Consider the following 72,089-nt stretch of genomic DNA (forward strand, 5'->3'; position numbering starts at 1 on the left):
CTTGATGAACATGAGGCACCATCAAATGTCAATGCAAATGAGGAGGAATGATCATTGGCCTTTCACCTTTGTAATCTTCTAGCAATGGTTCCAATTAGTCCACCCATAGCTAGGGTCATTATCAACATTGATAATGGCATCCCACCTTTGTAATCTTCAAGAAATCTTATTCAATATGAATGGTGTTTTTTTTCACTTTCATCACCCAAGTTTTTCTTGCAACTTACATTTTAATTTGTTTTATCAAATGAAGCATGTGTGGGAAGAAAATTTTGTTTTGGGTGCATGAGCATGTGTGTGTGTGTGTATCATGTGAAAAAACACTCTAGTGTATAGTATGGTTGTTGAAAACGGACCATATTGGATCTTGTAGACTCATAAGCATCCACTAAACATTTTATATCAGTTTTCATATGTGCAACAACCTAGTACAATACAACCTTACCTCAAGTCCATGAGACACAAAGAATCATCCCAAATGTGTGAATTTTTCCCTATTTTCCTAAATATGTGTTATAGGCAATATTAGGGTCTAACTCTTCCTCACAGCCTTCCAAACAAGCAATAGATGACTCACAACCCACTTGATTCCTAGAAGTGATTCTTGGGTGTGGGGGTTGCGGTCCTAACACAGGAGGTGATAAGGGTGTTGTTTGAACAACACTTTGGGCCCTAGGGACCATGTGTTGTGATGGTTGTTTAAGAGGTGGGGCCGGCATGAATGCTGGTACTCAAGGTGTGTCCGTCCATGCTAAGGTTGGTTTATTGGCCATCGTGCGTTTAATACTATGCAATCCTTATCTTGATGACCATACCTCCCCACAGGCATTGCAATTCCCGTTAAATTTTACTTTAAAAGTAGGACATTCACTTGTACTATGCGGACCATAGCAAACTGAGCACCATTGGTCCTCCCTTGATACATATGGTTGTTTTGTGGAGCACGATTGTCTCTAAGACTTTCTTGAATGGCCTTGGTGAGATCTGCTAAAGTCATCTCAAATATGGCTCTTTAGCAATAGGCTTTATGGTCATTGGCTCATGCATCGATGCTTGCGAGCTAGTAGATTTAGGCTCAATGGACAATCTTTCTCCTTTAATCATTAACTTGTCCTCCAATTGGATCACATTGGTGGTGACTGCTTCCCAAGTGGTGATTCCTCTAATGACTAGGCCATTGTAGATAATTTCATGTCGTAATCCCCTAATGAATCTGTCGAGCAATTGGTTATTATTGAAGCACTCGTTTGGATTACAATGAGAGTTCAAATGCTTCAAGCAACTAAGAAAGTCTCTCACGGACTCTCCTTCCTCTCGTTGGGGTTTTTGGAGCTGAGATGCTACACCCCAAAGCACTCCCTCTCGCATGTACTCTTTCAAGAACAGTCTCCTAAGAGTAGGGTAAATCGTTTTTTTCTTCCACCCTTAGGGTTCTATACCAATCCCCAGCCTTTCCACTCAAGGTCAGGCTTAAAGCATTGCTCTTATGTAGGTCACATATTTGTTCAAATATTTTGATATGATTTCTCACATCCCCGTCTCCACTAAATTTTTTTGTGAGCTTGGCTATTTGTACTACTTAACTTCTAGGCTCTCTATCACGCGTGTTACACATATTTTTGGCAATAGATTGTCCGATAGCTTGGGCAAATGTTGCCAAGTCACCTAAGTGAGCAAGTACAGTGGGGACATGTGCTCTCGGAATTGTATGTGGAATAGGGGGATTCATCAAGAGAAAGATGAGCTAAACTTGAAAAGGTAAAGCTATCACTTGTGGGCTCAGATTGTACTGAGACCCCTAGCGAAACAACATATGGAGGATCCATCGGGCTTACTGAGGAGTCTCCATTTGCGATAAAGTTGATTGCTTAGCCTTCTCTGTATCCAAGAATCTCATGAGACCCGTTGAAGGCATGTAGATCCCTTTGTTCTGCCTCTCCAACTCAATAACTCTATGGATGACATCACAAACTCTTTGTTGCTGCTCCTCTACGCTAGTAGCACCCGATGTGGATTGTAGGACATCTAACCAACCCACATGATAGGTGTGACTGGTGTATAGGTCGGTTAAAGTCTCCGTTTGTAGTTCATACTCTCAGTTTTCATTTAGAAACGCTCCAAACTAGGATTGAGGTGCTAGGGATGTACTTTGAACTAGATGCAATGTGGCTCTCTATGGGTTGACCCTTAGTGGTTGCTAATTCAGGAGCACTCAATTGCTCGCCTAGCATGGATGTTGACATAGGGGCCTTCGCTTTTAGCTCTCTCCGTTGCTCTGCCTTGCGTAGGCTCTCAATTTCCTTTTCCCTAGCTGCAATGATATATCTCTCAACCTCTTGCACTTCGGCAAGGCTTTTACCATCAGGTAATATAACCTTGGAGGGGAATAGCTCTGAAAGAGTCAGGGAGTGCAATGAATGGAGTACTCACATGCACACTCTCCAGGAGCATGGGGTCTACATTGGTCATGAATGGTGAATTTACTTTTCCACCCCCTTCATTTACATCGCTAGCTCCATGTTCAGAGCGAGTGGCTCTACTAAAAGTCTCCTTCGAGCGACTAAGCACGCTCGGCTCGGACCGTGGGTTCATGACATGCATGTCTTGGCTTGAACTATCAGGATTAGACATCGAGTAACCTTCCACGACGTCGTAATCTTCCATGACGTCGTAATCAGAGGAAGAGTCACTAGAGGCAATACGTCTGGTCCTGAGTGGTACTACCTTGGGTTCCCACTGAGGTTTAGAGCCTAATGTGGAGGAATAATGTGTGCCCGCGTAAACGTAGACACTCTCTATGTGATTGTCCTTTAGTACACAACCAGAGCGTAGGTGCATGTGACCTCAATAATCTAAAAGTGTTGGTGAGTGCCTGTGAAGGCCGCTCACCTAGTTTTTTAGATGTTTGCAACCAAATTTTTTGTTATTTTTGGTCCTTTTTTCTAACCAAGCCACGGAATATGGCATGTGATAGCTCAAAACAAGCATCTTGGTTAGAGGGACGTGCCGTGCCTTACAGCCCTCGATTTGGTTACATAAAACCCTCAAAATCCTAAAATCAGTCTTTTTCTAGTCGAAAAGAAGGCTAGAAAGTCCAAAGGGTGAGTGTGAAGAGGTGGAGGACTTGAAGAACTTGTCCTATATGCACTCCCTTTACTTGAGGTTCTAGTTTTTATATATACAGTAGTGTCTATACTATATCATAAGATTGAGGCCCCAGGCCTGGGCCTGGGCTTGGGCTTCGGGGTAGATCTCGATCCCTTCCTTTTAAAATGAGTTTTTTTTTGAATTTTCTTTTTGGTCTTAGATATTTTGAGCGTTTTTTTAATAACTTTATAAAAAATCTTTTTGTTGATAATGATGCGCGTGGACGCCGAGCTCACGTGCGCACACAACTGTCCCTAGCAGCTCTGTCTAACCTGCTTACAGCTAACATTGCTAATTAACATTGCACAAACACTGTCTAACACAACAAACTGTACACTATCTATACTAACTGCTGCACACTGTCTACACTTTCTAACACAATAAATTGCTCACTCACAGACTACTCAATCTACGCACTGTTTCATGCACATTACAGATTTACACTAACTAACAGATCTGCTAATACTTGCACATTACAGAACTTAGCAGATCTAACAAAACATGTACAGTGCAACACTTAACAGAGCTAACAAATCCTGTTAAACTTGCACATTACAGCCACTTAACAGATCTAACACAACTCATTAAAAACCAGAAATGACAGAAGTGAATTGCTTCATGAGGTAGCACTGAGTGGTCCTCAAGCTTAGTGCAATCCTCGACAATGACGCCAAAAATGTACGTCTTGTCGCACATGTCGGAGGCTGGGAACTTGTCAAAACACCGTGTGGGAGCCACGACTAGTTGCAAGCACACAACTAGACAATCCAAGCAAGTTCAAAAGGGCAATGGTGTGTCATTCACCTCTCATTGCTTCCGTCGTGAAAGATCCTGTGCCGCGAAGAAGAAGGAGCCGCCACCGCCATTGCGCTCAACCGCCTTGCCGTCGTCGATGCCGTCGCAATGCTCGATCACACACACACACACTCTCTCTCTCTCTCTCAAGCGCGCGCGCGCACACACACACACACACGTGAGCACATGAAGGAGGAGAAGATAGAGGTAGAGCAAGAGCACTTCTTAGCTTGCACCTCAAAGAATGAGGATTTTGGGTCAAAATAAACCTTTTATAAGAGTCTGACCCATTCACACATGGGTGCTCATAGTGACCGATCGTTGTAAAACTACTGTAAAAATAAGATAAGTGGTGCGCTTTCATCGACGATCACCTACACACATATGGGACCAACAAGCCCAATCCATGACTCAAATAAATAATAAGACGTCCGTCGAAGGTGATAAAGTTTTCGTAAGGGTTAACAAATTATGACAACCAATTTACCTCCATAGCTAGGATAACCAGTCTATACATATCCATATTTCCATATTATAACAAAAAGGGGAGAGATCCCCCGTCCCCCACACGTGGCGAAAGCAGCTTGAATTGGCCTGTGTGTCCTACGCCTCCCGATTGCACATCGCACAAGAGAGCGCGTGCACGAGAGAGAGAGAGAGAAAGAGAGAGAAGAAGAAGAAGAGAGTTTTAACGTCGTAAGAAACTATCCCAAAGATCTAGTTGACCAGGAGTTGAACTCAAGACAATATACTAGAGTCGAGAGTGACGAGGGTCGTTTATTGCGCTTTTTGACTTTTTCGTAGAGTCCCCTATGTGCCCAGGCCAAAAAGCAGCCGATGCTCCACAAATTGCTTACCTATGTAGCCCAAGATTAGTAGTAGCCAACCTAACGTTGAGTTGCGATGGACCGCGAGTGGGGCAGCAAGCCTGGTAGCGGAGGGGCTGCCTCTGCACAGAATGAAGCTATTGATCGTCGTGAGCGGTTGCGGCGCCTTGCGCTGGAGACCATCGACCTTGCCAAAGATCCCTATTTCATGCGCAACCATCTCGGCAGGTATATCTCTTCGAAGAAGATTGAAAATCACGGTTTTTTAGGGTTTTTGTAAGAACCAATATGCGTTGCGCACTGTGATGCTCTTCCACTAAGAACAACGCAACTGCTTCAAAACATCATTTTTAGTTTGAAAGGAATGGAAAAAACTTATATTTCATATTTGTGAAATCGTTTCCCTACCGTACCTTAAGAGCATAAGGGGTCGAGGATAATATGCAAGAAGAACTCAAAACATTAGGACTGTGTTTTCTGCAGTACAGGAATGTGACTTGGCTTTGGCTTTTTAGATTGCCAAGTAGATATGGGTTGAGATGCATCACTTCCCTTCGCTTCCTTGGTGTTGGGTTTTCATTGTTTCGCCACATCATGATGACAATGATTATGTTCGTCTCAAGCCAATAACTTGTGAGGGAGATGTCTTTGTCCTAGACATCACGTCATGTGCTTATATTTCCTGTTGATGAAATCTAAAAAGTGAAACGAATGTAGTAGGGATTGGGAAAGCTGGTAGCTTTATTTTCGGTACAAGGTGTTATGGTGCTGATGGTTATTTTGTCTCGTGGATTGATTACATGAGTTTGTGACATGATTCATCTAGGTATGTATTACCTCCCATGCTGGTTTTATGTGAATCTTTTCTCTAGCTTGTGACCCATTGTATCATGTACAGAGTCGTAACAAATGCATGTGTGTGCTTGGTCGTATTTTATTAGCTCCGGAGATACCATTGGGCATTGATACATTAGTGGGATGTCGTGCTAATTAGTCAATACCTTGTCCGAGATGCATCAACTACTCTCATAAAATATATTTGGACATCTACCTCAATATAGACATTTGAAGCCTACTGCCCTCGACATTATGCATGCATCACACTCACAATATCTTTTAAGTTTGAAGAAGAATGTGGTGGCAGATGCGTTGTCTCGCTGTTTAAATAAATGTCTACCTCAATGTAGACATTTGAAGCCTGCTGCCCTTGACATTGTACATGCATCACACGCACAATATCTTTTAAGTTTGAAAGAAGAATGTGGTGGCAGATGTGTTGTCGTGCTAGCCACATATCCTCTGCTACATCAATGCATCATTGGGACTTCGAGACGATGCAGGAGCAATATGCTATGAACCTGGATTTTGTTGAGATCTTCTTAGTGCGGAGACAATTTCTGGGAACCCTCTCAAGGCAGCATTTTTGATACTCGTCTTTCTTTAGTACCAATAAAACCGGAGAACAATAAGGTGAAGTACTAGGCTGGATGAGACACTTTTCAAGAAGGTCTTTCACTTGGTTCACAATTTCTTCATTTTGGGCTCGGCTCACAATAAGGTGGCCGGTTGATCCAGGGATGAAATCAATGGTGTGGTCCTTAGGACGAGATGGAGGTAACTCGCTTGGTAGGCCTTCTGAGAAACAGTCAGCGTGTGTGTGCAGAAATTCTTGTCGTTCTGTGTCCAATTCAGAAATGTCCGTTCGTTGTTCGTCATTCAATTCTTTCAAATAGATCGAGTAAACAAAAAGATTGGATTTCATTAATTTTGAAATAGCCGAAGCCAATACTATAGACACGGACTCGCCCTTCAATTTTACATCAATTACAATTTTCCTGTCTCTCCCATTGGTCAAGGTCGCTTTCTTGGCCCGATAGTTGACCACGGCGTTGTTCTTATGGTACCAAGGGATTCCTAGGAGGATATCACACCCTTCCAAAGGCATGATGTAAAAGTCCTCGTGCCCTAAATACCCCTGACAATGCAAACGAAGTTTGCCAATGACAGGTGTAATGGCTACATTTGTGCGGGTGCCGCTAGAACTGCCTTCGTCGGTGGTCTCATCCTGTCGGGCGTAATCTTGAGTTGAGCCGCCAATTCAGGTGAAATGAAGTTGGCCTTGGCTCCTCCATCAAAGAAGATGAGGGCTTCCGAATTTTAACTTTGCCCTATGCGTGGCAAAGTTCCGTACTTTCATCCATTTGGCTTGGGTTGGTTTCTATGCATTCCGATATCAGTCTTGCTTTCATCTTGCCTTTTCTGCCATGGTCTTCCACTGCTCTAGAACTCTCAGCTTGTCTTCAATCTGTCCTCGTTGTGCCTTTTTGGGGCACTTTGCGGAGATGTGCCCTTGATCCTCGCAACCAAAACACTTCCCTCGTCACAAGACGGGCACCATGTGCCAATAGAACAAAACAGACTGAATAGAATTTTAACACTTCAATAATAACTGAATTGAAAGAGAGACATGCGACATAGAGTGGCAAAATTCCAACCCAGAGAGTATTGGCCTCAAACCTTGGCGTCCCTTTCGGTGTTTCTTTATATTGTATCAACTCAGTACAAGCCGATACTCCAGACTTTGCACCTTCTCGAGGAAGCAAGAATGAGCCCTAGCCTCATATTTAAAGGCCCTAGGCCCCAAAAGCAGTAGTACTTGAAAAGCCTGCAAACTCAAAAGCTTCTGGTCCAAAAGCAATGACAAAAAGTTACTAGCGTAAATCACGGAATTTCGTACAACTACCACGTCAGCAGTCAGCGCAAAACGTGGAAATCCGTACGTCATCATGTCAGCGCAATTTTCAAAAATCCGTACAATTTGCCACGTCAGTAGGCCAACGTGAATTGCGGGTTCATCTTCTGCTGCTTCTGCCTCTTCACTTAGGGTTTAGGCCTCTCGGCCATGATTTGCAAGTTGGCTCCATTCTTTAGGGTTTGACACGTCAGCAGTTTGTGACATCCCCCCTTCCTGAAAGAAAGTAATCGTCCGCGATTACAACATATCTGCAAAACAACTCAAGTCAGCTCAACAATTTTCGAGGGACATTCCGAGGGACAATCGGTTCGCTCTCTTTGTTAGGGAGTTAGCTTCTCCTTTCGTCCATATCGGATCTCTTGATATTCTGGCGTAGTAAAATTAGCCATCACACCCAGACCGCACAGATCTTCCACAGGTGTCTTGATGCACTAAAATTACATACCCAGGCAATCTCATCCAATTAGGACATCACAATGCAACACAAATGCTCACATATGCTCACATATGCATGTTACAAGACATAGAAACATAAACCGCCGATGAACACTCCCCCCGCAAATAACCATCCAGGTCCGGGCCATGAGCTGTTCAACGACTCCCTCATCACTCCTCCCGCAAATAACCTAAAAAGGTCGGGGCCATGAGATATAGAGGCCTTTTACAACCAATCCCCCCCAGACTGTACCTGAAACTAGCCCGTAGGACGGTAGTCATAGGCTTTCATCCGAAACTTTACTTTAGACTTTAGGACATAAAGGAACTTGACGAATAAGTCTGTGACTCGAATTCAACACTTCAAGACAAACCACGGCTTGACAGCAAGAGCGCTATCAAGCAGACAACGACACCGAGTTGGCCCCAAAGACTGGTGTCCCTTTCGATATTTCTTTATTTTTATTATACTTGAGAAAAACCTGTAAACTTCTACAAGCTGTCCGACTTTTATCGGGCTGAAATTCCTCTACTCAAACCCGATTTTGGCAACATAACCACAGTAGAAGTTTCCACGAACAAAATCCCAAGCAAACATTGACTTTCCATGCACTTTAGAGCTCTTTGCAAAACCTGGCGAGAAATTGCAGCTCGCTGAATTCTCTGTTTTGTGCTCCGATCCGCGTGCCGATCACTTTTCTGGGTAGCCCTCGAGCTCTCGCACCTGTAGGGTCACTTGCCCCTTGAATTAGACGAGATTCCTAGTAGGAAATCTCTCTAAATTGTCATGTACAAGCACCAATGCTTTCCTGAGGCTCCCCTGACAAATAAACGATCCGAACGCTTCCTTCTAACCCTCACCACATTGTCCAAACCTGTCCATGGCTGTAATTGCAGGTTTTTGACCCAATTTCGCCAGCATAACGGCGCAAATATCCCTGTAGGTCAAAAGTATACGTCAAGGACACTTTCCCTCGCGGTATGGAAGCTTTCCAGTGAGTTGCATGTAATTTCAGCATGCTGTAATTTTCTGTTTTGCCACTGTTAGGTGCCTACTGACCTGTACACGCATCCCAAGGCCTTTTCGAGGCTCCCCTGGCAATTCCCTGCAGTTTAGGTGCGAAACCCTAAGCCTACAGAAAAACACAGCAGGCTGTAATTGTTAGGTGCAACGGAATGAATGTTTGCGCTTTGCTCAAGATGAGTGCTCCGAACTGTGCTCAAGGGTTCCTTTTGTTCTTATGGAAGGTAGAGCCTTCCGTTCTCAATGAGAGAATGCTATGATCACAAACAAAGTGAATGGACACTGTGCGTGCAAGTGTATGAGACTGAGAGATACAGAGAGAAGAGAGAAACGACACCAGAGACGTAAAACCCTCCTCCGAAGGCCCCACTCTCGTCGACGACGAGAGTGGTCTACTTATGATTGCACAATCTGGTACAAATGGAATGCATGGGACTAATGCAAGTCTAGGCTATGTTGGCGATGATGACGATGATGTTGAGACCGACACTAGGGCTGAAATTTGCAATCTTTCTACTGCTGTCCAAAAACGCTATGGGCTGAAATCTGCGGCTAGTCGTAAAACGCTGATTTTGGGGCTGTTTCCTGTGGTTCTTTGTCGCTGAAAATCTGCAGGTTTAGGGCTGAAAACTGAGGTCTCTTTAGGCTGAAAATTGATGGTCTTTCCGGGCTGAATATGCTATCTTCTTAGGGCTGAAACCGCAGGCTCTTCATGGCTGAAAACGCTGCTCATACCTGCTGAAAATCGCCATGCTTGAACTGTCAAAAACGCTAGAGATGTGGGGATCAAAAACGCTAGGTGATGGGCTATGCCGACGGTGAAGATCTGATGCAAAAACGCTATGCTTGAGACTTGCTGGCGATGGTGTGTTGATGCAAAAACGCTAGGCTGAGAGGTATGGCGATGACTGCTTGTTGGAAAACGCCAGTGATGGGGATGTTTGCTTGGAGGGAAACCACCAAGGCTTGGTCTTGCTGAGAAGTTGCCTGTTGAGCAAGGTGCTCCTGCTGCCTCTTCTACCAAATAGTTCTACCTCTAGTTTGCTTATATACAAACTTAGCAAAATTGCCCTACTTACTTTCCAACAAAAGTCACTTAAAAATAATAAGTGAAAAATGTCAAAAATAGGGATAATAGGTTGAATGCACTGGAAAATTTCCCTGAAGGATTCTGATGGGAATGCTTATGATCATGTTGTGTGCAACCAGAGGATATGCATCTACACTAAGTGAGTGGGCATGCACGGTCTACGAATAGACTCACAAAAGTGCCAGATCACTTCTAATCTAGACTGACTGTATTGGTTGAACCCTGATCATTCTGTAGCTTGTCCACGGACACATAGGGTTGGATGTGTCGCGTGACATCCCCTCCTTTTCAAAGTGAGGTACTGGTACCGAATTGTATGGCGTCGAGGGAGATTGCCAATAGCATTCGGAATCTTGGAAGGGACTCTTTGCCGGCGGCCCACTCTGATGTGTGGGTCGTGCGGTACTTGAACTTCATAAAGGTCTGCAACGCTTGCTTCTTTGGGCTGCGCCAAAAGCGACACAAAGTCTTTTGTGGCTCCTTCGATGCTTCAACTTCGTCGAGTGTCATGCTTCTTTCTTCTTCAAGAATCTCCATGGCTGAAAATTCCTGAAACCATTTCCAACACAAAACCACGAACATACCTATTCCATGTAAAGTGACTGGAAAAAACTTGTCTTCCTCAAAGACTGTGCGTGCAATGTAGATGAACAACTATACGGAGTGCCAAACCGTTCACCACACACACGCAAACAATGAGATCGAATCTTTCTCTTCTGATTTAAAGCAATCAACTGTGGCAATTCACAACGGAAATGCCCATGCTTGGTGCTCATACTTTCATGTGCTCTTTCTACGAATGTGTCATGCCAAGGAAGAGATAGGGAATGCGACTTCCTTGAATGCATACTTTTCAGCTTTTCATGAAAAACCCGCATACATTCGTGCTCATTCATGAGTGAAACGTGCTCAACATACAATATGTCATGCCTAGGAAAAGGGATCATATAAAGACGCTGACTAAAATACAAGAAACGATCACGAATGAAACACTCGAACAATGCGTGTGTATCAATCATGCGAACACATAATACTTTCTGTGAGGGTTCTTTGGACCTAGGCTCGAGAGCCAAGATCAATCCTTCGAGATCTATTGAATCTTCTTGTGGGGGATCTGTGGACCTCGACTTGAAAGCCAAGATCGATTCTTCGTGATTGATCGAATCTGCAACGAGGTTAGCTTTGCTAGAAAAAGCATCCACTAGCACATCATCCTTGTGAACAATCACATCATCTTCATGCAAATCATCATGCTTGTGAGAAATCACATCTTGATCATGCAAATCATCATGCTCATCATTAACATTCAAATCATCATGCTTATCGTTGTCAATCAAATCATCATCATCATGCAAATCATGTGTATCATGCTTGGGAGAAGAAGAGACTGAGAGAGTCTCCTTCTCCTGAATCCGTTCAATCTTGTCCTGCATATTAGCAATGAGAGATGGAGAATGAACAATGTCCTCTCCATGGATGACAATGGGAGAATCACTTTTGGCATGGAGAGTGAGAATGTTAGCCTCCCAATCAATGAGAGGGTTAACATCACGAAACCATCGAATGCCCAAAATCATATCACATCCTGAGATAGGAGAGACAACAAATCTTCTAGTGAAGGCAACTTGTTGAATTGCAAACAACACACCAAGACACTCCTGCGTGATGAGAGCGTCCATACTAGGAGCAAAGCCAGAGACCTCGAGAGGAGATTTCTGACTAACTTCTAGGCGGGCTCTCTCAACAAGAGAGGGACTGATCACATCATGCATACTACCTGGGTCAAACAATATGACAAAACGCTACCCCGACACCTGACCATAACATTTAATGAGAGAATCATCAATGGGAGGGTCAAGAGAAACTTGGGGCACACTCGTGTTATCATTAATTGCATTGACAAAGAAAGTGGGTTCTGTGGATTCTTTAGATTCATTCGATTCAAGCTTAGGACATGTTCTTTTTATGTGACCCTTAATGTGACAATGAAAACAACGACCTTCCTTAGAATAAGTGCTTGTGGGTGACTACCATAGGTCTATACCTTGCACTTTCCTTAAAGGGTGAATCTGGGCTTATCCTGGATTCATCTGAGTATATATAAGTGCTTTGCTCTTGCGACGTGATGTGTCCTCCTACAGTTCCTTGTGTTACCTTTTCATCTGGAGTAAGCTTAGGTTTAGCAATTGTGTTAGCCTTACCCTTAGATTCATTGAAAGAATTCTTTTCTGAGAGACTGTTGGAAGATTGGTTAGAAGAGTTACCATTCTTACCGTTCTTACGATTCTTACCGTTCTGAGGGTTTTGAGAAGTTTGTGAGGTACTTGTGGAAGTCTTGTTCTCCTTAGGCTTTTCCTTGTTGTGCTTCATCTCCTGCGCGAGAGCAATCGCTACCGCCTTGTTGAGATCGATTGGATCGAGCACCTCGACATCATACTTGATATACTCGTCCAATCCATAAAGGATGCCTCTTTGCATTCTTCATCCGACCTGCGTAATTGGGTACCTAGCTGCAAAACACGATTAGAAAAAGACATAACCGGCATACCATTTTGCTTGAGAGCGCGCCAATCATCCTTCAATCGTGCGAGGTACTGAGGTGGCATAAACCGCGCCTTGAGCTTGTCTTGGAAATCAGCCCACTTGAAGGAAAGGGACGTGAATTCGTCGGCTTCCTCTAGGTGCGCGGCTAACTGTGCCTCGTGCCATGCGTAGTACCAATTAATGGCATCACCGGCAAGGTACATGGCTGCCGTCAAAACTTTGCTATTTCCCGTCTTCTTAGTTGTCGCAAAATAAGCATTAAATTGATGCAACCAAGAATGAATAACCGTAGCATCCATCTTACCATCATACTTACTGAAAGTCAACTTCTCTGTGACTGGATGGTCGAAATCCGCATTGTGGCTTGCGCCACTTGAGGAACTTCCACGATCTTTGGCTGGTTCGGACTTCGAGGCAAGCACTTGTCGAACCAATTCTTGAGTGCGTAGTTCTCTTTGAGCCTCACGCTCGATCTCCAAGGCTACTCTTTGAGCTTCACGCTCGGCCTTTCTTTCTGCTTTTCTTTCGTTTCGTTCATCGCGCTCGCATTCTAAAGCAATGCGATTTGCTTCTTGTTGTGCCAACGCAATTCGATTCGCTTCTTGTTGTTGGGCCATCATGTTCATGCGAGTCTCTTCTTGTTTGGCCATCATGTCCATCATCTGCTTGATCATTGCCTCCATAGGGTTTGGTACACTTTGTGGCGTAGATGGCGAAGGGGGAGGGTCGGAAAAATCTCTTGGTAAGAAAAATTCTTTGTCGCCTCTCGCATGCTTATCACCTGTATGCGAAGTATCCATTCCGCTTCGGGTGACGACCATTGTCACAAAGTGATGACGTGGCGGACAACAGAAATCCTAATTTCTGCCAGAAATCCTAATTTCCGGAAATCGTGGAGGCTTAAAAAAAAAAATAAAAAAAAAATTGGGAAAATGATGAGCGACGCGAATTTTGCTTTTTTTTATAAAAAAAAGAGAAAAAGACTCTCTAAGAGAGAGAGAACTGATGCTTTTTATTTTAAAAGCTTTTGGGGCTCTGCTTTTGGGCATCCCTTGTAACCATTAAATTAGTGGTGAGGGCCTCACTTCTCAGAGCATCTGGACGCAGAGTCTGAGAGTGAAACCCTAACCGCTCTCTTGTACTTTGATGATTGATTAATATAAAAAGAAATACCGAAAGGGGCGCCAGTCTTTGGGGCCAATATCTCTAGGCACGGAACTCCGCCGGGCCAGTGCAAATCTATTGTGATCTGTGAATTGTTTTGAAGTGGTTATTTGGTGCTGTCGCGATTGATTCTTGACTTCGAGTGTCCAAGTCTGTTAAAGTGGTATCAGAGCACGGCCGATTTCTCTTCTACGGGAAATCCGATCCTCGATTTTTTTTTCCGCGGCACCTATGGCTTCAGGCAATGATCAGTCGACTCCCTCTGCATCTGGAGATGCGGGCTGGGATCACAACGAAGATTCTGGCAGAGAGTATGGCCGGCCTCGGCCTACTCAAGCGGAGCAAAGAGAGATGACGCGTCCTCAATTGATTGGCGATGCAACGAAGATGATGCTCAGTTTTGCCAAGGACCCGAAGATGGCAAAATATATGAACCAGACCTCTTTGGAAGAGGTACAGATGGAGTGGAGAACCACAACACCACTCCCGAAACCTGCTCTCAAGAAACCTTTTGCCTCCAAGAAAATATACGAAGAAGAAACTGGAGAACGTGATTGATGCACGGATTGCTCAGCTTTTTGACGCGCAAAAGAAAGCCAAAAAGCACGGCAAAAAGCAAAAGAAAAGCACTGACTTTCCAGGTTATTTGGGTCGTTGGTCGACTTTTGACAAGGCAAAGAAACAGAAGAAGCGTGTTCGATTTGAAGGAGTACCCAGTTCTTCTTCTGAAAGTTCTTCTAGCTCCTTGGATTTGAGTGAAGAAGACAGAAAAGGTAAAAAGCGAAGCACGAAACAAAGCTTCGGAAAGGGCAAGAAAAAGGCAAAGAAGGCTACATCTCGCCCAGAGACTGACAGTCCTACTGAGGACTCGTCTACAGACAGCTCAGATTTCGATGACAGAAAGTTTTATGCGAACAAGAAGAATTTTTACAAAGCCAACAAGTATGACTTTCTCGAAGATAAAAGCAAGAAAGTCCGAGAGTTTAAGGAAGGTGGCCACTCGATTAAGTTTGATACTTTTCAGGATACTCAGATGCTTCGAAGGCTTTGTCTTTTATACAGCAGTTTGACATCGCTTTCGCGGGAGGACGCTATTCAGAGCACTCCAAGATTCTGAGAGCTACCTCTTACCTTAAGGAGAATGCTCGTACTTGGTGGTCCACGCTTCTTTTAACAAGAGTGCGCCAGTTAAATGGCTGAAATTTAAGAAGCTTTTTATTTCTTCTTGGTTGACGCAAGAATATGAACAAGATGTACGATACAATCAATGCTTATTGTGAAAGATTCAGGAGCTCTTTTCTACCCGCCTCTTCATTCAAGAAGATCTCGTTCAGAGAACAGATTGAGTGGTTTACCTTGGGTCTACCTACAGAGATCCGAGATCACTGCTTGGAACAGAAGTCAGGTTCTATTCAGGAGTCGACGAGTCATGCGAAGCGGGGCTTTGCCATTCACTGTGGCAGTCTAACCTACCCCACAGATGAGGCCATGACACGACGAGCCGAATAGACTTTTGGGAATGAAAGTAGAAAGAAAAAGAGCAACCCAGAGAAAAATGATGCATGACCCAAGCTTACTCCTGAGGAGAGAGCTCGCTTCATTAGAGAGGGGAAGTGCTTTGGATGCGGGGAACAGGGACATATCTCCGCGAAGTGCCCTAATAAGGCACAGAAAAAACAGAATGATAAAGACGACGACAGGTCCGAGAGTTCGAGAGCAGCTGAGGAATGTGGCAGAAAAGGCAGATAGAAAAGCAGAACTGGTACCACATGGCGTGGGACCTGCACCGAATCTAATGAATGAAAGTACAAACTTTGCCGCTTTTGGGACAAAGTGAAGGATCAGGAAGCTCTTTTGAAGGAGCCGAGGCCAACTTCTTTTCACTTGGAATTGGCGGCTCGATTTAGAATTACGCCCGATAGACTGACGCCACAAGCAGAGGTAGTTCGACTGGCACCCGGATGGGATGTTGCCATTACACCGAGCATTGGCAAACTTTGTTTGCAATGACAGGGGTGTTTATGGCAGGCGAGTGACGTTCTACTCAGGATCCCTTGGTACCACAAGAACTACGCCATGATTGACTACCGGGCCGAGAAAGCGACTTTGATAAATGAAGGGCTTAGAGATTGTACTTGATGAACTTCAGTTTCTTACTCATTCTTTTGGAAGAGAACGGAACGATGGATAAAGGTTGAATATGTTCTGACCTGATCAAAAGAACGCCAAGATTTTTCTCCACACTCATGCCGATTGCTTTTCAGAGGGCCTGAAGATCAAACCATTGATCTGATACCTGGAAGCACGCCACCGAATCGGCCACCTTACCATGTGAGCCGAGTACAGAATGAAAAGATTATGAACCCAGTGAAAGACCTCTTGGGAAAAGGTCTTGTCCAACCTAGTACTTCACCGTATTGCTCTCCAGTGTTGTTGGTGTTGAAGAAAGACGGATCTTGGAGAATGTGCATCGATTATAGCACTCTCAACGAAATCACCATCAAGAACAGAGTTCCGATTCCTAGGATCGATGATATACTCGACAAGTTACAGGGATCCTCGTGCTTTAGCAGGATTGACTTGAAGAGTGGATATCATCAGATCAAGATAGCGCCAGGAGATGTCTACAAGACTGCTTTTCGGACGACTTTTGGGTTATTTGAGTTTTTGGTGATGCCTTTTGGCTTAACCAATGCTCCTGCGACATTTAACCGGATGATGGACAGGATTTTTCGAGAGTACAGGCTATTTGTTGGCACTTTCTTTGACGACATCATTGTTTTCTCCAAGAATGAGGCAGAACACAGAGATCATCTGCTTCAAGTCTTTCAGGCATTACGAGATCACACGTTAGTGATTAATGCAAAAAGAAAAGAAAATTTCTCCTACCAGAGATACACTTTTTTGGGACACATTGTGTCAGCAGCAGCAGGAGTGCAAATGGACCCGGCCAAGATAGAGACTATCCGTGATTGGCCCGATTTGAGGAATGTCCATGAAGTTAGAAGCTTCTTGGGATTGTGTTCGTACTACAAGCGGTTCATACGAAAGTTTGCAGAGGTTGCTTCCCCTTTGCATACCTTGACACAGAAAGGAGTACCTTTTTCGTGGGGACCCACAGAGGTGACTGCCTTTCAGACATTGAAAGAGAAATTGACTACGGGACCTATTTTGACTTTGCCGGACTTGCAAAATTCATTTGAAGTATATTGTGATGCTTGTGGTCGTAGTCTGGGTGCGGTCTTGATGCAAGAAGGCCATGTCATAGCTTACGAGAGCCGTTTGTTCTCTAGGCCGGAGATGACAGCACAAATCTATGAGAGAGAGCTTTTGGCGGTTATCCATGCTCTTACGCAGTGGCGGCATTACCTACTCGGAGTGGATTTTACTGTCTTTACAGACCATCAGAGTTTGCGCTACCAGTTGTCACAGAAGCAACTTTCGGAAAAGCAGATGCGGTGGGCGAACATCTTGTCACAGTTCCACTTCCAGATTGTCCATGTGCAGGGACAGAAGAATGTGGTGGCAGATGCTTTGTCTCGGAAACGTTGGTTCTAGCTGTTTCCGCGATACATCATAGGAGCTTCGAGGATATGGTCGATCAGTATGCCACAGATACAGATTTTGCAGATATTTTCACACGGATACGGGATGGGGAGACAGTAGCTGGATACTCCCTTCGGGAAGGCTACTTGATGAAAAAGACTATGTTGTGGGTTACACAGCCGTTGAGGGATAAGGTTATGACTGAATGCCACTGTCCACCTTTTACGAGTCACCGCGGCATTGCTACCACCATGAAGGGGGTAGAGAGATACTTCTTTGGGCCGAGACTCAAAAAGGATGTGGAAGAGTTTGTGCGCAGTTGCTTGGTATGCGAGAAGGTCAAGTTTGACAGGCATAAGGCACAGGGATTGTTGCAGCCTTTACCCATACCCACCCACCCCTGGGAAAGTATTGCAATGGATTTCATTCTTGATCTCCCAAGAACACAGAATGATGACGATGATTTTCCGATTACATGGCACGTCTGAGACGATTGTCTCCGACAGAGACCCCAGATTTATGAGTTTGTTTTGGAAGGCAATTTGGGAGAACATTGGCACGCAGTTGCAGTTCTCGTCATCGTTCCACTTGCAGACTGACGGGCAATTTGAGATTGCCAATTCAGTGATTTTAGATTTATTGAAGTCTTGTATCTCGGATCAGAAGACTCAATGGGAAAAGAACTTACCTTTGGTGGAATTTGCCTACAATAACACGATACACTCTTCGACGGGGAAGACGCCATGTGAGATTGTTGAAAGTGCTGCGAAGGTTCCATCCTTCCTGAGCACGAAAGATTAGATATTTGAAGCGGATGAATATTCGTGAGATTTGGATACGGCTTTTGCCAAGGTTCGCGAGACTTTGCAGAAGTCTCAAGAACGACAGAAAAAGGCAGCGGATCGCCATCGTCGCGACTTGAAACTGAAGGAGGATGATTGGGTGCTCTTACTTTTGAGAAGGCACGCCTAAGAAAGAAAAAGGGAAAGGAGAGGCTTTTTCGAAAGCTTAGTATGTGATACTACGGACCTTTCCAGATTACTGAAAAGATGAATGATGTCTCCTTCCGATTGAAACTGCCAGATACTTGGAGGATTCACAATGCATTGCATGTGAGTCTCTTGAACCCTGTTAAGGGTGATGTGCCTGATGATGGGGAGCCTGATGAGCAACCCAAAGTGGAAGAAAACGAGGAGATCCTTGTTCCTGAACAGATTTTGGCACATAACGATACGAAGAAAGGTAAAGTCCGAAGGCGGTTCTTGGTTTAGTTCAAGAACTTTCGTGCATTTGATGCGAAGTGGATGGAGGAGGAGGACCTAGCAGATACTCCTCGGATTGTGAAACTTTACCTCGATGTTTTGATTTAGCATAGTCTACTCCAAACGGAACCCAGAAACTCAACTTGGCCGAAGATCTGGTGAAGTGGGATGCACAAGAGGGGAGTTACTCCGCTCCTTTGTCAACAGATGCCTCGATTTTGATACTAAAGTCACTGATGTCTCTTTGAGCTTCAGGGATACTGAGAGCTGACAGTATTCTGCTAGATGACTTTATGAAATGGAATTCCTGATTATGATACTGATTTGTTCTTGACTTCTTGTGAGTACAGGAACTGATAGACGAAATGACTGCTGCATTTTGGTCTCATTGATCTCGAATAGACATGGTTGCAATAGGGGTTAGTCAATCGGACATCGATGAGGTCCCGATTGGACCTAGATGTGATTGCTAGCTACATTGCCGATAAATCATGGTCTAAGATCCGAATGAATGTTGAATGTCATGTGATGTCTGGTGATGTCCTGTGATGTCGTGTGATGTGACTGTCGATTGCGTACATGTGCTAGATGTGTGTTCCTAGTACGTCGGTACTAACAGTCAGTGTCTGCTATGACGGTTTATGGCTTTTGTCGGTTTTGTAGGCGAAATTGCGGTCGATTACAATGCTTTCAAGAGGGGGGTATGTCACAAAGTGATGACGTGGCGGACAACAGAAACCCTAATTTCTGCCAAAAACCCTAATTTCCGGAAATCGCGGATTTTTTTTTTTTTTTTTGGGAAAATGATGAGCGACGCGAATTTTGTTTTTTTAAAAAAAAAAAAGAGAAAAAGACTCTCTAAGAGAGAGAGAACTGATTCTTTTTTATTTTAAAAGCTTTTGGGGCTCTGCTTTTGGGCATCCCTTGTAACTTTTAAATTAGTGGTGAGGGCCTCACTTCTCAGAGCATCTGGACGCAGAGTCTGAGAGTGAAACCCTAACCGCTCTCTTGTACTTTGATGATTGATTAATATAAAAAGAAATACCGAAAGGGGCGCCAGTCTTTGGGGCTAATATCTCTAGGCATGGAACTCCGCCGGGCCAGTGCAAATCTATTGTGATCTGTGAATTGTTTTGAAGTGGTTATTTGGTGCTGTCGCGATTGATTCTTGACTTCGAGTGTCCAAGTCTGTTACAATCATGCACTATGATCTTTGGTTCTTAAGTTCACGAGGAACTTGGGTTCTTGAGGGTCTTGGGTTTCTTGAGGTTCTTGAGGTTTTCTTTCGCTTGCAAACCGCGTTTGAGAAGGATCTTCTCTTCCCCCGAGTTCTACTCCTTTCTGCGGGCGCACCCCTTGGCGGCCTTGCGCTCACACCAAGGTTTCTTTTTCCCACCTCACGTCAATTGGCCGGCTGCTAAGTGCACGGTCCGCTCTCAATGAGTGAAAAGAGGCACAAGGGGAGGCTGGACAAGCCCTTCTTTCTTGGGATTCCTGTCACTCTTCAAAAACACGATTAGGAATCGACACGCCCAAGCGAACTTGGGTTTGTGCGACCTCAACAAGCAAAAAAAAATTATGTGGTTCTTGTGGTTCTTTCCTTGAGTGATACAGAACACTGCCAAAGCTCTGATACCAATGTTAGGTGCAACGAAATGAATGTTTGCGCTTTGCTCAAGATGAGTGCTCCGAACTGTGCTCAAGGTTCCTTTTGTTCTTATGGAAGGTAGAGCCTTCCGTTCTCAATGAGAGAATGCTATGATCACAAACAAAGTGAATGGACACTGTGCGTGCAAGTGTATGAGACTGAGAGATAGAGAGAGAAGAGAGATACGACACGAGAGACGTTGTAAAACCCTCCTCCAAAGGCCCCACTCTCGTCTGCGAGAGTGGTCTACTTATGATTGCACAATCTGGTACAAATGGAATGCATGGGACTGATGCAAGTCTAGGCTATGTCGGCGATGACGACGATGATGACGAGACCAACACTAGGGCTGAAATCTGCAATCTTTCTATTGTTGTCCAAAATCGCTATGGGCTGAAATTTGCGGCTAGTCGTAAAATGCTGATTTTGTGGCAGTTTCCTGTGGTTATTTGTCGCTGAAAATCTGCAGGTTTAGGGCTGAAAACTGAGGTCTCTTTAGGCTGAAAATTGATGGTCTTTCCGGGCTGAAATCGTAGGCTCTTCATGGCTGAAAACGCTGCTCATACTTGCTGAAAATCGCCATGCTTGAATTGTCAAAAACGCTAGAGATGTGGGGATCAAAAACGCTAGGTGATGGGCTATGCCGGCGGTGAAGATCTGATGCAAAAACGCTATGCTTGAGACTTGCTGGCGATGGTGTGCTGATGCAAAAACGCCAGGCTGAGAGGTATGGCGATGACTGCTTGTTGAAAAATGCCAGTGATGGGGATGTTTGCTTGGTGGGAAACCACCAAGGCTTGGTCTTGTTGAGAAGTTGCCTGTTGAGCAAGGTGCTCCTGCTGCCTCTTCTACCAAATAGTTCTAGCTCTAGTTTGCTTATATACAAACTTAGCAAAATTGCCCTACCTACTTTCCAACAAAAGTCACTTAAAAATAATAAGGGAAAAATGTCAAAAATAGGGAAAATAAGCTAAATGCACTGGAAAATTTCCCTGAAGGATTCTGATGGGAATGCTTATGATCATGTTGTGTGCAACCAGAGGATATGCATCTACACTAAGTGATTGGGCATGCACGGTCTACGAATAGACTCACAAAAGTGCCAGATCACTTCTAATCTAGATTGACTGGATTGACTGAACCCTGATCATGTTGTAGCTTGTCCACGGACGCATAGGGTTGGATGTGTCAGGTATTCTCTGTTTTGGACCGTTTCGAGTGGAGCAAGCACGCCCACGCGTGTCTTAGGTGCTCCCGCAAGCAATGGGACAGTTCCCTTGTAAATCGGACGAGCTTTTGCGCGAAAAAACTCTCTGTTCTTGCATTGCTTCGCGATGGAACTTTGCGTACTTGAAGGGGATTGGCAATTAGCTAATCCGGTTCCTGTACAGAAGGCTCTTGCCTGGGCAAACGGGCATAAAACCCCCAGAACTGTACATGGTCATCTAAGAAGCCCAACTAGAGGGGCATTACCATATGTGCAAAGGGGGGAGAGAGAGATGCGGGAGAGCAAATCGTCGCGCTACATAGAGCAAGGGAGAAGTCAAGCTTTCTATTAAAGCTGTGAGCACTTGCACCATAGTAACAGAGAATGGCCATTTTCAGGTCTCCGTTCCCTGTTCCCATCCCAATTTCCCGTTTCGGATTCCCGTTCTATGTTTCAGACGTGAGTATTCAGAACAGGGAATGGCATTTCATGCAAGTTGCCATTCCCCGTTTCCCGTTCCGGGTAACTATGACTTGTACCCACTACTCACACAGTCAGCTCTCTCTCTCTCTCTCTCTCTCTCTCTCTCTCTCTCTCTCTCTCTCTCTCTCTCGGGCGCCCTGTCACAAACTGTTGACGTGTCAAAGCCTTGAAGAAGAGAGCCAACTTGTAGATGTTGGCCGAGGGGCCTAAACCGTAAGAAGAACAAGTAGAAGAAGAAGTCCTACCAACTTATGGGGACCTTGTCCGATGGGGCCTTAAGAGACATAAAGGATTAAAATAAAGCAGGACCCACACACACACTAAAGGAATTGCAAGAAACTGATGACGTGGCAAGTTTTCGAAGATTACGTTGATTGATGACGTGGCACGTTGTACGGAACTCCGCGTTTTGCGTTGGTTGCTGACGGGACAGCTGTACGGATTTTTGTAAATTACGCTGGCAGCTTTTTGGCATTACTTTTGGATCAGAAGCTTTTGAGTTTTGAAGGTTTTTCACTGTAATTGCTTTTTAGGCCAAGGGCTTTTAAATATGAGGCTAGGGCTCATTCTTTGACATGCTTCCTGGAGAAGGTGCAGAGTTTGGAGTATCGGCTTGTACTGTGTTGATGCAATATAAAGAAATACCCAAAGGGGCGCCAGGGTTTGGGGCCAATACTCTTTGGGGTGGAATTTCGCCACTCCGTGTCTCTTGTCGTCTCTCTCTCTCTCTCTCTCTCAATTCAATTGTTATTGAAGTACTAAAAGTTTGTTCAGTCTGTTCTTTTCTTTTGGCACGTGGTGCCCGTCTTGTGACAGTAGTATCAGAGCATCAGGCGTGTGCTTTTCTGAAATCATACCGGTCCCACCAAAGAGCAGACAGAGCAAGATCACACTTCCAAAGTTCATTGGAAATTTTAGCTTCGTGTTCCGACCCCTGACTTATTAGCCACTCCCACCCTTACTTCATCGCGCATCGGGCGCGCTCCCGTCTTCACCGCTCATGTCTTACAGGGCATAAGCCATAAAGATCACTTGCAAGAGAAGGATCCAAGATTTGTTTCTAGTCACTGTTTTTCTCAAAAGCAGTGCCATGCAGATGTTGATGTCTAGAGCTACCAAGCCGCGCACTTCCAAGGACTTGGCAAGCTTTCAAGAAAAATTTTGCCTGAAGGTGTATGGTTTTTGACATCTTCCTTTGGAGTGCAACTTTTGGCAGAGTGGGGTATCCTAAAATGCTTGCCATGGAAACCCTAGTAGATTCTAACTTGAAATTTCTCGACCTCTCTAAGTAGATGTCTCTTCACGAGCAGATGACCTTGGAGGTTTAGTACAATTGCTATCTTGGGACTACCATCGCCGCCAAAGAAACACTGTTTGTCCAAGAGCTGATGGATCATGCTGTGCTCGGCTACGACCCTATGGAATGAACCTAACCCTAATTTTTTTGGTGCAGGTTTCAGGGTGGAAAGTCAGTCGACTTTTTGAGCTCGACTGATGTCGAGATTGCTTTTTAAGTTTGAATTTTGTTTCAAAATCTTTTTGAGAACTTGTTTGGTGATCTTGTTTGGAATCTGTTTGAAATGGATGGTATCTGTTTTGGTGCCGATTTGAAATGTTTGACTCTGGTTTTAATACTGGTTTCAATGATTGGTGATTTTACTCCCGGGTGGAGTAGTGAGAAATGATGATTGAAAAGTGTTGTTGTTGTGACTCCCGGCCCGGACCTGGATGGTTATGCGTGAGGAGTATTAAGAAGTCTGAGCAGTGGTTACTCTCAGCACCTCCAAACGATGCAGGTTGCGGTCTGGGGGGCGTCTGGTTGTAAAAGGTCTCTATATCTCCCAGCCCAGACCTTTAGGTTATGCGGGGGGAGTGATGAGGGATCTCCCGGCCTCGACCTTGTTAGGTTATGCGGGAGGAGTGTTCATGCATATGTGAGCATTTGTGTTGCATTGTGATGTGCCAACCATTGAATATTCCTAATTGGATGAGATTGCCTGGGTATGTAATTTTAATGCATCAAGACACCCGTGAAAGATCAATACGGTCTGGGTGTGATGACTATTTTACTACGCCGGAATATCAAGAGTTCCGATTTGGACGAAAGGAGAAGCTAACTCCTTGATCAAAAGAGTAGAAAGGAGAAGCTAACTCCTTAACAAAAAGAGCAAACTGATTGTCCCTCGGAATGTCCCTCAGAATGACCCTTGGAAATTTTTGAACTAACTTGAGTTGTTTTACAGATATGCTGTAATCGTGGACGATTACTCTCTTTCAAGAAGGGGAGATGTCACAAACTGTTGACGTGTCAAAGCCCTGAAGAAGAGAGCCAACTTGCAGATGCCGGCCGAGGGGCCTAAACCCTAAGAAGAACAAGTAACAGAAGAAGAAGTCCTACCAACTTATGGGGACCTCGTCTGATGGGGCCCCAAGAGACATAAAGGATTAAAATAAAGCAAGACCCACATACACACTGAAGGAATTGCATGGTACTGATGACGTGGCAGGTTTTCAAAAATTACGTTGACTGATGACGTGGCAGGTTGTACGGAATTCCGCATTTTGCGCTGGCTGCTGATGTGGCAGTTGTATGGATTTCCTTTTGGACCAGAACTTTTGAGTTTTGAAGGCTTTTCACTGTAACTGCTTTTTAGGCCAAGGGCCTTCAAATATGAGGCTAGGACTCATTCTTTGGCATGCTTCCTGGAGAAGGTGCAGAGTTTGGAGTATCTGCTTGTACTGTGTTGATGCAATATAAAGAAATACCACAAGGGGCACCAGGGTTTGGGGCCAATACTCTTTGGGTTGGAATTCCGCCACTCCGTGTCAGGTGTTGTCTCTCTCAGTTCAATTGTTATTGAAGTACTAAAAGTCTGTTCAGTCTGTTCTTTTCTATTGGCACGTGGTGCTCGTCTCGTGACACGCCCCCTCCAGCTGAGGTGTCCTGTAGGTTGCTCTACAAGTGCCAAGTGTCTAGTTTGCCTCTTTTGAGTTAATTCCCTAGTACCCACCAACTTATAAGTGTAGCGAGGGTGCCTAAATGACTTTGAACTGAGCCTAGACACCCTTTTACATCTTGGATTCCAGTGCCGATTGGCCCGACCAACTCGTGGTGACCTGCCCTTCCCGATTGCGGGTGAAACTCTCGGTCGTCAGCCTTTTCACACTGGCCATATAATGTCCGGCCATTTGGAACTTCAAAACAAGGGTCCCAAAAATTAATTAAAAATCATCGGAAAGAAACCAACAACTCAAGCTAGAAATTGCCATGTCCTCGTGACATACCACCCTCTTAAAATCGCAAACATCCTTGATTGCGTGCTATATATACATGCCATAGATGATTTAGTGTGGTAAGCACTCTTTTATCATCGCATGTATCCACAAGAAAGACTGTCAAAACATGTGTACAAATGACTAAATGAGATCTTCATACTTTTGTCAAACAATGTACACTGCTATTGCATTGAATTCATGAGTGCATTTGATGTGCTAGTTCTATCATTACCCCTCATTTGCAGACGCTGGGTTGGGGCATAAGTAGGCTGTAACCTAAAGGCTTCAAGGTAAAGATGCAATACATTTGGTGACTCCGACAGTTCATGCTCTTCCATCCACTTTGCATCCATAAGTGGAGAGTTCTTGAACTTCACCACATAGCATCTTGCAACTTGTCCCTTAACATTTTACCGGTGCAAGAGGCTCTTGCCTCTGCAAACGAGCATTATTCCACAACTCTGTAGGCTCTAGCGTGCTACCCACAACCAAGTAAGCTCAAATTTCAAGATGATTCACCAGTGCGTCAAAGAATCCAAGCTATTGCCTCAGAGAATCGGCTGGCAGTGTGCCACGTGGCAAACCCACATCACTCCCGCAGAAGATCTAGTGGCCAGTCTATCACGGTGAGACCTCTCCCTATCTCATCTTGGTTCATACTTGCGAACCCTAAAAATGCAGCTAAAATTCAGCCCTAATTTGACCACTTTTTGGCAGGGCGAACGTTGAAAAGGTTATGTAGGAACATGCGGAATTTCTTGTCTGTCCTTTGAAGAGGAACCCTCTTCCCTGGTGTCGTCCGTCCTATCAGCCATAGGGTAATTTCAAGTTCATGTACTCTAGTGTCTTCACGAAACCAATCGAGGCTCACTTCTTGAGAAAAAGTGATTTTGTCCTGGCAACAGAACCATGAAACCGGCCCGTAGGACGGTAGTCGTAGGCTTTCACCCGAAACTTTACTTTTAGACTTTAGGACACAAAGGAACTTCACGAATACTCCTGTGATTGGAATTCAACACCTCAAGACAAACCACGGCCTGGCAGCTAGAGTGCTATCAAGCAAACAACGACACCAGGTTGGCCCCAAAGACTGGCGCTGAAACCGGCCTGTACTTTCATAAAGGGCGGTAGACTTAACTTCAAACCTTGATTTAGCTTTCACCCATTATTAGTCGTCTATTCTACCTGTACTTTCAAGACACAACAAAGGGGAGAGGGATACAGGTTGCTAGATTGCACCTGTATGAGTAGACCGACACCAGATTGGCCCCTAACTTAGGCGCCCCTTTCGGTATTTCTTTATTGTTTAAAAGAGGGAATAAACGCTGTGGTTCCCTACAAGCTGCCCCACACAAGCTCGGCTGAATTTCAACTGTTCCGGCCCAATTTCGGCAGCATAACTGTACTAGGATCCTTCACAATCAGTATTCCCACGCATGGAATGACTTTCCCGACGCATACGGGCACTTTGCAAAACCTGGCGAGAATCTGCAGCATGCTGAATTCTCTGTTTTCAGCCCCGAAAATGCGCCAGATCACCTGTACAGCGGTCCCTTTGCGTCCCCGAACCTCTTGGGGGTATTAGGGTCCGTTTAGGGCCAAAACCCTAAACCTGTAAAAATACACAGCAGGCTGTAATTTACTGTTTCGGGCTGCGTTTCGCGTGCCGGTCGCATCCGTAGCAAGTCCTTGAGCTCCTGCACCTGTAGGGCTACTTGCCCTTTGAATCGGACGAGATTTCTGGCGTGAAACCTCTCCGAATTCACCTGTACCTGCGGGGGATTAGCCGCTAGCTAATTCAATACCTGTGCAAGAGGCTCTTGCCTCGGCAATCGCGCATGAACCCACACAACTGTACATTGGTCAATTGAAAAGCCCACTAGAGGGGCATAACATACTGCCATAGGGGAGAGAGAGGGCAGTGCGAAGCGTGCAGGGCATCACTCCTGGCACTGCACTGTACATAGGAGGGAAAGGAAGCACTCCATAGCTCTTATCCTGTGACCAAAATCTGAAAATGAGCCTCTCCCAGCTTCAAATTCAGCGCCACTTCTTGTTGCATGAGGAAAGTGCACCAGAAGGTGCCACTTGACACATTTACAAGCATTTTCCCGTTTCGGGGTTGTCGCCTAAAAATCTCCCAACCGGTTGCTCAGTTGACTTCACGGCAGAGTAAGAAAATGTTCTCCTTGTCATTCCGGAGGTAATGACGTAAACACATTTTCAGGTCCCAAAATAGCAGTTCCCTAAATTTTAGGAGATGCTGCCATTGTATCTTTCTAGGTCATCTGACCCCCTTTGTACACTGCAGCCACACCCAAAACTGAAATGTAGCCTCTGTAGCAAAGGATTCCACTTTGGCTAGTCGATGACCCCACTGTGGCTAACCATAGTCTTTGTCCAACCTTAGTGCTCTCTCTTGCCCTCAGGCCTGGACTCCCTCTGGACAGTTCCACACTAGCTATGCAATGCAGGGCAATTAGATTTCCCGAGGGGTGTTTCCAAAAAGTGAAAGTAAATAGATAATAAGAAAGAAATCAACAAAAAGGATAGATAGTAGTCACACGCTGGTGACATACCCCCCTCTTAAAATCTCAAACGTCCTCGTTTGCATCTATGTCGTACATGCTCACAGTCAACACTGATGTATTCAACACTTGTCGACACATGTACGACACATACATGCTCATTGTCAACCCTGGTGTATTGAACACCTCGTCAACACATGTATTGCCTGCGTGTGAACCCTGTCCCAATGACATAGTGGTAGCTTCGCACTCTGCCATTGCTTTGAGTCACTAACTTTCCAATGACAAAATGGTAGCTACACATTTTGCCACTGTCTTATAGTACACGTTGGATCTCGTAACACTTTCGAGCATACCCAAACCTACAGTTTAAGAATGCAGTTACACATGTACTCTTTAATAGAAGCAATTACTGTATTCTTGACAAACTGACAAGAAATACTCACTTCTATAGCACTAAGCACACTTTTGGACATTCCATAAGAGCAATTGCCAAACTGACAATCTGTACAGCTCTAACATTCATGTAACAGGTATTTCATTTGAGCTCACTTTAAATACCATGTACATCATTTGTTTCAGAAGCCATTGTCACACTGACAATCCATGTAGCTTTGAAACTGAAGGGGTCAAGGTAGGTTGCAAATCGAAGGCTTCAAGGTAAAGTGATAACACAGTTGGTGACTCTGCAAGTTCACCTTCTTCCATCCACTTAGCATCCATTGGTGGATAGTTTCTGAACTTTACCAAGTAACGCCTAGCAACCTTGCCTTTCACTTTTCTTTCCTTATGTGCCAAAATCTGTTCGGGGACCAAGATCTCGTCAAGTTCCTCGACTTCCGGTTGATCTTCAACTGGCATATCTTCTGGCACATCACCCACATAGGGTCTGAGAAGACTCACATGAAACGCATTGTGAATCTTCCAACTGTCAGGCAATTTCAGCCTATATGCAACATCACTGATTATGTCGCACACTTGAAAAGGCCCATAGTAACGCATGCTGAGCTTTGGAAACAGTCTTTCCTTGCCCTTCATCTTCTTTAACCTTGCCTTTTCAAAGCGTAGAAGCACCCAATCACCAAGTGAAAATACCACTTCACGACGGTGACGATCAACTGCTTTCTTTTGCTTTGCCTGAGTCTTTTCTAAGGCCACCTTGACCTTCTTGTACATTTCATCCATGTCCTGAACATACTTATCTGCTTCAAATATCTTGTCCTTTGTATGCAGTATGGGAGGAACTTTCTTGCCACCTTCAACTATCTCAAAAGGTGCCTTGCCAGTTGATGAATGCACTGTATTATTGTATGCATACTCCACCAATGGCAAATACTGCTCCCACTTTCCTTTATGCTCTGACACATAGCACTTCAGCAGATCTAGGACAGTAGAATTTACCTCTTCTGACTGCCCATCTGTTTGAGGATGAAATGATGAAGAGAATTTGAGCATTGTGCCCATATTCTCAAACAAGCCTCTCCAGAACAAACTTGTCATGCGTGGATCACGGTCGCTAACAATCGACTGTGGCATGCCATGATACTTGAAAATATTGCTCATAAACAAGCGTGCCATCTGATCTGGCTTTATCTTCTTCCTGACAGGAATAAAATGAGCCTGCTTGCTGAATCTGCAAATAATGGTCCAAATACCATCGTTTCTTGTCTGCGTTCTCGGAAGATCAAAGATAAAATCCATAGCAATACTTTCCCATGGTTTATCTGGAATAGGTAGTGGTTGCAATAACCCTGGTGCCTTTTGCCTGTCAAACTTGACCTTCTGGCAAATTAGGCATTCTCGCACAAAGGCATCCACATCTCTTCTCAATGTAGGCCAATACCGCTTTAACTGTAGCATCGATACCACGATGCCCTGCATACGGTGGGACATGACTCTCTTCCATAACTTTGCGTCGCAATGGCTTTGTGACACACAATCTGCCATGCATCATCATGAAGCCATCTTTGAGAAGATAGTGTTCATGACGTTGTCCATCCATTAGCTGCTCGAAGACCCTTGCAAAATCTTCATCATTTGCATATTGTTCCCTCATATCATCAAGTGCATGATGATAAGGAATTGACACAGCTGATATTTGTGGCTTCCTTGACAAGGCATCAGCCACAACGTTCTTCTTGCCTTCCACATGCACAATCTGAAAATGGAACATGGACAAGATATTTGCCCATCGCATATGCTTCTCAGATAACTTTGTCTGTGTCAAGAAGTATCGCAAGGTCTGATGGTCCGTTTGGACAACGAAATCTGCACCTAGCAGGTAGTGTTTCCAACTTAAGAGCACATGAATCACAGCCAGTAACTCTTTCTCATAGACCTGCATGCTCATCTCTGGCCCTTGCAAAATTTTGCTCTCATAGGCAACTACCCTGCCATCTTGTATTAGCAGTGCACCAATGCTACTACCACAGGCGTCACACTGGACCACAAATGACTTCCTAAGATCTGGCAACACAATGATTGGATCTGAAGTCATCTTTTCCTTTAAGAGATTAAAAGCTGAAATCTCTTTCTGTGTCCATCTAAAGGTGACTGCCTTCTTTTGAAGAGCATGTAAAGGTGAAGCAATCTCAGCGAAATTTCGGATAAACCTTCTGTAATAGGAGCATAGTCCCAAGAAACTTCGGACATCATGCACCGTCTTCAAATCTGGCCATGACTTGATCGCTTCAACTTTTGCAGGATCCATTATGACACCATCCTTTGAGACAATGTGTCCCAGAAAGTGGATCTCTTCCAGAAAAAATTCACTTTTCTTCGCATTGATGAGCAACCTATGACTGCGTAGCTCTTTGAACACAATGGCCAAGTGATGCCTATGCTCCTCTTCATTCTTTGAGTAGACTATCATGTCATCAAAGAATGTACCAACAAATTGCCGGTGTGGACAGAAAATTCTGTCCATCATCCTATTGAACATAGCAGGAGCATTTGTGAGACCAAAGGGCATCACTAAAAATTCGTAAAGGCCAAACGTCGTTCTAAAAGCAGTCTTGTGCACATCCTCTGATCTAATGCGGATCTGATGGTACCCACTCTTTAGATCTATCCTGCTAAACATAGCTGCTGCTCCTAATTTGTCCAGAATATCATCAATTCTAGGTATAGGGAACCTATTCTTGATGGTATTCTTGTTCAGTGCACGGTAGTCGATGCACATACACCATGAGCCATCCTTTTTCTGCAATAACAACACTGGAGAACAGAATGGGGGTGAACTGGGCTGAATCAGCCCCTTTTCTAACAGCTCCTGTACTTGGCCCATTATCTCTTTCTGCTGAGCCGCACTAACCCTGTACGGAGGCTTATTTGGTGGGCTACTTCCTGGCACCAAATCTATCGCATGGTCCTCGAGTCTCTCTGGCGGTAATTGAGACGGTAATGAATCGGAAAAACAGTCACTATATTGTTGTAAAAACATTGACCTTTCTTTATCTAGCACAGATAAATTTGATTCATCACAATTTGACACTTCACGTGCAAAAACCAAGTACGCAGAAAGATGCTTTTTCATTACAGAAGTAATAGCAGAAGCTGATACAGTGGGAATAGACTCCCCTTTAAGCTTTACATCCAGGATGTGGGTCTTTCCCCTGCTCTGTACAGTGATCTTTTGTTGTAGGCATCCATGATTCCTTGTACACGAAATAACCAAGGAATACCTAACAACACATCACATCCGTCCAGTGGCATGATGTAAAATTCTTCAGCATCTACATAGGACTGGATATGTAGGCGCAACTTTCCAATGATGGGTGTCACAGCCTCTGTATGGCCAGGACATGCCAAACCTGCCTCTGCTGTATACCCCATCTCTTCAGGTCTGATTCCCAACATGGAAGCGAATTCTGGGGAAATGAAGTTGGCTTTGGCACCTGGATCAAAGAAGATAAGCAGTGTTTGATCCCTGACCTTCCCCATGCTCTGCAAAGCTCACTTGCATCTGAATTTGGCTTATCGCCCACCATATCTGGCACTAGACCAGCCATGGGCTTCTTTCCTTTCCTGTCCTCCTTGTCTTCAGAATCAGATGGCCTTTTCTTTGTAGGACAATTGTAAGCAATGTGGCCAGGCTGCTCACAGATGAAGCATTTGTTCTCTGACCTCAGGACCTTCTTTTGCTCTTTCGACTTGCGAGGAAAACGTCTTTTCCATTTCTTTGCTGGTCCCTTTTCTGATTCAGCCGTAGCTTTGCCTTTCCCTGCATTGGTTGGCTCCTGAGTCACTTTAGGAACCTCCTTGGGAACGTGCTTCTTCGCTGAATTTTTCTTGGCTGATCCTTCCTTGACGCCAGTATTGAATTCACAATCTTCTCCCTTGAGCAAACCATTGCCAGTGTTTGCTACCTCGATGAGCTGCGTCAAAGTAGTGACTTTGGTCTTCGTACAATACTTTCTCAATCCTTTGGGTAGGCCACAACAGTATTTTTCAATCTGTTCTGTCAATGGCACAAACCTATAGGAAGTTACTGGAAGTAGAGCTTTTCAAAACTTCCGATTGTAGTCATCCAGATTCTTGCAAGTGGCAGCATTAAGCTGGTGCCATTCTGTCATGACATCTGCTTCAAAATCATCATATAACCATGCTATTGCAAAAATCTGCTTGAAATAAATCCATGTGGACGGAGCTTGCCCTTGAAGCAATAAAGTTGTCCACCATTGTCCTGCATTCCCTGTCAAGAAAGTGGCTGCCTTGCGGACCTTTGAAGCCTCTGTAAAGTTCCCCCCTGCATAGGCCTTGTCAAACTGTTGGAGGAATGAGAGAGCCTTCTTCCTGTCATCAAACCGTGTAAAGGTCGTGAAAGTCACACCTTTGCCACCTTCTTTGTACGGAGTTGGCCTCTCCAGCGGCATTAAGTTGTCATATGGAAGTGACTGAAACATGGGAACACTGTTAGTATTCATTTGTGTTCCCTGACCGCAATTAAGTTGACCTGGAAATGCCATATTTGGCTGTTGTTTTGTAATTCCAGCCATACCAAAATTTGCCTGTGGCATCCCAAATTGGCCTTGAGTGCTTTGAAACCCTGGTAGCATGCCCGTGACACCATACATGGGGTTAGGCATCATCGTTTGAGCACCCCCGAACACTGTTCTTGGCGTGTAAAACCGATTTCCAGGTGCATGACCAGCCATGCTCTGGAATACCGATCCACCTCCAAAATAGCCAGGGTGTACTGAAGGTGGTGGGAAGACCTGTTGCATAGCCTGTAGGTTGCTTCCCTGCCCATTAGAACCAGCTAGAGGCTGCTGAAAAGTGGCTGGCTGAACTGGTACAGCTTGAAAGACTGGCATGTCAGCCACCTGTTCTTGCACCTTAGGCACAGGTTGCGGAGACTGCATGTTCTCCGTCAAGTGTATAGGTGTTTCCATTGATTGTGTAGTATGAATCACCTGTGCTCGAGCCTTAATAGGCTTTTGAATATGATCCAGTGACCCAACTTGCTGAGACGGAAGAGGAGGTTGCAGAAAGGCTAAAAACCTCGGGTTTTGCATTACTTGTGTGAACATAGCCACAGCAGTAGCCAACTGGGTCCTGAATATATCATCATCCGTCTGAGGTTGTCTTGAAGACTCACCCACTTCATGTGTCTGTTGACCCTGTGAAGAGGAAACCTCTTCAGTCACATCATCTGGTCTGTCAGTCATAATTGCAATTTCTTGTGTCTGGTCTATGATCCCCTGTTTCTTCAAGCCCAAACTGACCAAGGCTCACTTCTATGGGAAAAAGTGATTTAATCCCGGCAATGGAACCATGAAACCGGCCTGTACTTTCATAAAGGGCGGTAGACTTAACTTCAAACCTTGATTTAGCTTTCACCCATTATTAGTCGTCTATTCTACCTGTACTTTCAAGACACAACAAAGGGGAGAGGGATACAGGTTGCTAGATTGCACCTGTATGAGTAGACCGACACCAGATTGGCCCCTAACTTAGGCGCCCCTTTCGGTATTTCTTTATTGTTTAAAAGAGGGAATAAACGCTGTGGTTCCCTACAAGCTGCCCCACACAAGCTCGGCTGAATTTCAACTGTTCCGGCCCGATTTCGGCAGCATAACTGTACTAGGATCCTTCACAGTCAGTATCCCCATGCATGGAATGACTTTCCCGACGCATACAGGCACTTTGCAAAACCTGACGAGAATCTGCAGCATGTTGAATTCTCTGTTTTCAGCCCTGAAAATGCGCCAGATCACCTGTACAACGGTCCCTTTGCGTCCCCAAACCTCCTGGGGGTATTAGGGTCCGTTTAGGGCCAAAACCCTAAACCTGCAAAAATACACAGCAGGCTGTAATTTACTGTTTCGGGCTGCGTTTCGCGTGCCGGTCGCATTCGTAGCAAGTCCTTGAGCTCCCGCACCTGTAGGGCTACTTGCCCTTTGAATCGGACGAGATTTCTGGCGTGAAACCTCTCCGAATTCACCTGTACCTGCGGGGGATTAGCCGCTAGCTAATCCAGTACCTGTGCAAGAGGCTCTTGCCTCGGCAATCGCGCATGAACCCACACAACTGTAATTGGTCAATTGAAAAGCCCACTAGAGGGGCATAACATACTGCCATAGGGGAGAGAGAGGGCAGTGCGTAGCGTGCAGGGCATCACTCCTGGCACCGCACTGTACATAGGAGGGAAAGGAAGCACTCCATAGCTCTTATCCTGTGACCAAAATCTGAAAATGAGCCTCTCCCAGCTTCAAATTCAGCGCCACTTCTTGTTGCATGAGGAAAGTGCACCAGAAGGTGCCACTTGGCACATTTACAAGCATTTTCCCGTTTCGGGGTTGCCGCCTAAAAATCTCCCAACCGGTTGCCCAGTTGACTTCACGGCAGAGTAAGAAAATGTTCTCCTTGTCATTCAGGAGGTAATGACGCAAACACATTTTCAGGTCCCAAAATAGTAGTTCCCTAAATTTTAAGAGATGCTGCCATTGTATCTTTCTAGGTCATCTGACCCCCTTTGTACACTGCAGCCACACCCAAAACTGAAATGTAGCCTCTGTAGCAAAGGATTCCACTTTGGCTAGTCAATGACCCCACTTTGGCTAACCATAGTCTTTGTCCAACCTTAGTGTTCTCTCTTGCCCTCAGGCCTGGACTCCCTCTGGACAATTCCACACTAGCTATGCAATGCAGGGCAATTAGATTTCCCGAGGGTTGTTTCCAAAAAGTGAAAGTAAATAGATAATAAGAAAGAAATCAACAAAAAGGATAGATAGTAGTCACACGCTGGTGACAGGCGCCCCTGTAGATATTTCTTTATTCTTATTATACTTGAGAAAAAACTGTGAACTTCTACAAGCTGTTCCATTTTTATCGGGCTGAAATTCCTCTACTCCAACCCGATTTCGGCAACATAACCACAGTAGAAGTCTCCACGGACAAAATCCCAAGCAAACATTGACTTTCCACGCACTTTAGAGGACTTTGCAAAACCTGACGTGAAATTGTAGCTCGCTGAATTCTCTGTTTTGCGCTCCAATCTGCGTGTCGATCACTTTTCTGGGTAGCCCTCGAGCTCTCGCACCTGAGGGTCACTTGCCCCTTGAATTAGACGAGATTCCTCGCAGAAAATCTCTCTAAATTGTCGTGAACTAGCACCAATGCTTTCTCGAGGCTCCCCTGACAAATAAACGATCCGAGCACTTCCACCTAACGTGCCCCTTGAATTAGACGAGATTCCTCGCAAAAAATCTCTCTAAATTGTCATGAAGTAGCACCAATGCTTTCTCGGGGCTCCCTTGACAAATAAACGATCCGAGTGCTTCCACCTAACCCTCACCAAGCTGTCCAAACCTGTCCATGGCTGTAATTGCAGTTTTTTGACCCAATTTCGCCAGCATAACGGCGCAAATACCCCTGTAGGTCAAAAGTACACGTCAAGGACACTTTCCCTTGCGGTATGGAAGCTTTCCAGTGAGCTGCATGTCAAGTTCAGCATGCTGTAATTTTCTGTTTTGCCACTACTAGGTGCCTACTGCCCTGCACACGCATCCCAAGGCCTTCTGAGGCTCCTCTGCCAATTCTCTGCAGTTTAGGTGTGAACCCCTAAGCCTGCAGAAAAACATAGCAGGCTGTAATTCTCTGTTTTGGACCATTTCGAGCAGAGCAAGCACGCCTACGCGTGTCTCAGGTGCTCCCGCACGCAATGGGAGAGTTCCCATGTAAATTGGACGAGTTTTCATGCAAGAAAACTCTCCGTTCTCGCATTCCTTCGCGCTGGAACTGTGCGTACTTGAAGGGGATTAGCAATTAGCTAATCCGGTTCCTGTACAGAAGGCTCTTGCCTTGGCAAACGCGCATAAAACCCGGTTCCTGTACAGAAGGCTCTAGCCTTGGCAAAAATCATCGAAAAGAAACCAACAACTCAAGTTAGCAATTGCCACGTCCTCGTGACAACAGCCTGCATTGTTTGGAGGGCATAACCATCTAGGTCTGGGTTAGGAGTCACAACAGCAATACTCTCCCCGTAAATAACCACAAGGGTCCGGGCCATGAGTAAAAACAACACTTTTCAATCATTCAATACTCCCTCCGCAAATAACCACAAGGTTCGGGCCATAAGTATGAACAAGCATTCTCAAACATTATTTCTCACTTCTCCACCCGGGAGTAAAATCACCAATCATTGAAACCAGTATTAAAACGAGAGTCAAACAATTCAAATCCTCACCAAGACAGGTTCAAAATAGATACCATCCATTTTAAACAAATTCCAAACAGGATCATCAAACAAGTTCTCAAACAGATTTCAAACTTAAAAAGCAATCTCAACATTAGTCGAGCCCGAAAAGTCGATTGGCTTTCCTTCTTGAAACTTGCACCAAAAAATAAGGGTTAGGTTCATTCCATAGGGTCGTAGCCAAGCACGACATGGTCCATCAGCTCTTGGACAAACAATGTTTCTTTGGCGGCGATGGTAGTCCCAAGATAGCAATTACACTAAACCTCCAAGGTCATCTGCTCGTGAAGAGACATCTACTAAGAGATGTCGAGAAATTTCAAGTTATAATCTGCTAGGGTTTCCATGGCAAGCATTTCAAGATACCCCACTCTGCCAGAAGTTGCACCCCGAAGAAGATGTGAGAAACCATATAGCTTCGGACAAAATAATTAAGCTTGCCAAGTCCTTGGGATGTGTGGCTTGGTAGCTATAGACATCAACATCTGCATGGCACTGCTTCTGAGAAAAACAGTGACTCGAAACAAATCTGGATCCTTCTCTTGCAAGTGATCTTATGGCTTATGCCCTGTAAGACATGAGCGGGGAAGACGGGAGCGTGCTCGATGCCCAATGAAGTAAGGGTACGAGTGACTATTAAGTCCGGGGTGGGAGCACGAAGCTAAAATTTCCAATGAAATTTGGAAGTGCGATCTTGCTCTGTCTCCTCTTTGGTAGGACCGGTATGCTTTCAAGAAAGCACACACACGCCTGATGCTCTGAGTGTGCCCGATGCTCTGAGTGTGCCCGATGCTCTGATACCATTTTCACAAGACGGGCACCACGTGCCATTAGAAAAGAACAGACTGAACAGACTTTTAGCACTTCAATAACAACTGAACTGAAAGAGAGACGACACGCGACACGGAGTGGCGGAATTCCACCCCAGAGAGTATTGGCCCCAAACCTTGGTGCCCCTTTTGGTATTTCTTTATATTGTATCAACCGAGTACAAGCCGGTACTCCAGACTCTGTACCTTCTCCAGGAAGCATGCTAAAGAATGAGCTCTAGCCTCATATTTAAAGGCCCTAGGCCCCAAAAGCAGTTTTACATAAAAAGCCTTCAAACTCAAAAGCTTTTGGTCCAAAAGCAATGCCAAAAAGCTGCCAGCGTAAATCACAGAATTCTGTACAACTTCCACGTCAGCATACAATGCAAAACGCGGAAATCCGTACAGTTTGTCACGTCATCATGTCAACGCAATTTTCGAAAATCCGTACAATCTGCCACGTCAACAAGCCAGCGTGAATTGTGGATTCATTTTCTGTTGCTTCTGGCTCTTCACTTAGGGTTTAGGCCCCTCGGCCATGATCTGCAAGTCGGCTCCATTCTTCAGGGCTTGACACGTCAGCCGTTTGTGACATCCCCTCTTTGAGATAGTCGGCTCTCTCTTCTGCAGTTAATCGAGGTCGTGCATCTTTCTTTTTCTGGGAGTTCTTCTTCTTTCTATGATCGTTGGTCGAGGTCTGTTTGGTCTCGCGAGTCTAAACTTCATCAGTGGGGTAGGTCAAATTACCCAAATGTATCAAGAATCCTTGCTTAACATGTCCCATTAGTTGTTGTATAGGCTCGGGCTTTTGTTCAAGGCAGTAATCTCGGATCTCTGTAGGGAGTTCGTAGCAAAATCGCTCAATTTGTTCTTTAAAAGTGACCTTCTTAAATGAAGAGATCGGTAGAAAAGAATCCCAAAACCTCTCACAAGAAGCGTCCAAAGTGTCACCCTTGGTCATCTGAAGATGGTTCCAAGCGGTTCTCACATCTCGTTCGTACTCCTGGTCAACCAAGAAGAAATAAAGAGCGGTTTGAACTTCAATCACTTGGTCGGGGCTTCTTTCCTCAAAAGAAGAGTGGACCACCAAGTTTGTGCATTTCCCTTCAAAAACGATGCTGCCCTCCTAATCTTGGAGTGCTCTGAGTAACGTCCTGCAGAGAAGGCAATATCAAACTGCTGAATGAAAGCCAAAGCCTTCGGAGCATCTCGGAATCCGGAAAAGGATTCAAATTTCATTGACTGTCCACCCTCTTTAAATTCCTTTGTCTTTTTATTCTCGTCTTCGAGGAAGTCATACTAGTTGGCGTTGTACAAGTGTTTCTTCTTTGTGTAAAACACGTGATCGTCGGAGTCCGAACTGGTAGAGGATGACTCCTCCATAGAACTATCAGAAACTGGTCGGAATCAAATCTTCTTTGCCTTTTTCTTGTTCCTTCCAAAACTTTGTTTCTTGCTTTGCTTCTTGCCCTTTCTGTCCTCCTCGCTCGAGCCGGAAGAGGAAGAGCTAGAAGAATTGTTAGAAGAAGAGAAAGAAGAACTGGATAGTCCTTCGAAATGCAGATGCTTCTTCTGTTTTCGTGCAGTTGCAAAAGAAGATTGACGGCCCAAGTAACCGGGGTAGTCAGTCCCCTTATTGCGCTTCTTCAATTGCTTCTTCGATGGCTTCTTTGTGTCCAAAAGCTTATTGATTTGGGTCTGGACCACATCATGGAGTTGTTCTTTAGTGAACCTCTTCGGAGTAGGAGGTTTCTTGATTGCCGGTTTGATTGGTGTTTGGATGGCTTTCTGCCATTGGGTATGCACTCAGCCATCGACTGCTTGGTCAAAAATTTTGCATACTGGGGATCCTTGGCAAACTGAAGCATCTGCTTTGCGCACTCGTCAACCCGCTATCGACGTTGCATCTCCATGAGTTCATATTGCGAGGTTCGGGTTGGCCCATACTCATTCTCTGCTAAGTCGCTTGAATTTCTTGTACTGCCTCCCGCCTCAGGGGTGGCAGATGGAGTCGTCTGATTCTCTTTGGAATCCATAAGTGCCGCGAGAAGAAGGATCGGATTTCCCGGTAAAAGAGAAATTGGCGGTGCTCTGATACCACTGTAACAAGCTTGGACATCCCAAGTCTAGATTCTGTCGCGACACAATAGAGATTCACTTAAAATACTTCACAATTAAAGAGTCGACACTGCCCAGCGTAGCTCCGCGCCAAGAGAGATTGGTCCCAAAGACTGGCGTCCCTTTTGGTATTTCTTTTTATATTAATCTTTGAGCAAAGTACAACTCCCGAGGGTGCTCGCTCTCAGACTCTGCGTCTAGAGGCTCTGAAGAGTGAGGCCCCTTGGGCTTATTTATTCTTACAGGGGATGCTAAAAGCAAAGCCCCAAAAGCAATAAACTCAAAGGCAACTTTGTCCAAAATTTGCCATGAAAAGTCAACAACGCAAAAGTCGAGATTTTCGTACAGTTTTGCAACGTCAGTAGTCAGCACGTTTTACGACCGTTCGTACAGCGTGCCATGTCAGCAACGTGAATCGCGGGCGTTCGTACAACAGCCACGTCAACAGCTCTTTCCGCATTATTTTAATGCCTAGGTGTCCCTTTGGCCCCTTAGCAGTTGTCCATAAGTTGTTCCAACTTATCAGTTGGTCATGCTGTGTCATTAGTTTGTGACAAGTGCTGAGTTATTTTTAAGGCCTTGCTTTATTTAATAAGTGGTTGCCCACTTATTAAGTGGGCGGCCGTCCAACAATTTTTAAAAATATGTGAACCTGTTTGAAAACTCAAAAAACTCTATGAGCTGAAAACAAATGCTACACAACATTTCCCAAGCATCCTTGGATGCAGTTCTCACTCACAGATTCAATGCAAACAGAGATTCCTTGCGGAAAAGCATTTGCTTTTCTTGGAGAGCACTTACAAATATACTGATTTTTAGAAAAAGCTTCTCAAAATCTATCTTTATTCTTGTGCTTGCGTCTTTACGCATATTCCTTTTTCCAGTTAGGATTTCCTGCCAGACCAATGGAATATTCCCTTTTTGATGCTCTCGTTACCCATCATGTGACGCATCGGGAATATCTCCCACCGAGCTAACCTTTGCGGTGCGTAATGTCACCCATCATATGACACATTAGAGTTGTCCGTTCCTTATGGTTTTTATCAATTCTAGTAGCTCTATAGTTCTGAACCTTTACGGTTCAAGTGTACACATTTAAATATCCTAATTTCAGTAAATAGAAATTACTCTTAAAAAAAGAAAATAGTCCATCTAGCAACATCCTTCATGTAAAACATAAAGCAATTTCTCTCATTTTTTTGCGCGTCTTTTTGTACCCACACTTCCAAGTCGGCATTCTAGCCCCGTTTCCATTTCACTATAAGGTGCAACAGAAGTGAATGTTGATATTGCTCAAGATGAGTGCTCCGAACTGTGCTCAAGGGTTTCTTTTACTTATGGAAGGGAGAGCCTTCCGTTCCTGTAGAGAGAGAGTGCAATGATCACAAACAAAGTGAATGCTACTGTGAATGAAAGTGCTGAGACTAAGAGAGAGAGAGAGAGAAAAAAGAATACGACACCAATCGGTTCTCAAACCCTCCTCCAAGGGCCCCCCTCTCTATGGCGAGAGAGGTCTATGCTATAGATTGCACAAATCTGGTACAATGGTCTAGATTTAATGGACTTGCTGACGATGTCGACGACAATGACGACGACGACGAGGACGGGCTGAAAACTGAAAACGCTAGGGCTGAAATGCTGAAATCTGGAAAAGGCTGACCTTCTATTGAACACTGACACTGTGTCGGCGAGGATGGCGATGACGACGACGACGACTCAATGATGATGCGCTGAAAATGCAGATGCTGAAATCTGAAAACAGCGGGCTGAAATTGTAAACACTCGCTGACTCGACAATAAGGCTAGGATCTGCTGTGGGTAGGTGAGATCTGTGAAGCTAGGGGCTGATTCTGCAATGGCTAAGGGCTGAAAACTGTAAACGCTAACTGACGTGGCTGATCTGGCGCCGGGAAATTGCAAAACGCTAGGCCTGATCTGCAAATGAAAACGCCAGGAAAGGGTGGGGCTGATCTGCTACAGAAAATGCCAGGCTGATCTTGTTGGTTGAAAACGCTAGGGTTCTCTACCAGTCTTGCTAAGAAGGTGCACTGCAAGTTGCTGGAACTTCTTCTGCTGGAAATGGGCGCCCCCTCTTTGCTTATATACCTGCAGGCTGCTACAAGCTAGGTCGAGCAGCCACTCCTACAGCCCCACGACCTTGGAAATTGGTGCAATTAAATAATAAAATGCCAAATTTCGTGTAAAGTGTTCTGTCCCAAAACTGGCCGGAATTTGGATCTTTTGCTTGGACAATGCATATGATGGGTGGTACTGGGTTTGCAATTAGAGGATACGCAACTACTCTTAAGTGCCTGGACATGCACGGCGTGCGCACAGGCTCACAAAGGTGCCATAACATTTCCAAGGCTAACTTGAACCCTAGACCTGAGATAGCTTGTCCACATGCACTTAGGGTTAGATGTGCACGTGACATTCACGGACGTGAATGTTTTCGTTGCCTTGGTCTCAACTGTTTCAGTTTCTGTTCCAGTTTCCTGTTAACTATGCCCCATGGGCAAGATTTTCCTCCATGAAATCATTCATGAAATGACACTACAAATTATCCGATATTTAGATGCCTTAAAGCCAAACGAGGATGCTTCATATTCCTTCCAATGCTACTCTAGAACCAAGTAATGCTGTAGTATCTATTCAATGCCATGCATGGTGGATCCGGATGGTTACGTTGTCCTGTGGATGACTGTCCTTTATGGGTGAATCCAGGCTCATCTAAATTGTGATCTCATTCTCTACCCCCTGTTCGATCGATTCCAGCCTGATTAACATGCACCAACAGGATCCATTGTTAGAAGGAATCTTCAGCTCGCTCGTCCGTACTTATTGAGTATTGCTTCTTGCATTCAATAAGCCGTCTCAATGGGGTGATTTCTGCATAAATGAAAGTGCACTGAACTTGGAAAAAGAGTGGTTTTAGCCTGATGTTTGTGCTATTAAAGTAGCAGCTGCTTGTTACTTGAGTCGTTTTTGAATGCAAGCTGCAGTCTTCAATTTTGTTGCTGTCGAACGACATTGAGTGTTTGGTGATGGCCACCTCTATTTTTTGTCTTCCTTATCTATCGCGCCAGCATTTTGTCCTTCCTACATACAGTAAGTCTGTGTCAGCTTTCCTAAATAGGTTTTGTGTCTATGATGCCCATTGTATGCGATTTACCGACATTTTGTGTGTTCAAATGCACAATCAAGGGGCTGCATTTAGTTGAAGCTTTTATTTGCTTTTGGGGGGAAGTGAGATTTCCCTTTCAGTCTCATCAACGAACACTGAAACAAGGCTTCCTTTCACAGGCTGTTTCCTGCTCATCAAGGGTTGTTGAGGGATTAAATGACTTTTGAAGGTAACCTCTGAAGAGAGAGGACTCTTTGTGATAAAACAGCATCTTAGCTAACATATTCTGGTGTTTTTTTTGGCAGTTATGAGTGCAAATTATGTTTGACCCTTCACAATAATGAAGGCAATTACCTTGCACACACACAAGGGAAAAGACATCAGACAAACTTAGCCAAGCGAGCTGCTCGCGAAGCCAAGGAGGCTCCCATTCAGCCACAGCCAAACAAACGCAAAGTGGCACCAAGAAAAACAGGTACATGGATTGGTAAGCTTGTTCTTCATGGTGAGGTAAAAAGTTCTTTCGATTCTCACACTTTTATTCATGTTCTTTCATAGTTAAAATTGGACGGCCTGGTTATCGAGTTACGAAGCAGTATGATCCAGATACTAAGCAACGCTCTCTACTTTTTCAGGTATTTGTTCTCTAGAATCTCGGACTTCGTGTGTTGCGAAGAGTTTTGTAAAGAAGGCATACTGATCATGAACCTTGATACTACTACCCCCCCCCCCTCCGCCCGAAAGAAAAGGTATTCTAATGGAGCTGATGGTCATATTGTCTTGTGGGTGACTACCTTTGCACTTTCCTGTAAGGATGAATCTGGGCTTATCCTGGATTCATCTAGGTGTATTTCAAATAAAATACCCTTACAGTTGTTTGCCGTTCGCCTCAGTGCATTTCATCTAGAGCTCTTTTGCATTTTGGTTAGAAAAGAGAGGTGTACAATTATTCTATTTTCATGCTACATGCCAAATGGTTCCCAGGACGGTCCTCGTGAAGGCTTCACCTTGTTTTAAGTCAAGACCCACAAGTTTGTTTTGTTAGAGTGGATGGGTGGGGAGGCATGTTTTGCTAGAGTGGATGGGAGGGGAGGCATGTTGACAAACATTAGGACCTTCTTGTTATTGTCTATAGGCTGTTAAGTGCCTGATCATGGTTTGACGTGCAGATTGAGTATCCAGAAATTGAGGATTTGGCAAAGCCACGAATACGCTACATGTCATCCTTTGAACAAGTGCGTCTAATTAAGTTTTTCTTATCAAATTTTTTCCTGTCTACCTGTTTCTGGTATTAACTTTTTTCTGAAAATCACTGGTGCAGAGAGTCTACGCCTATGATAAGCTTCATCAATTCATACTCTTTGCGGCAGAACCCTACGAAATAATCGGCTTCAGAGTACTACTTTACCTCTTTGGCTTTTGGAAACTATTTTGAATTGTCCATGGTTGAGTTTGATGATCAAAGCTTTTTGTTAATGTTCTGTAGATTCCAAGCAATGAGATTGACAACGTGTCACCGAAGTCATTCACACATTGGGATCCCGACTCAAAGATGTACACTGTGCAGTTATATTTTAGGCCAAGGCCAATGGGACAACCTCCGCAAGCTGTGAATGGTCCGCTACCGCCACAACCGCCCACAGCACCACCCCCAGCTAGGCCGCCGCCTCCACAGGGTAGCGTGCTGCCCCCACCCCCCGGACCGGCATTAACTGCGGCCAATGGACCTCCATCTCTACCTCTGGCAAGCACAAATGGCAGCCAGCTCCCTCCCCCTCCCGCCCCGCCCATACCAGTTCCTCCAATGAGTACTTCCTTTGTGCCTCCCCCTCCACAGTTTGCGCGGCCCCTTCCCCCTCCCCCTCCCCCTCCCCCTCGAGGGTTTTCTTTGCAACCTCCGCAGTTTCCATCCCCTCATTTACCGAATGCAATGCAGCAATAGGCTTTGGCTTTGGTCAAAAAATTGTCATGAAATTGCCAGTTGCTGTTGTATCTCTTTAGCACTTGATTTGTATGGACTTGAGCCTTGCTATGTTCTGTTTCATATGCCAGAATCATCTCGTAGGGCTATTGGATCCCTAGGGAAATTCAAATGTAGTGCATTTTCCTTCACACTCCAGAGGCCTCAATGTCTCTTTCAGTGTTAAGGAAATTATATGCACTTTGCTCAGTGTTTTTAAAAAAAATCTTCGACACAACAGAAAGGATTTCATGGTTTGCTCTTTGTTTCTTTGTGCTTCAGTGTCATTGAGCTTAGCTCGACACTATCGCATACATATTCATCATTAATTCGTAATCTTAAGTCGATTGTCTGCTCGCCCAAGTCTTGACCTTTACCTCTACCCAGTAGTGCAAGCTCGATGGGTGCAACAGTAGCAAGGTATATTGCATTATGCAGTGCTCCTTAGAAGATTGTTCAATTTGGTGTTGATTATATCATGACTCCCATATTCCAACATATGTTTCTATTGCACAACAATATAAGAATATTGAAGAAAAGACAATGGGGGCCTTAATATCGAGGTATAGTTATGGGAATAGTCTTTATCTGTGTGTTTGCAATGGTTATACCTCTCTCTCTCTCTCTCTCTCTCTCTCTCTCTCTCTCTCTCTCTCTCTCTCATTGAACTGTTTAGTTGGCACTTCACCTGCATTATGTATTGGTTTTTTACAGGAGACTACCTTAGAGATGCATTTTAACACTAATTGATTGTCTTTCTTGATGCTCAACCACATGGTTTGATTCATTGGCTTAATGAAGAACTTTCTTTCAAGACTACTAGACAAGTGGAGATCCTTCAAAATCAGAGTCTATGCCCAATTTTTTGATACATCATTGTTCTCTTATTGTTTATGGGTGTCTGTTTTTTTACCTTTGTACCAAAATACATGTGTATAGGATGATTTACAACTCGCCTTTGAGGCATACTTGTACTAAACTAGACAAAACTGATGTCTAGATGGAAGAACATAAAAATTATCAATGGAAACATATAATCTTAGATGTTAAAACAAGGCTCCAAAACCCTAGGAGACACCATAGGCCACTTGTCAGGACCCTTGCTTTGACATAGCAACAGGCTCACATTGACAACCTTGAGACAGTTGCGGATGCAAATTTTTCTCAAGTCTGCAGAATAGAAGTGGAAGTAATATAATAAAAGCAAAAGTATTACTCAGAGTTGCACGTCATGAAGATATAAAAACCTTGGGAAACTTGTTATACAGGTATTGTCTGGCTCCTATCCACCTGTGACTGTTATTACAAGGACCTTGTCCCTTAAGACCATTGTCCTCATCTCCTCAACTTTAAAGCCAATGCTTGGATATACTTTAGCAACTCTACATGGGCCTCTTTGAATTTTCCAAGCTTCTCTTATAGGAACTTTACGATTAGTTAGTAACCTTTACACCAATTAGCACAGTAACATTGGCATGTAATGCAAATGACTTTTTATGGCATCATGGAGCATACCACATAACTTAGGGGAGGAGGGTTTAGGACACCTTTCCCAATTTAACCACTTTCTCTGCTTCACTACTTTCCCTTCCTGAGGTTTTCCAACCAATGAAAGAACGTCTCTCTCTCTCTCTCTCTCTCTCTCTCTCTCTCTCGTGTGCGCGCGGGCGCACGCACGCACACACACACACACACACACACACACACACACACACACACACACACACGCTCTTTAGCTTCTTGTTTTGCCCTATCTACATGCATTTATTTTATGTATTGTTTCATTGGTTTTCCCCTCAAATTTGTTATTCCGAAAGACCTTGAGGGAATTTTTAAACCTCTGGTTGTAGCTTTCCATATGGTGACAGCCGTACTTTGTCACTTATAGAGTCTAACTCTTTGTCATATTGAAGGGTGCAAGTCCCCCCCCCACCCCCCCCCGCGCGTGCATGTGCAAAAAGACCGAACGATTTGATTAACCAAAATAATGTGAATAGAAGTTCTCCACTTAAAGCCTCACCACACATGACTAATGCTAAGAATTTTAACACTAAACAAGGGGCATTGGGGGAGAGTCTTATCCCAAACCACCTAGCTTATAGACACTTGCCCAAGAAACAACACCAAAAGAAAATGCGATGTGTCGCTTATGTAGCATAATACACACATGAGAGGAGGTGCTCAACCCAGACCTCAGTGTGAATCTGTGGTTATTGAACCAAGCTAGCCATGTCAAGACACCTTCCCTACATGATGGAAGAGGTCGAGAAAGTGCTCTTTCCCAATGTGCTCAACATTCCCTTGTCACCCACACCTTCTTCTCCTTGCTCAATCGCCAAATGCAATACTTATGTACCTGCCGCCGCTGGAAGGCCTCAACCCTTGCTTGGAATAGGTGATGTAGCACCTTCACAAACTGAAGGAAGCCACTTCAATATTCCCTTATTCAAACCTCAATAGCCTCCTTAAATCTACACACAATGCTTAAGCAAAAAAAAACACTTCTATAGACCACATTAAACATAGACAAGGAAATAATCAAGCCTAAAAAGTATTCATCCTCTAGGTTTTTTTTTGGGGGGGGGGGGGGGGGGGGGGGGGGGGGGGGGGGGGGGGGGGGGGTAATCTCATTTTTTTAAAGATTGAGATTTAGTTGTACCCAGTTCTATACACCAATGGGTGCATAACCTTCTTTTGGTTTCATTCTTGGGAAGGAGCAAGGAGAAGATCTTGACAAAGGAGAGTGCAATTGCATGTGCTTGAAGGGATTCTTGCATTCATTTTCTATGTTTTGACTATGTGTAGATGATGCATTGCATCATCTATAGAGAGTTGAGGGAGGATTCAAAACCCTTACCAAACCCACCGCCATTAAGATTTGTATTACCATTAGTGCTAGGGTTAAGTAGGATTAGGGAGGGTTAGTTGGCCTTGGGAAAAAGTGTATTATGGAGTGTCATTTCACATGTTTTTCACTTAGGGTTGTACATTAGGTTTTCCTAAGAAAACTAACTTGTTCACGTTTCTTGGACATAAAAATTAAAAATCAAGTGGCTAAATGCTAGAGCTTTCCTCAGAAGAATTTTTTAGACCAGTTTTGTAAGCTGAGGGTAGCAAAACATCATCCTTCATATCTCAAATTGTTTGAGTCTTGCTCAAATTGTTTCTATATCATAATTCAATTTTGGATTCTACAAGGGGACCACCATTTGTACAAAACCTGGGGGACATATAGGATCACTCAAAACTATAATCGGAGATCAGGAGTCTAAAAACAAGCCATATCCAACCTCATATTTTTCCATAACATTCAAAAACTTGGCTCAATAACGGAAGTTGAGGGGGCCCTAAGGCCTCATGCCTAGGTAGACCTAGCCAAAATTGAGTTTTATGGATTATATACATCTCTCTCTCTCTCTCTCTCTCTCTCTCTCTGCCATGAGCCCACTTGTGTCATGAGAGAGAGAGAGAGAGAGAGAGAGAGAGAGAGAGAGAGAGAGAGAGAGAGGGGGGAGGGAAAGGAGGCCTATATATTTGAGGGCTTCTCCAATAAATAAATAAATAATTATATATATAAAGAGAGAGAAGGGGGGAGAGAGAATATATATATATGTATATATGTATATATATACATGTGTGTGTGTGTGTGTGTGTATTTAGAGAGAGAGAGAGAGAGAGAGAGAGAGAGAGAGAGAGAGAGAGAGAGAGAGAGAATGGGAAGGGGGGAGACATGAATATATTTACACACACACACATACAATATTGCACCTACGCTTGTCAATATAAGCTTTTTGATTTTGCGACGGACCGTCATAGCCTTGTTGATCTAAGCAAGCGGCTCATGTAGGTCAAGACTATATTCATTGGCTTTGCAAGGTCTCCATAGTCTAGAAGACTCAATTTCAAAGCTGTTTCCATTGGAGTAGCAATAGCTTTTAAGCCTCAAGTTCAAACGTACATAGTAATGTCTCTATGTATCTTGCTTGACACAAAGCAATACCTCCATCATACTGCTTAAAGTGTATGTCCAAGGCAAAAGCCCACATCTTTCATCTTGAAAGTAGCATTCAACTGAGCCTTGAATTAAGCAATGCATATCTGATTCAAACCAATAATCATCAAATCATTTACATACATCTCTTCGCGAAGCAATGCAATTTTGCCTCATTGTGACTTACATAAAGACCTGCTAAAGCATCCCAAGCCTCCTATTTTGTAGATTTTGTTGAGAAAATGTGAGAACCAATAGTGTGTCTCACAGATAATGTAATGAATTTATGAGCTTGCACATCTCTAACATTCCAACAAGATTTCTTAGTTGTAGGCAAAACAACTCTAGCAGCAAAAGGTTTGCTAGAACTTGCAACATCCTCAATGGAGCTTGTATGCATAGAAGGGGGATGTACATCAATGCCCTGTACAACATTCAAGACACCCTTTGAAATAAGAACATGTGTCATCATGTAAGTGCACACTCAGTATTTATCCCCATCTAATTTATCCTCATCAACAAACATTTTGAAAACATCTATGTTGTTGTGAGTCACAGAGAGTGACTACTCTTGATGTTAAAACTGCCCCAAAAGAGGAAAATAAAGGATTAACACGTGCTATATAGAAAAATCCAAAGAGGACTATAAGGAACCCTTTTTGTAAAAAAATGCATTGACAGAATTTCTACACAAAAGGATAAAATTGCCTATGCAACTTTGCATGCAATGGAAATGGAGGCTGAAATGAGCTCAAATGAAAAATTTGATACCACCAAGCTTTGTGAGCTTACCCAAAGTATTAATCAACCTAGTGAAACTCGCCAAAGCTCACAAAAATCTAACAATGCGAGCAAAGGGGTGTTGGCAATAGTACCAAGAGGACGTGGCTTGCTTTGATACCAATTGTTGGAATTAAAGTTGCAGGGACGCACACACAGCTTGGAGAAGATGAAGAAGAGCAAGAAACTAAACAAAGAGTATATTTCTTGGTGTGCAAATAAAAAGATTAGTTAGCCCTAGAGTGATGGGCATATATCCAATGCACGGGGGAAAAACCTCCTTGTGAGAGAAAAAGTGCCTTGACACTTTTAAGTGTCACACACATCAACACCACATATATGGCAACACCACCATAAGGTGGAGCATCTGATTCATACATAATCTTCTATTATAAAGAGCGAATTACCACCCATGAACATTCCATAAATAATTCTTCTTTCTATGTTAGAGCTATGGCAAACATATCATCTTTGAAACTAAAATTTGTTGCATACTCATCTGCCATAGTAGTAAGGTCATTGTGGTATATATAACCAAAGTAGCAATGGACCACGGTCTACACGAGAGTGCATCATCCATAGATTAGTGTTTGCCAACTATATAAAAATTATTGCAAAAGAAAATATTTCCACTTCATTGAGCGTTCCAAGTGAATTCTCCATGCTTCCATGTTTATAAGACAAACAATTAGTTAGAAGCTCTTTTCATAGATGTTAAGACATCTATTCTAGCATAGGTGTTGGCTTTATTAGAACCCCCTCAAAAGCACTTTCCAATATGAATAGAGGAATTACAATTTTCTGCAAAAGTAAACCATGAATCTATTGAGCTCTTGGGTAATTACCGTGCTTTCTAAAGACTTAGAACTCCACAAAACAAGGAGTCAGAAGGTCTATTTTGCCCAATCTTCTCTAGAAATACATGGAGAGTTTTATGGGAGAGAGAGGAGTTTTTTGGTAGTTCATTGGTCAATTCTAGACCTTTCCTTTACTTCTTTATTACTCACTACTTTTCTGTTGATCCGTATCCACTACTCTTCCTTAAGAGGTGTGTGTGCATGGATAATTAGGGGTCCTCAAACGATGTTTGGTCGTGATTGGCCAAATTAGGGTTTCATCACATTTCCTTGAGATAAAAAATGGCAGAGTAGCTTGGATCCCTAGAGATAGGAGGATATGCACACTTGTAGGGTGAGGAGCCAGAGGAGGTCAAGAGTGAGGAGCATTATGTATGTGGATATAGTGCCTACACCGCAGACATGGATATGTTCCCTACCCTATCTACAAAGCCAAGATTCCTCCACCAGCGTGCTGGGGAGGTTTCAACTAGACATTCAATGTCACATTCTCATTGTAAGCACAAACAAAACTCGATGGGGGACCTTAGGCACAAAATACCTCATTCTTTAAGCAAGTCCACCCCACTTTGACCCCCACACAATAGGGACTCACTCTCCCAAGGATAGAGCAACTCAAGGCTAGCAAGATATAGAGCACATGGTTTTTGAATGCCTCATCCCGCGAACTACGATTGATGAGAGAGACTAGAGACCACTTTCACTAAGAGAATGCATAGCGATTTGCCCAACTTAGAAGAGATGCATGCATATGCCTCAAAATTCTAATGCCTGCCTCCCCCCCCCCTCCTCAAATTATGTACACACAATGCTCCCAATACAGCATAAGATGGAGATAGCTAGATTGCATATCATGCTTATATACTCTACACATATGGTCTTGCATTACGAGTCCCTAGGAGTAGGTCTCCCTCCCCCATCCATCATGGTCATCACCCATAGTACCAACTTTCGACTTAGTATATATATAGATTGAGTCCTAGCACCAATTATTGTGTCTTCCTTTTCCAATTTAGTTTTTCACCATATACCACACGTTTACATTGATTTGTTTTTAGATTGAGTTTGCCCTTTTGAAGCTCAAATTTTTTTTTTCAAGAAAAAGATCCTTCCAAAAGTTAAGAAAAATGCCCAATCGGCTACAATTTTCCCCTGTAGAGAGAGCTAAATCAAAATGTGGGGAGGCTCTCCTCTCAATGAAAAGGTAAGATATGTACAATGATGGCTAAATCAAGATACAAGAGGAGGAAGCAACCACATTGGTGGGTGTTATTGCCATCTAAGCGCCTCATGATCCATGGTTAAGAAGGGGCCTACTCATCAAAGTCGTAGGAAGGCCTCGTGGTGCTCTCGCATGCAGTTTGAGCTGCCCTCAAGTCTCTCAAACTATCCCCTGAGCATATGGACAACTCCAACTAGATATCAAGTAGTCTCTACTAGTGGGACATGTCAAGTCTCAATGATGCAGAACCATCAAGGGCTCTCCAAATGAACCAAATTGCTACATTGCATATGAGTTCCCTACAACACTCCCTCTATTCTCTGCTCCACTTTCGTGGTACAAGCTTTGTGTGTGGTAGGTTGGAGTGTAGACCGGCCTTCCTGATGGGAACGGAGTGTGCGTGTATGGAAGCATGCAAGAGTAAGTCAACTCTCTCACTTTCTCTCCCTATATTGATTAGGGGAAAAAGTAAATATGGGTGGTTTCCCACGGGCACTTGGCCTACACCCCAACAACCTCCCACTTGAAGGTCATGGTGGCCAATAGTGGCATCAGTATAGTTAGTCTATACAAAGTTGATGAAGCATCACCTAGGCTTCATCCTACACCCATAAGTTCTATGCAATGGGTAAATCGCTCTAAGGCTACGCTCTTCGTAAGAGCATCTGCGGGGTTGTTGCTCGTAAGTGTGACCTTGACAAACTCGATGCACAATGCATCTCATATGACATGGTACCTGGCCTCTATGTGTTTTGACTTTGAGTGAAACACTGGATGCTTTGCCAAAGCATTGGCACTCTAACTATCACAATGCAATACTAGAACCTTGTGAAAACCCAAATCTCCCACTAGACAAGCTAACCATATGGCTTCCTTGCTTGCGTCAGACGCAACAACATATTCTGCCTTAGTGGTAGATGAAGATGTGCAGTATTACAGACACGATCTCCAAGAGATAGCTGCTCCAACAAACATGAACACATAGCCAAATGTGGATCTTCTACGATCCACGCAACCCACATAATCCGCATCCGTGTAACCTACAATAGATGCATCACTGTTTTCGAAGCGTAAACACTTGCTAGTTGTACCCTTCAAGTATCTAAGGATTTTCTTCATTGCTTCCCAATGCTTCTTGCGAGGGTTTTCCATGTACCTACTAACCACTCCCATTGCATGTGCAATGTCTGGTCTTGTGGCTACCATACCGTATATCAAACCGCCAACTGCTGAAGAATATGGAACTTTTGCCATTTCCTCTTTCTCAGCAACTGTCTTGGGAGAATTGTCCTTGCTGAGTTTGGAGTATGCTTGCATTGGCGTACTCAATGACTTCCCCCCCTGCATACTAAAACGTTGCAAGACTTTGTGGATGTACTTTTCTTGAGATAATTCAAGAATTCCACGGTGTCTGTCTCTCTTGATTTGCATACCAAGAAAGTGATTGGTGTTTCCCAAATCTTTCATGGAAAACTGAGTGCTTAACATCTTTTTCAAATGATTGATCTCATCAATTGATTTGCCTATGATAAGCATATCATCTACATACAAGATCAAGATGATTAAAGAACCATTGTTCAATCTCTTTGTGTATAAGCAGTGATCCTCTTGACTTCTTATGTAACCCTGAGACTACATGAATTTGTCAAATTTTTTATACCACTGCCTTGAACCTTGCTTGAGGCCATAGAGTGCCTTTTAAGTCTACAAACCAATTCTGCCTTGGTTGGCTTTTGGATGTCACATACAAACCCTCTGGTTGTTTCATGTAGACATCTTCATCTAGATCCCCATGAAGAAATGTTGTGTTCATTGCCATTTGGACAATTTCCATATCTTGGATAGAAACCAAGCCAAACACAGTGCGAAGTGTAGTCATCTTGACTATTGGAGAGAAAATCTCATTGTAATTCACTCCTTTTTGCTGCTTGAAACCGTTGGCAACTAGACGATCCATGTACCTAGACTCGGGATCTTCTGTTGTATACTTCTTCTTGTATACCCACTTGCAAGGTAAAGCATTTTTTCCTTTTGGTAATTCAACCAAATCCCATGTCTGATCAGCCACAATTGAATTGTATTCTGACTGCATAGCCTGCTCCCACTTAATGCTATCGTCCATTTTCATAGCTTCTTTGTAACAATTTGGCTCTCCACTGTCAGTGATTAAAATGTGGTGTATACCCGGCTCAAACCGCTCATGCGCACGTGATACTCTTTGTTGGGGTATAAAGCCCAATGTGGTCGCCCAGGTCAGTGGGCGGGCCGCCAGGTATATACACATATTCTTTTGTAAAAACCTAATAAGAACTCACTATGCTCTACACATTACAGTAGAGCGAGTTCACCATATCGCCGTGCTCTTCTTCTCGCACTCTCTCTCGTGTCGCACTTCTGCTCGTACTCCTTCAACTGGTATCAGAGCTCAGATCGAGGCTCGGGGCAGCACTGCAGGAGGCTAGAGTCACCAACTCAGATTGGAGTGAAATTTGACAGGCGAAGACACGGCCCCAAATCTCGTGGGTAAGCCCGAAGGCCTTGGTGTTGTCAGAATTTCATTCTGAGGTCATCTCGGCCACCGTTCGGCTTCGACAAAGGTCTACGCAGGCCATTTTCGACTACGTGGTCTCGGCGGGTGCAGATCCGACTCTGCAAATTTGGGGTTTTCGGCCTACGACTGTAGGTGCTGAGGATATCGACACTCTCAGAGTGTTGATTTGTGGCTGTCTACACATCGAAGGACGGCTCACAGTTCTTGGAGGCGTGTCACATACGACACGGGCGCATCTACACACAGACTGTAGGCGACATCCACAAGTTCATCAGGTAGCTTGTGTTTGCTGCTTGATATTCCAGATTTCATCCTGACATTGCAGGTACTTCCACATGGGATGTATTGTCAGAGATGATGTATGTTTGTTGAGGGTTTGCTGGCTGTGAGTCACGCAGCAAACAACCGCCGTAGCGGTTACAGCATACAGTGGGAAATTTGTGGATGTATGACTTTGTGGGAAGTCTATGTACTGTCAGATTTACTGAAACCTTTGTTGAGGGTCGAGTGAGGTTTTATTGAGCTGGGGGATTCTCGAATGTTGAGATCCTTTCGGTGATACAGGTCTTGGAGCGATCCCTCGAGCACCCTTAGATAGGCAGCTAGGATGTATTGACTGTGAGTTAGACAGTTGGGATTGCATTTTTGCTTTACTGCCGTTGAGGCATTGTCGCAGTCTATGCTTACAGGACAGTGACAGGACAGTGAGAGACAGTACAGGTGCAGGACAGGTTTACCCGCAACTTTTTACCCGCAGCTTACAGTGTCAGAGAGACAGTGTTTTTTGAGCTGTTTTTTTGTCTGTTTTTAGTACACCATAGCCATTTTACAAAGGAGACTCTGCCAAAATTTCTGCAGAATCTGAAGCTTTCTTGGTTCATTTGACAGGTTGATATTGATTCAGAGGTCAGTTTACAGGGGAAACTCTGCCAAATTTCTCCCAGGAAAGTAAACTACTGTGAAGCGTAGCTATGGCTGGATCACAGGACATTGCTCTTTACAATATCAAGAAGCTGGATGGAACAATTTTCCCATTGTGGAAGAAGCAGATTTGGCACATGTTGGTACAAAAGAAGCAGATAAAACCTATAAAGCTCAAGGGGATAAAACCAGAAGATATGGACGAAGATGAATGGAGCGAAATGGATGAATTGGCACTTTCTACCATTATGCTGACTTTGGCAGAAAGCGTTTACTTCAATGTAGCAGACGAGATGTCGGCTTATCAAGCATGGTTAAATCTGAGTGATCTTTATGAGAAGCAGAGTGCAGCTTCACAGGTATACTGGCTTAAGAAGCTTGTTGATTTGAAGATGAAAGAAGGGACACCTATGTCCAATCATCTGAATGAATTCAACACAATCTACAGTTAGTTGTCAGCTCAAGGTGTCAAGTTTGATGAACCTGTTAGAGCTATGTTCCTGTTGATCACATTGCCGGAAAGTTGGGACACTTTTCGCACAGCTTTGAGTAATTCTGCACCTCCAGATGGTTTGAACATAGCAGGTGTAGAAGGAAGTCTGCTTACTGAAGAAACCAATAGAAAGACAATGGACAAAGGCAAAGGAACAGCCTTAGTTGTCAGGGGAAGGACCAAAGAAAAGTACAAAGGTGGAAAGAGGAATCAGTCTCGTAGCAAGTCCCGCAGTGCTAAAGGCAAGAGTGACATAGAATTCTACCATTGTGGCAAGAAGGGTCACATGAAAAGAGACTGCAGAGAATGGAAAGCAGAAAAAGGCAAAGAGAAAGCTGAAGACCATGGTGAGAAGAACAAGTCCTCAGTGAAGATTCAAGAAATCAATGTGACAAACACTGTTGCAGAGGATGATAGTCTAGTGTCAGGAGACATCTACTTCTTGAAGAATACAATGGACTCAGCTCTTCTTACAGCATCTGATGGAAATGCACTGAGTGACTGGATTATAGACTCAGGGGCATCACTTCATGTGTCTCCAAACAAGGAGTGGTTTACCTCTTATGTGACCACTAAAGATCATGTTCGGCTAGGCAATGGGCAGACATGTGAGATCTTAGGTGTTGGAGATGTTCAATTGAAGTTTCAGAATGGCTCTTCTTTCACGCTGAAGAATGTGAGACATGTTCCCGCAATTACAAAGAGCTTGATCAGCACAGGTTTACTTGATGATGCTGGCTACGTCACCACTTTTGGACAGAACATGTGGAAGATATCCAAGGGTTCTATGACAGTAGCACATGGAGTAAAGACTGGAGGACTTTACATGATTTATGTATCAAATGTCTCTAAAAATGTAATCAATGTAATCGAGCAGCCGAACGTTTCTTTGTGGCATAGCCGGTTAGGACATATGTCCAAGAAGGGAATGGAAATCTTGTCTCGTTCTGGTTATTTGCCTGGCTTTTCATTTAATGATTTTGAATTCTGTGAACATTGTATGTATGGTAAGCAAACACAGCAACCACATAAGCATAGAAGCAATAGAAGAGATACACAGTTGGCACTTGTTCATAGTGATTTGTGTGGACCTATGCCTAACCTATCTCTAGGGGGAGCTTCTTACTTTATGACATTTATAGATGATTACTCGAGGAAAGTATGGGTTTACTTTCTCAAGCACAAGGATGAAGCATTGAGTGTTTTCAAAATGTTTGTGACACTTGTGGAGAATCAGAGTGGCAAGAAGCTTAAATGCTTACGCACTGACAATGGTGGAGAGTATGTTTCAAAGGCCTTTCAGGACTTTTGTGAGTCAAAAGGTATAAAACGTGAACTTACTGCTCCTTACAATCCTCCTCAAAATGGTGTTGCTGAGAGGATGAATAGGACCATACAAGAGAAGGTCAGAAGTATGTTGTCTAATGCACAGCTGCCAAATGGGTTTTGGGCTGAAGCTGTATCAACAGCTGTTCATCTTGTAAATAGATCTCCTAGCAAGGTTTTGCAGAAGGATTCAGTGCCAGAGATGGTATGGTCAGCCAAAATGCCCTCATACAAGCATCTCAGAGTCTTTGGCTGTGAGGCATATACTCACGTTCCAAAGGAATTCAGGAACAAACTTGAGCCAAAGAGTAGAAAGTGCATCTTTCTAGGCTATGGTAATTCTGGTGAGATGGGGTACAGACTTTGGGATCCCGAATCTAGAAAGGTTGTCCGCAGCAATGACGTTCACTTTAATGAATCCAAATATCATTCTAAACCAGAGAGGGTTGAGGAGATTAGAAGAGTTGTCTTCCGAGAAGATGGACCTACACGTGCAAGACAAAATGTCAGGGCTCAAGAGGAGCAAGGACAGGATAGAGTGGAACCACAGGTTGTGGCTAAGCTTGAGCCACCTATTGTGCGTAGATCTGGACGTGTCACGCGACCTCCTGATAGGTTTGTTCCATCTATGAACTATGTCATGTTGACTGATTGTAATGAGTCTTCATGTTACAAGAAAGCAGTGCAAATGAAGGACTCCGGGAATTGGCAATTGGCCATGCAGTCAGAGATGGCAGCTCTGCATAAAAACAAGACATGGAAGCTAGTTAAATTACCACAGGGAAAAAAGGCTCTACCTTGTAAATGGGTTTACAGGTATAAGATCACCGCTCATGATAGTCAGCCAAAGTACAAAGCAAGGCTTGTTGCCAAGGGCTTTAAGCAAGAACAAGGCATTGACTTTGATGAAGTCTTCTCTCCGGTGGTCAAAATGACTACATTGAGATGCTTTCTTGCATTGGTTGCCATATTAGATTTGGTGTTGCACCAAATGGATGTCAAGACAGCGTTCTTGCATGGTGATTTAGATGTGGAAATTTACATGCAGCAGCCAGAAGGGTTTGTTGAGAAAGGCAAGGAAGATTGGGTATGCCATTTGTTAAAGAGTCTTTATGGCTTAAAACAATCACCGAGGGCATGGTACCATAAATTCCACAAGTTTATGCTTTCTCAAGGCTACAAATGTAGTGAGTTCGATCACTGTCTATATACAAAGAAGGCTAAGGATGGTAGTTGGTTGATCCTTATTTTGTATGTGGATGACATGTTGATTGCTGGCAAGCACTTGGAAGAAATTTCAGCTTTGAAGTCAAAGATGGAAAAATCGTTTGACATGAAAGACATGGGTGAGGCAAGTCATATACTTGGTATGCGTATTGAGAGAGACATATCAAAGAAGTTGATTTGGTTATCTCAAACAGAGTATATTGACAAGGTTTTGCAACGTTTCAATATGGAGAAGGGAAAGGCATTGAGTGTTCCATTGCCACCATATGTGAAACTTAGCAAACAAGATTGTCCTGTGTCTGAGGAAGAACAGGCTGAAATGGATAAGATTCCATATGCGTCTGCAGTGGGTAGTTTGATGTATGCAATGATTGCTACTTGCCCAGACATTGCATTTGCAGTGGGAGTAGTAAGTCGATACATGTCAAACCCAGGCAAGAAACATTGGGAGGCAGTGAAAGGAATATTGAGATACCTGAAAGCTACAAAGAGTATGCGTATATGCTATGGGAGTCAGGAGCTAAGTGTAAAGGGTTTTACAGACTCAGATTATGCAGGTGACTTAGACAACCGAAGGTCTACGTCAGGGTATGTCTTTACATTGGTTGGTGGATCAGTATCATGGCGTTCTAGATTACAAGATTGTGTTACTCAGTCTACTACCGAGGGTGAATATGTTGCAGCATCAGAGACATGCAAAGAATCAATTTGGCTTAATCGACTAGTAACAGATTTGGGAATCAAAGAAGAGATGCCTGTGTTATATTGTGATAGTCAAAGTGCTATACAATTGGCTCGCAATCTAGTTTATCACTCAAAGACAAAGCATGTGGATGTGAAGTATCATTTCATCAGGGAAATGCTCGAGGATAAGCAACTTCAGCTTGTCAAAGTTCACACCACAGAAAATCCTGCTGATCTACTTACAAAAGGACTTCCCTCAGAGAGCTTTGCGCATTTTCGCAAACAGTTAGGTGTAGGGTAGTACATCACTTCTCTACATCTCTTGTATATTAGCTTGTATAGTAGCTTCTCTCACACTTAAAGTACCACATTGGACTTTAAGTGGGAGGTTGTTGGGGTATAAAGCCCAATGTGGTCGCCCAGGTCAGTGGGCGGGCCGCCAGGTATGTACACATATTCTTTTGTAAAAACCTAATAAGAACTCACTATGCTCTACACATTACAGTAGAGCGAGTTCACCATATCATCGTGCTCTTCTTCTTGCACTCTCTCTCGTGTCGCACTTCCGCTCGTACTCCTTCACTCTTACAATGCCTGACTACTAGACTCTACTCTTTCCAGAGCAATAGTAGTATCTTGCACTTGAAGATTAGGTGAAGGAACTGTGCATAAGAGAAGAGGAAGGAGAAGAGCACACGACACATAGATATGGGTGGGGAGACTAATCAGTGAGCAGCCCCCTATACGCTTATGCTATGTATAAGGTATACAAGTCAGTGGGCGCCCAGACTCTGGGCGGCTGGGCAAGGCACAGGCGCCTATACCCCAACAACCTCCCACTTAAAGCCGAATGTGCCTTTAAACAAGGGAACCTAGTCTAAAGACTACAAAAGGCGAGAGAAAATCGCCCTCAATCGATGGCCACTGGTTGGCTGTTATCGTGTGCATCCGGCTGTCCTGCTCCCGTGTAAGTCCATACACCACCAAATGTATCGCACACGTACTACAAGTATGTACGCAATACCTGCATATCTCCCTCGTGCACTATGCCATCATCAGTCAACAAACGACTAAGAACCCCAACTGCAAATGCTCCCACTGCAGCTGCGATATCCGGTCTCAAGATTAGCATCTCATACATGAGACCACCAAATGCCGATGCAATGCTAGCGGGCCCTACTAGCTCTACGGAGCATGCATCAACATATATATCCCTGGAAATAGGCATCTCTGACTGATAAGGCGTGTGAGCCACATTCATCTCCTGACTGTCCGCAAAAGATGCATCAACCTGCCGTGCAACCTCACAGCAAACCAGCTGCTCTAGGTGTCTGCTGGAAGACATATCTTGCACAACTATATCCCCATGCTCACTGTCGAGCATAGAAAGGAATGATTGCATAATCGCTGACGTCTCAGCCTCCTCTGCAATCATCCACAGCAAACATGACCACTCAATCTGTTGTGACTCACTAGAGCTCTCATGCTCTAACTCCTTATGCATAGACTCTTGCCCACCAACTTCCTCCTTTTGTGACTCACTAGAGCAAGACCGCTCTACCTGTCTATCCTGCATAGAAGTATCTCACACAACCGACTCTCTGCTTTGCTCAGTCACTAGTAAAGCATGCATGTCTGACTCTATCACCTCTCTGTGTGACTGCTCAAGTCGTGCCCCAACTGTGTGCACAACAAGCTCACTACTCTGCACTCCATGCAAAGCACCCTGCAAGCCATGAGCAAAAGAGACTGTCCGGGTCTCTCGCTCTTTGCATGGCTGTAAAGATTGAGACTCGACCATCTCACACCAGTACTACGTGCAATCGGTACCATGTGCCAACTCTAGCACCTATCGCAATCACTAGCGAACCCAAATGCAACACAAAAGATCGCTCAAGCAGCAGTACCCGACATCCACTATCCCTGAGCACGTACGATGCACCACTCGGTAATGACAGTCTCACATCTCCTGAACCAGCAATCTCATGCAGTGACCCATTTGCCAATCGCACACTACCATGCACTCTGCTAGAATAGCTACTAAACCAGTCACGATACGGAGTGACATGAAAAGTAGCGTCCCTGTCTAGCACCCACTGCAAAAGAAGTGCACTATCCTCAGACGTCAACAAATCAGGAGTAATACATGAAGCAAATGTGACCTCACTGTTACTAGGGTACTCAGACACTGTATCTGATCCTGCAACTGTCAAGTCAATGGAGCCTATAGCATCTACTGCATCCTTGAGACTAGCCTGTCTCCTGTGTTGTCTCATACAACGAAAGCATCACCATCTAATGTGCCCTGTGTGACCACAATGCCAACATCTCAAGTGTCGACACAAACGAGAACGCCGTCTCTCATGAGTCATTGTCCTAGAGTCGAAAGTCTCACACATATTGACTACTATAAGTGAATGTCAAAAATAACCAAGAGCTGTAACTCTACTCTAGGTATGGTAGCAATGAAATGAACTCAACTAATCCACAAGAAGCAACCTGCAACGAGAAAATGCTCTCAAAAAAAGAGCTCACCAGCACCTACAATGCTCATGCGAATCCACGCATAAAATCTCTCGCAGTAGTGTAACTACACTGTGCTCCACAAATGGCAATGATGCAAATCCCAAATGCCAAGTGTACGAGGCTCCTGTAGAGTAAACCAAGCTCCTGTATGGCTGTAAAATATGGCTGCAAATCAGCCCCAAAACAGCCCCAAAATTCAGCTCTTAAACAGCTGCATAAACAAGTCACAAATGTGTCCCAGATCAGCCTACAACTGAGCCATACATGGACACCTGCAAAGAGGAAACAATGGCTGCAAATTCAGCACCCAAATAAGCCCTCAAACCTGCCTGTAAACTTGTAAACCTGTAGCTGAAACCTGCTGAAAAACCTCAAGCCATTAGTGCTCGAATCCGGCTACCTAGCTCGTAGCCACACAAGCATACATCACAATATTCACTCCTGTGAGTGTGCCAAGATAACTATACCCATGTCAAACTGTGAGCTAATCACCAAGCCCACACTGTGCGGTATCGATGCATACACGACTAAGTTTCCACCTCTGCAGAGAACACCGCACGTAATCACTGAGTGCAATCGCAATCACAACCTGGATCGCATCAACTTATGCGCATAAAAATCCTGGGAAAATTTCACCAAAGTTTCGACGCACAATGGCTATCAACACAAAATAAACATTGTCCTGCAAGATCAATACAATGAGCAATCAATGCGCATCAAACTACACTCAACATACATGCATAAACTCTGCAAACCTATGTCCAACAAATTCTCACAAAGAGTACCATAGGTGACCATACATATCATCCACAACCAACCTCTGCACTTGCTCACAAGATCTACTGCTCACTACATAAGCATACATAGAGCATTACCCGCTCAAAGACCATGTATGCAAGCCACAACACTGCAAAAGAACCACTCAACTGCAACTGGCAACACCTGTGGGAGTACTAGACTCAACCTGTACCTGGGAGTCAAACCCGATCTTGTAACACCTGCAAATGCTCACAATTGAGCAAATCAAACCAATCCACCTCCTGCTTGCCAATCTACACAAGATGGGTTTCTTTGTGACTGAAACCTATCTTCTGATGTAGTGCTCAGAATGAAATTATGAGGGCATAAAGAGCTTTGAAAGGGGGGTAAAACCCCAGATCACCTTTTGGAAATGCTCCCGGAACACCGAGTGTGAATTTTCAAGCTCCAGATCCAGAATCTACTTGAAAAGTGCGCGCGCGATTACGCAAAAACGCACTGAACTTGGCTCTGATACCAATTGAAGGAACTATGCAGGAGAGAAGAGGAAGGAGAAGAGCACACGACACACAGATATGGGTGGAGAGACTCAATTAGTGAGCAGCCCCCTATACACTTATGCTATCTATAAGGTTTACAAGTTAGTGGGCGCCCAGACTCTGGGCCGCCGGGCAAGGCACAGGCGCCTATACCCCAACATTAGGTACAACACTATTGAACTGAGTTGGTTCGGAGGCTACATCCTCAAAATGAACGTGTCTGTACTCAACATCCTTAATGGGATTCTTGTGCATTTTTGATTCGTTGAAAATCACGTGTGAGCTACGAATGACTTTGTTGGATTCTGGGTGCCAGAGACAATAGCCCATCTCACCATTTGCACCATAGCCGATAAAAATACATTTGTGTGAACTGGGATCTAACTTATGACAAAGTTCTTTGGGCACATGTATATATGCCTCACATCCAAATACACGTAAATGCTCATAGCTTGGCGTTTTTCCAATCCATAATTCCTTTGGAATTTTGAAATTCAAAGGAGAACTAGGTGACCTGTTGATGATGTGCACTGCTGTCAGAACAACTTCCCCCCAAAACTCTGGAGTAAGCTTCACCATAGACATCATAGAGATAAGTCGCTCTTGAATTGTGCGATTCATTCTTTCCAGTATCCCATTTGTGCAGATGTGTATGGAGAAGTAAACTACCGACGAATGCCTTTTCAATTGCAAAAATCCTTGAACTCTGTGGAGACGTATTCTCCACCATTGCCCGTGAGAAAAGCTTTGAGATTTTTTCCTGATTGGTTCTCAACCATGGAGAGGAATTTTTGGAATGTAGAGAAGACCTCTTCCTTACGCTTAAGGAGATACACCCACACCTTTCTGGTAGAATCATTTATGAAGGTGAGAAAGTAGTTTGCCCCCCCCTAGAGTTTTGTGTGGCATTGGACCACACAAATCACTTTGCACTAAGTCTAGGGGTTCGCCTAGTTTCTCGTTCAATGGCGAAGATGTCAACCTAATTTGTTTGCCGTAGTAGACAATGCTCACAAAATGGAAAGTCCGTGTAATCTAACACATGTAAGTAGCCAAAATGTTGAAGTGTTTTCATTCCCTTTTGGCTAATATGCTCTAGCCGGCTATGCTACAACTCAGTAGACGGTAGCTCGGCAACATAGACAGAGTGTTCATCGACACTCGAAACAAACAAAGAGTACAAGGTTTCGATTTTATGACCTTTCATCATGACAAGGTTGTTTTTGTGCATCAACCAAGAACGATTACCAAAAACTGTAGTGTAGCCAAGATCATCCAATTGCCCTATAGAAAACAAGCTCTTTGTAAGCTTGGGCACATGTCTAACATTCTGCAACACAAAAGTAGTGCCATTATGCATCTGAAGTTTTACATCACCAATGCCAATAATCTCAAGCTCGTAGGAATCACCAAGCTTGACTATGCCATGCATGGATGCATAAGAGGAAAGCCACTCTCTATGCGTTGTGACATGAAAACTTGCACAAGAATCAAGAATCCAATTCTGTGCATAACCCTCATCCTGTGCAACCGAAGCATCTCGATTGAGATTTGAAGTGAAAATGAGAACATCTGAGGGATTTGTTGTTACCTCTGCATGAATCTCTATTGGCATAATGATCATCACTAAAGAAGGAGCATCCTCTACTGCAGTGGTAGGTATGGGAGACTCAACGACATTGAGCTCCTCAATCTTTACCGTACTTTTGCCTTTTTCAAAATTATATTTTTTCATGTTTTTCTGATCTCTTAGGAAACTACGATAATCCTTTTTGTAATGGCCCTTCTTACGGCAATAGTAACACGACATTTCTGGCACTGCGGTCTCTACTTGAGTTCTTGTGTCTACTAGGACTACGAGGATTTCTCTCTCTACTTTTACTTTTGTATTTGTTCCTTTCATGGCCTCTTGCCTTTGTTGAACTGCCAGCCATATATGCATCTCCATGACTAGCACTGTCGAGAGATTTACATTGAATCTCTTCGGTGAGCAATGCATCTATGACAGCATTGAACACTAACTTGCCATTCGGAGTCGAATTGCTAATGGCTGTGTAAAAGATATCCCATGAACTGGGTAGAGAGCATAGCAAGAATATATACTTGAGTTCATCGTGAAAATCCTTAAAGCCCTAAGATGTGAAGTGACTGAACAAGGAGTCGAACTCATTTAAGTGACCAAAAACTATGGTACCTTCATTCATGTTGAGCTTCATAAGCTTTTTCATGAGAAAAACTTTGCAAGATGCACTTTTGCTCTCCCATGTTGAACATAAGCTATCCCAAAGTTCCTTGGTTGTTGTCTTCCCTATGATAGTGAAGAACAGTGACTCGGCTAGATATAGACGTATCGTAGCCATGGCTCTCACATCCAAAAGCTCCCACTGAGCTTGCGTATAGTCATCATCCTTTGCACGCTCTTTCAACGGTTCTGATAGGCCTTTGTTTGTCAAAACATCTTTCATGAACTCCTTCCACATGGTGAAGTTGTTGCCATCGAACTTGCAAATGAAATACTCCTCCTTTTCTGAAGAAGAAGACATGGTTGACAAGAGGGTTTGAGAGGTGCCAAACTATGGCAAGAAGCTGTAGAAATTTGGGCAGAGTCTCCTTTGTATGAGGAGTCAAAACTCAACTCAAAATACGCATAAATGTGCCAACTATACTAACTAGGCATCTAGTGCACAAAACCACTGCCGTGTGACCGCCAACTTGGCGATAAAAGCACAAAAATCCGTCACATTTCCTATAGCGAGGGTATCGAAAATTGGGGAACTCCAGCTACTTGAATCACCGAAGGTGTCTCAACATTCGAGCACACCCCAGCTCACAGAAAACCTCACGCTATTGACCCTCCAAAAGGCTACTACAGACACAAATGGACTAGCCACAGTCTCAGAAAGGGCTCTTCCGGTCTAAGTCTCAGAAACGGCCGGGAAAAATTGCCAAAATAGCCAAAAATGGCTTCACACATAGTACAGTGGGCAGTGTCCGCAACTCAATGTACATGAGTAAACCGCGCTCAAACAGGCAGCAACAACCGCTGCATGCAGTAAAAAAGATCCCTGCGGGGATATATGCTCTCACAAGAGCTCAGTAGCACTTCGTGTGCTCACAACAAAATGCATCTATCAACGCATCTATCCGCAAAGAATCTGTTGTTGAAATGACTGCCAAATCGCCTGTGAAAGCGCTGTGTCTGGAAACCTAGAGAATCTATGTGTAAACCGGCTAAAACGCTGCCTGTAACCTATAACCTACGTGTCGGTGTCTCTATGTGCCGATTTCTATAGCTGGGCAGAAATGTGCTAGTCGAACAGCCGCCAAAGGTGTAGCCAAAAACCATGCCAAACAACGCGATCGGTGTGCTCGATGCTGATGTCTGGTGTTACTCTTCTAAGTTAGAGGTACCTCACCCGTGCATGTGGCAAGTACAGTTGTCGATCGCGGAAAAATGTCGTCCGCATGAAATCGATGTCGTGCCGGATGTGGAAAATCCACCGCAATGTGTAATGATGTCGAGCCGGTGCCAAAACGTGAGAGTCAATGTCGATGTCGTCTTCCGCTGCCGGACGAAAGTGGCTAGCCGAGTAGCCGCAGATCGGTGTCAAAAATTGAACTTAGGCCGGCGCCAGGGCTTACTCGCCCGCACCTGCACCTGTCGGTGTGTGTGCAAGTGAGCGCATGGCAAAAAACGCTCAGTCTCTAATTCTTTCTCTCGCTTGCTCTCTATCTCAAACTCTCACTCTCTCTGTCTCTCCTACACACACACACACACACACACACACACAGCTGGGAGGTGTTTCTTTTTCTCTGTTTGTTTCCAAACTCGGTGTCGAAAATTGAACTCGGGCCGGCGCCAGGGCTTACTCGCCCTTACCTGCACCCGTCGGTGTGCGTGCGCGTGAGTGCATGTCAAAGAACACTCGGTCTCTAATTATTTCTCTCGCTTGCTCTCTATCTCAAGCTCTCACTCTCTCTGTCTCTCCTACACACACACACACACACACACACACACACACACACACACACACACACGGCTGAGAGGTGTTTCTTTTTCTCTGTTTGTTTCCAAACTCGGGATGTTCGAGAGTGGGGTCGAGGGATCGGGGTTTAGAAGGTCGGTGTGTCGAGGGTCGATGGCTATCGATGGGGGGGGGGGGGGGAGGTGAACCCACCCTTGCACACACAGGGTGTGTGAAGGCAAATTTTTTAAAAATAATTGTATTGACTTTTATGCTCTATCAAAATCTGACGGGATGGAGGATAACGAGGACTGCTGGGGGAGCTGTGTGTGGATGCCCTTGCTCGACCTTGGCTGCATGCACTGTGTGCTGCTGGGATTGATAGTGTGTGTGTGTGTGTGTGGACCACCACACATGCTGCTTGCTCTCGGCTACTCACGTCACTCAGGCCCAGTACCACAGCGGCAGTTCTTAGTGCTATTGAGCTGCTTATACACACACAATGTGTGTGTGTGTGTGTGTGTGTGTGTGTGTAATGACCCTTATCACAATGCTATTGCTTGCTCTACAATCAAGATCTACCCGCTTGCTCAATTGCTTATGAGCTCTCAAATTTACCAAAGCACCAAGGCCAGAGCTCGGGATCCTGCGCCTGAGCTCTGATACCAATTGATGGGAACGAAGTGTGCGTGTATGGAAGCATGCAAGAGAGGAAAGGAGAAAGGGGAAGGGGATGAAGCACAACACAGTGGGTTAGTGGAGAGGAAAGTGAGAGAGTAAGTCAACTCTCTCACTTTCTCTCCCTATATTGATTAGGGGAAAAAGTAAATAAGGGTGGTTTCCCACGACCACCTAGCCTACACCCCAACACTTCCTAGCACTGTATGGATAGTCCACTTCGTGTGATTCCTATCACACAATGAAAAGGAGAAATCAACCATTGTGTTCAATTCCTCTGCACCTCTAGTTGCCAGAAAAAGAACGTGAACTCTAGAGCAAGTTGCCTCGAGGTCAAAAGATGGGTCGCCAAGAAAGCATGTAAAGTCGTAGTCAAAGAAATACCATCGTAGGGCGAATGTCAAAGTTGGTCAGCCCAAAAAGGACTCACGCAAAAAAGGAAAAGCCTACACCAAAAGTGGCATCCTCAAGTAGGGCTCTGCCTCTCAAGCCAGTCGGCTCATGACAAAAGCACAGCCATAAATGTTCAAGCTATTGAGGAGTGTCCTGCCAGGTGGTGGGGTGTTGCAGTTTTTTTTGGCTAGAAACTTAGGGTTTTGACCTGGGAAGAGAGTGTCTGTACAAGAGATTGAGTGTGATATTGAGCACTTCAATGAGTTTTCAACATCATTTTATTATGAATTATCACGATGATACTCTTCACTTGATCGCCATGAGGATTGTTTAGCAGGAAAAGAAAGATAGAGAGATTGCTAGTGACAGACTTGGAGACAAGAGATGTCGACGCTATAAGAGGACCATCTGAGGTGAATAAATAAATGAACGCCCAAGCAAGGCCATGCAAGTCAAAGCCGAAGAGTGCCTTCACTATAATATTGATCGAAGAGAGGGAATCCCTCTATAGGGTTGCTGAGCCTTTACAGTGTGAACGAAGTCCATGGGGGGATTTTTTTCTAAATATGTTTATGTATATTAAAAAATGATTTTGTATGGCCATTAAAAAAACTTATAAGAGCTTTCACCTTTGGCAGCAAGGTGGAACGTCATAGCGAGGGGATGCATGCATGAGGGGGGATATTTGACGCTACCGAGGGTGAGAAACGAGGAAAAATTGAGAGATGAGAGAGACCCCACCCAAGGGGCACGCAAGAGGTGGCCGCGCAGAACCAAACAAGAGAGGTGTGCATGAGGGAAACCGCCATTTGCAGGCCATCCAAGACAGAGCGGGTGAGGGAGGAAGGGAGGTAGAGCCAACGGGAGTTGCAGAAGAGTGGAGAGAATCGTAGCCTGAGGGGCTACTGAAATGAAATCGATAGAGGGAGAGCTACTATGTGTAGCGCCAAGTTGAGAGAGAGCTAGTGGTTGCCAAAGGGGGGGGTGTCATGTAGTGTTGCCATGTAGAGAGAGTGTTCTTTTTTTCATGCTATAAATGCCGAGAGTGAGTGTGTATCATGGGAGGCGCTGAGAGGCAGCAGGCCAAGAGGAGGGCGGCCGTTTGCAAAGGAGATTGAGTTGTTGGTTGTGAGGCCAAGCAAGAGGACGCTAGGAAGATGAGGAGAGGTTTCCGCGAGCAGGCCTCAAGTAAGAGAGGTCGAGCAGGATGAGAGAGAGAGAGAGAGAGAGAGAGAGAGAGAGAGAGAGAAAGAGATAGATAGATAGAGAGAGAGAGAGAGAGAGAGAGAGAGAGAGAGAGATCTTTGTGGGCTACCAAAAATGGGAGAGAGAAATAGAGATTTTGTCTATAGTGATTAAGAGAGAGGGGGGACCTCGCTACGTGCCTCGCTGCAAAGGGGAGAGAGAGAGAGAGAGAGAGAGAGAGAGAGAGAGAGAGAGAGAGATGCCTATTCTCTTTGCACTTAAGAGGGAGAAAGGGAGATGTAGAGAGAGGTCTTTTCATTGGCCATAATTGATAGAGAGAGATGCGACTTTGTTGTGTGTGTGAGAGAGAGCGAGTATTGGGTGCTATCAAACAAGAACAAACAACACTACCCTATAGGGTATAAGCCAAATTGAAGCGATGCCCTATGGGTGTAAGCCAATTGCTTAGGTTATTGATGCCATTCAAATTCTCAAAGCTTTGAAGATACGAAGATGCCTTGACAAAAAGGTTTTAAAGCCCTTTAAAGATAAGTTTTGTTAAGCTTGCTGTAAAATTAATATTTTCAATATTCAAATTGCACAATAATTTCACACAGTGTCTCGTGCTCTTCTCGTCTTTCTCTCTCTTTTGAAATAAGACGTACATTCCTCTCTCTGTGTTCTTGATGAATGGTGAAGTGATCATCTTTGTGGATAGTCATTAGTGAGATCTAACACTGAGACTACATTGCACATTCCTGGGCAGTTGATTTTAGTAGCACGTCTCCAACCATAGTTCCTTATTGGTGGGCTTGGCTTGGGGGTTTGAGTGTTATTCTTGCTTGGTTTTTCTTGTCTGGGTCTAGGATGAATTTTTAGCCCATTTGAGCGTTGAAGTGGATGAAACGAGGGCATTTCCCTTGAGGATATTTCTTGGAGCAAAGTGATGAGAGAGAGTGCGACTCTTGACGAGTGCATTTGTGATGTCTTTTTAGCCAATCTAGTTGATGATGCCACTTGTACCCAATGTCTTCTTGAGGAGGAGAATGCAGACCTACCTTCTGTTCTTTCCCACCCTCCCACCCTTGTTTAGGAGGTACAGTCTGGAGTGGGGTTTATCGCTTCTTTTGACTGTATTGATGATGAGATGCACCCTTTAGAAAGGGTGGTGTTTGTACCAGGAGATAAGCCATTAGTCGCAATCAATCTTTTTGAAGGTGATGTTCTTATTGAGGATGTTCTTGATGCTTCTAGTTTTAATTTTCTTGATGTTTCTAATGATGGTATGTGTTAGCAGCAAGCTAATGCGGACACCATTTTTCGGAGTTCTCCTTGTAAAACAATTATTATTTTGATGAATCGGGAATATTGTAACTCCTATTTTCTTGGTAAACTTTGTAATTAATGAGTCGGGGCTACAAGCTTCCAGATTGTATCAACCAGTCAATTCCCAGCTTTGGTAGAACTCCAGATTATTACTTTTGACCACTCAAAAACCTTGGCTAAGGTATAAAAGCCAATGTTTGTAAGTTTTTGGATAAGAAATACACAGTGTGAGCTAACAGCACTCCCTTCTCTCCTTCTCGCGCTTCCTAATCCCTCCCCGGTTATCACGTTGCGAATGCGTTTGCTGCATTGCAACCGCAGGTAAGAGCTCCACACATTGACGTAAGCCATTCACAGTATTTCGTAGCTTTTGGCGTCGCCGACCCGTGGCCTAAATTCATCATAACTAGGAATTTACACTTTTAAATCAAAAACTAAGCATAGGCTGGGTATTGGGGCATCATTGCTAAGCATTTAAATGCATTCTGGGTCGAAAACGACTAGGTCAAAAATCCACTGCTGTTAATAATCGTGAATTTGGAACTTGAGCGAAAGTGGGGTTTGAGGCTATAGGCATGTATGCTTAGGTTTTATAAACTTGTCTTAGAAGTTGCGTTACGTTTGGATGTCATTTGATGATGTAACGGATGTGATTTGCTTGCCGATGAGCGATTGGCTTTTGGTGATTTCAGTCACTTGAGTGTAGCTAGAGTTAGATGCAAGTTGTTAGTTGTTTTCCGAGAGATCGACAACCTCTTGTAGCCTCTATGCACTAGTCGAGTCAGCTTCGTCCCATGGTTTGACAAATTAATTGTGATTCTCGCTAATACTGCAATAAGATAGGATGGTGAGGTTAGACATGCGTCCCACATTTGGTGCCACTGTCAGGAACCAAAGAGACCTAAACTAGGAAAAAACACGAGTGTCTTGTGTAATTGTCCTTTAACTTCCTCTAGGTTCACCTAGAGTAAAACTCTCTCTTTTAGAAACCGCATATCTTAAGAGTGTCGTCTTTTGCTGTGTAGAGATAGCTTGGAAGTAATCGTACTTGCTGAGTATCTTTAGGACTGTAGATTTAGATTAGAATTTGGAGGATGATTGATAGATGAGACAAGTCTTAAGATCAAGACTCTGATAAACAGAAAAAACACAAGAAAACGAGTGTTTATGGACACTTTCCACAACCCCATTGCATGAGAAACTAAGAGTAGGGTAAGTAGGATCCGAGGTGGATTTCATAACATTGCTCTCTCTGAAAGAATCAAGTGTGAGTTGTTATGTAAAGTTGCAGAATTTCAGGTCTACGGTTAGAAATAGCTTGAAAAGACTCGAATTCACTCAATCCGACTGGAGAGTAAGCCTAAGAGTTGTCCGAACCAGCGGGTAAGCTCAAAGACACTTTGAGCTAAAAATTTCAAGAAGTTGACCAAAACTCAGATTATTTACTTTTCCTTGATATTTTAGGCCAAATTAAGTTTTGACTTGATTTATAGGCTTAAAAAACATCATAAAAAGACTGTCTTTGAGAAAATTGCACAAAAGTGCTCATTTCAAGCCTCAAGTTAATAATCGCGATTATTAACTTTTTGCTCTAAATTGGCCAAGATTCATACCATTGACTCATTGCATGTGTACAAACAACTTTTGTAAAGGCCCAAGAGATTTGGATCACGAAACTGACAAAAAACTGGTAAAAACTAAAGTTTGTACTGACTTTTTGAATCTTGAGTGTGAATTGAGGAAAAATTTATCCAAACTTGTTGAAAACTGATCCATAGGCTTATATTGATGTGATAAACACGTGTATATGCTTAGTTGACCAAAAACTTATAAAATTTTGGCAAACGTAAATAATCGCGATTATTTATATCTGCCCTGTTTTTGAATATTTTTGACCAAGTTGGCATACCACTAGCTTTACCAGGTTGTAATAAGCCCACAAACCAAATTTGGTAAGATTTGAATCATTGGAGTGAGAATTGTGACTAAAATTGCAAAGTTAGTATGCGGACAGATAATTGATGACCATTTGACCAAAAATTGTCCAAACTTGATGAAAATTGGCTAGTGACCTTAACATAAGGTGCTTAATAGATCTGTGTCAATGTTAGGACAAAAATTTACAAAAATTTGTCAGGAGTAAATAATTGCGATTATTTACATCTGCTTCAAAACTTGGTGAATTTGCAAACTTGAGTATACCACAAGGCCAAGCTCATCAAGTAG

The 72,089-nt window shown here is 44.0% G+C and overlaps 1 protein-coding gene across 1 annotated transcript; it reads left to right on the top strand.

Moving 5' to 3' along the window:
- The first annotated feature begins 4,758 nt into the window (after positions 1–4,758).
- Positions 4,759–44,698, top strand: LOC147438046 (uncharacterized). The gene is made up of 6 exons (XM_086486054.1): positions 4,759–4,997; positions 42,786–42,955; positions 43,039–43,115; positions 43,650–43,715; positions 43,802–43,876; positions 43,967–44,698. Exons 1-6 carry the CDS (start codon positions 4,846–4,848, stop codon positions 44,420–44,422), a joined length of 996 nt encoding a protein of 331 aa, XP_086342180.1. The 5' UTR covers positions 4,759–4,845; the 3' UTR covers positions 44,423–44,698.
- The last annotated feature ends 27,391 nt before the right edge of the window (positions 44,699–72,089 follow it).

This window comes from Adiantum capillus-veneris, chromosome 17, assembly GCF_014529385.1.
Source record: "Adiantum capillus-veneris isolate H3 chromosome 17, ASM1452938v2, whole genome shotgun sequence".
Classification (NCBI taxonomy): domain Eukaryota; kingdom Viridiplantae; phylum Streptophyta; class Polypodiopsida; order Polypodiales; family Pteridaceae; genus Adiantum; species Adiantum capillus-veneris.

Bases quoted from the DNA above. Each gene is read 5' to 3' on its own strand.
- LOC147438046 (XM_086486054.1), top strand. From the start codon at position 4,846: ATGGACCGCGAGTGGGGCAGCAAGCCTGGTAGCGGAGGGGCTGCCTCT. The intron at 4,998-42,785 runs GTATATCTCTTC...TTTTTTTGGCAG, and splicing joins ATGCGCAACCATCTCGGCAG to TTATGAGTGCAAATTATGTT. The intron at 43,116-43,649 runs GTATTTGTTCTC...TTTGACGTGCAG, and splicing joins AACGCTCTCTACTTTTTCAG to ATTGAGTATCCAGAAATTGA.